This window comes from Melitaea cinxia, chromosome 6 (assembly GCF_905220565.1).
Source record: "Melitaea cinxia chromosome 6, ilMelCinx1.1, whole genome shotgun sequence".
NCBI classification, from domain to species: domain Eukaryota; kingdom Metazoa; phylum Arthropoda; class Insecta; order Lepidoptera; family Nymphalidae; genus Melitaea; species Melitaea cinxia.
Window position 1 is genome coordinate 14302173 of NC_059399.1, and position 60948 is coordinate 14363120.

General features: G+C 32.7%; 3 protein-coding genes across 5 annotated transcripts; 2 read left to right on the forward strand and 1 right to left on the reverse strand.

The window, feature by feature from the left end:
* Positions 1–40414: 40414 nt before the first annotated feature.
* Positions 40415–55316, forward strand: LOC123654412 (cytochrome P450 6B6-like). Of its 3 annotated transcripts, XR_006743239.1 has the most exons (3): positions 40415–40658; positions 50615–50706; positions 55034–55104. XR_006743239.1 is itself a non-coding variant. In XM_045590320.1 (2 exons), exons 1-2 carry the CDS (start codon positions 52850–52852, stop codon positions 55204–55206), a joined length of 1539 nt encoding a protein of 512 aa, XP_045446276.1. In that variant the 3' UTR covers positions 55207–55316. The 3 variants fall into 3 exon arrangements, 1 of the variants encoding a protein (XP_045446276.1); XR_006743238.1 differs by lacking the exon at positions 50615–50706; XM_045590320.1 differs by lacking the exons at positions 40415–40658; positions 50615–50706 and adding an exon at positions 52850–54215 and having other exon boundaries at positions 55034–55316.
* LOC123654413 (dual specificity protein phosphatase 14) lies at positions 40744–44141 on the reverse strand. The gene is made up of 4 exons (XM_045590321.1): positions 43744–44141; positions 42840–43068; positions 42548–42684; positions 40744–41479 (listed from the first exon to the last, which is right to left on the reverse strand). Exons 1-4 carry the CDS (start codon positions 43845–43847, stop codon positions 41293–41295), a joined length of 657 nt encoding a protein of 218 aa, XP_045446277.1. The 5' UTR covers positions 43848–44141; the 3' UTR covers positions 40744–41292.
* A 2581-nt stretch (positions 55317–57897) lies between the features above and the next one.
* LOC123654411 (cytochrome P450 6B6-like) lies at positions 57898–60705 on the forward strand. Its single transcript, XM_045590319.1, has 2 exons — positions 57898–59286; positions 60509–60705. Exons 1-2 carry the CDS (start codon positions 57921–57923, stop codon positions 60679–60681), a joined length of 1539 nt encoding a protein of 512 aa, XP_045446275.1. The 5' UTR covers positions 57898–57920; the 3' UTR covers positions 60682–60705.
* Positions 60706–60948: the final 243 nt, after the last annotated feature.

The window sequence follows — 60948 nt, forward strand, 5'->3', positions numbered from 1 at the left end:
ACTCGTCGATGTAATTGAAGTCGGTTTTTTTTTTTCGTTTGCGAGCAAACACAATTATGTGTATCATGTTTTCGTATCAATCAACATGTATGTTTATCTGCTCATACATGTAGAAAGACGCATATTACCAGTAGTAGGATGTTACAGACCGAGTCGATCATTATTTAAATGATTTTTTTTTTTTTGAGTTATTCCGTGTGTAGAAAATTTTACGTTGTTTCCTGTTTGATATATTGCGATACGCCGGCGGTCGCTGGTTCGACGCTCGCACGCCATGGTACAGGTAATTCAGGTAGGTAGGTACTTGTTGTTTTGATTTATTTTTGGCGTTTTGTGCTTGTGGGCTGTTTTTATTTCCAGACCTCCAATTAGTATTTACATCTCAGTGGCTCCTTTGAGTGAGACGCGTTACGCTTCAGCCTGTAATATCCCACTACTGGGCATAGGCCTCTTTACCCATGTAGGAGAAGGATCCGACCTTAATCCACCACGTTGCACCAATGCAGGTTGGCGGATATATTCCCTACTATGAGTTACTTCGCTATCAGGTGTACATGATAACAACCTGGACCAACGGCTTAACGTGCTCTCCGAGGCACGGGAGGCCCACAAGGACTGCACAAACACCCAGATCACGGCAAACACCTGTATGGCCAATACAAATGTTTGTCGTGTGCGGGGATCGAACCCGCAACCGCCAGCGCAACAGGTACAATCCATGGCTGTAACCGTTGCGCCAACGCGGCGTCAGGCGGAGACGCGTTAATTTAATTATTGTTATAAATACGAGTCTATATTATATTTTATAGGCTTACAATTTGAACTGGACTAAATACCGCAGCATTAGGGTCGTCTAATTTAATAATTATAGCAAGACAAAGAGCAAAGTTTGACTTTTCAGCGGTAAAAAGGGATGGGATGCTATGTCTTTGAAGCTTGGAATGTTGATCTTGTAATTAACATCACATAAACGGTGACCCTTGATGTGCTTGTAGGAACTACGTTGTGGCCCTTATAAAGATAGGTACAGTAGAATAATTGTGTTCGCTCGAAGACCATAAACAAATTACTTAAATTACATCGAAAAGTAATACAAAGTAGGTAGACGAAATAATAGTCAAGTTTTACGCGCTATAAAAAATTACTCAAAAAGCAGTAATAGTTATGCAACGTAGGTCAACGGAAAAATTGTTAAGTAAATACGCATCATTAGACATAAGAACGCACTACCTTTTGTTTAAAATAATTTAGAACCCCCTACTTTTTTGGAAGTCAGTTACAAATTGAATCTACGTAGTCCATTATCATTTTAAAGTAAGTCTGTTTGATTGTCAAGCATTTGTTTTAAAAAATTTACAAAATTATTTTTTTTTAAGTTATTTTATCAAAGTTCCCGTTAATTTTTTTTTCAGCAGATCGTTTCATCTTCATTTCGAATAGTTTATAGATTCACAACAACTGTAATTGACAAGCCTACTTGAATTAAAATATTAATTTAGACACGTTTGATTGAATCATGAAGTAAAACGTACTTTAAATCTCGCAACTCCAGAGAAGTCACGTACGCGTGCTTCTAACTTTTTTATATCTGGTCAAAGGAACCGTATACATAGCTCTTCAAATTATTGTAAAATGTACGCCAATAACAGTAACAGCTTTCAATGTCAAATACTTTTTAAAAAAATACCAATTTTATTTTGTTTTATTCACTGAATAATGATAATAAATTTAAGATATTTATATAAATAAATAAATAAATAAATATCTGCACAATACACTCACGGTCGTCTGTTCCTAAAGTAAGCAACTTAATGCTTGTGTATAGGTAACAGCCGACGGTATAGCTACATTTTTTTTTAGATAAACATCCATAAATATAAAATATATATATTACACCCAGACTCGGGGTGGGAATCGAACCTACAAACTTCGGAGCAGAACTTACTTCATTATTCCAATATAAAAAGTAGCATCGTCAAGGTTTTTGGAGGTGTTCTATAAGCTCTATAATTCTGAAGATGGTCTGAATTTTTTTAAGACAGTAACAATAGGTACCTCTTTTACTAATATCGGTTAACACGTCCGTTATTACAAAAGGTCAGTAGAAATTTTTTTTGTTCCGAATGCTGAATTAGATACTTCTTCTATACTATTTTAAACATTTCAGTTATATTCACTTGTTACCAAAACATAAAATTGCCAAAATAAAAGATGTACGTTATTAAAAATACCAACTTACGAAATTTAAATAAATATACAATCTGCCTTTAAAAAAAAATACGGTTGACTTCTATTGAAAACGTCATAAACTTTTTAACATTCTCTAGTACTCTGTGATAAAGTCGCTGAACGGAAGCCAAACTCTTTCCCATTATTAAAAAATTTGCAAAATTTTTAATTGGAATCGATGAAGCTTGTTTCATTGTTCTCAAGAATTATTAAACTTGAAAATTAAAAAAAAAAGTAAACAATTTAATGTTTATTCGATTCCACCGAGTTTTGCTGAAATATTGTTTCGAATGCAATTACTGTTTTTTTTTTTTTTCTTTAGGTTAATGTAAATTTCGTGTATCTTTTATAATTGGTCCTCCAAACTATGTTGGTGATTGAAACTCAAATTTTAAATTAATTTATTTCAGACTATACACATTACATTGTTCACACAAACTTACATTTTCACACATTTTAATCATTTTTGTAACGCTTAAAACATTTAAAAAATACAATGATTATTAATGTAAATACATATATTATAAACTTATACACACATATGTAAAACTAATATATATTCGAAATCATACAGATTATATATTACTAACGTAACGTACAAACTATAAATTGTTAGCTTCAGAAAAAAAAACGTTTCCACGTCAAACCCTTGTAGTGTAAGTGACGGGTGTACGAGTACGGGTTGTGAACGCAGGTGCGAGACGCACAGAAAACACTTACGCTAATCTTTGCAAAGACAAATAGCGTCCCACTGTGAGAAAATATACCACAGATACAAAACATAGCAGACAAGTCATCTAACTAAACAATTATGTAGAATACTGAGTATGGCTCTTCTGGAAATGGGATATAATGGAATTCCATATAATATAATGGTACATCCTGAACGCTCTAGATTAATAAACTTTCAGAATTCTCTAGATTGTCAATTTCTAACTAAATAAATGAATATTATTTTTCGAAAGACATATTCTTTTCATTGAAACAGTCAAAACTCGAGCAGGTAGATGACCGAATGATATCAGCTATAGTCAAATGTTGTATAGATCTAGAGGAGTCACAACTGCTTTACTGGCTAAAATTAGGATTCCCTATTCTTAATTGAGGAAGAAGCCCTACTATCGGTCATTTAGCGACTATTTCAGTTCAAACTATAAAGGTTATTAAGCTTAGGGTAAGAATAGAGCAAAAACATGATGTCAGCTACCAGTCTTCTCTCGCATAAAAAAACAATTACTAATATCTCATATTCCTATAGGACCTGCATAGTGAAAGAAAATTAAAAAAAAAATACCAAAATAATCCATAATAGCCAATACATATATATGATCTGTAATTGTTATTTTATATCTCAGAAATATTTGTCTACGCGAGACCTACAATATTTAAATTAAAAATACTTGCAAACTATATGAATTTGAAGAAAAAATATTTTTTTTGTTCTCAAACAAAAGAAAAACGCCGTCTCCATTATTAGATATAACTCAAAAACTACTCGTCAAATATGATTCCAACAAATAAAACCTAACGACAAGCACTAGCTTTCGAATATAAAAAGATTCATTAAAATTATAATACCCAGTGAAAAATTTTTGAAGCACCTAACACACATAAAAAACACATTTGAATTAAGAACCCCTCTTTTTTGAAGTCGGCTAATAATTGCAGTAAGTGTTAAATTTCCAGTGATTTAAAAACAATTTTTCGCATGGTTTAAAGTTCATAATACTAAAAGCATGAACAGACTATGATCTTCGTCTCTTTTGTGTCTCTGAAAGAAAAAAAATTGCTAGCTACGCCTTCGGCTTTCACCTAAAACTACTAGATTCTCCGTCAACCTTTGTCCTGTCTAAACACCATTTAAGCGTTCAGTGTTTATTTTGAGTTAGACCGTCAATTTAACGAGTAACTGGGGACCGACATACAGATGTTTGTGTCTGAAATGGTATACATCTCTTTACGTCTTGTAGATTTTTACGATAGGTACCTATATAGAAACTTTATATAATTATTATTGGTTCTTATCGAGAAGCTAATGCTATTTTGAAGGTAGGTTAACTCCGTTTACAATATCATAAAGGTCTTTTTTTCATTTGCATCGATCAAAAATTAATGTGATTTATACAAATAAAGTGAAAATAATATTTTACGTATTAAAAAGCGTTACTGCGTATACAGAATGCAGAATATTTTGTTATATATTTAATTAATTAATAAATAATAAATAAACGCCTTACACTCAACGGCCCCCACTAAGATTCACTCCTGTATCGGGGGGGGGGGGGGGGTTATCCGGAAACAATACACAAACACAGACGCCCAGACCATGGCAAACATCTGTACAACAACAAACAACAATACAAATAAATGTGTGCCGCGACCGTTGCACAAACGTGTCGTCAAACATCATTGGCACACACGCAAAAAAAAGCAAAATCAAAAGAATTTATAACACATAAATATGACTCATAATATCTTTATCATAATATATTTTTTTTACAATATCAACAGAAACAGAATGAAACTAAAACCTTGATTTTCTTTTAAAATTAATGAAGAATTGGTCTTATACTAAACGAATGTAAATGAGCTTCGCGTTTGTTTTGCAAAGCAAATGAGGATTTCTCATAATGAAAACAAATAGTTGCTACTGTCAAATTAGAGCCTTTATAAACACGACCCGTTTATTGACTTATTGTATCTTGAGAACAGAAGACCCCCACTTAACTGATCTTCTAGACGTAGAAATTTAATCATGATATACCTACTGTTATATTTTCATATATAAACAATATAAGATAATAAATGTCTTGAAATTGCTATCAAGACAAATATTAAAAATAAATAAAAAATAAATGATGAGAAATAAATAAAATAAACAATGTTTTTAAAATCTTCATACGAGCGACTCTTGCTATGTTTCGATCGATGATAAAAAAGTCCTAATTTAGCTGATTAAAGTCATCAATTATAGAAATTCATTTCTAATGAGAAATTTATTTCAATTAATTTAGATTCATTTAAACTCTTTTGAATAACTATACCCTATTCATAACGAAAGAATTCTTAGAATCTCTCTAAGATTGGCGAAGGTATCTTATTAGGAATTTAACAAAAAAATACACGGATTAAAAATAAATATCAATATTATACCACAGATTAAAAATAACAACATCTAAGCAGATTAAACGTCAAAAAAGGAAGCGAATCGTTTTGCATAAAAAATTAAGCCAGCAAACGCAAAAAATCTGAATAATAAATTGTCCATTATTAGGTGGTTAGGGGCACCCGAATATTTATGTACGCAGACGACCTAATGAATTTCCGCTATATAGTGTTGAAAATTTTCCATTATAATCGCACGTTAATTGTGACATCTAAATAATCTTCGTAATTGTCCGTAATCAATAAATCAGAAAAAAAATTTAACGATATTTGTAAAGATTTTTCCTGATAATTTTTATTCTGGAGACAAATTTAATCCTTAAATTAAAAAAGAAACCATTCTAGGACAAAAAAAAAATTATCGACTCAATTTTTTAATTTGCGGTAATCTTTAAAATATATTAGTTTAAATTTCATTCATGGATTCGAACAATGCCAAAATAGTAAGTCCATGATGTCGCCAACCTTACGTTGAATGGCTCTTACGCTTTATCTTACGGAGATGACTCGAGAAGATTTATCGGTGCGGTCGAGATTACAAATTTTATTTTATTTTATTTTTTGAAGATCGTAGAAGTAATACGTATTTTATAGAATAGCTTACTTTTAATAGGTAATATTAATTATTTATCGGTCAAATTTGTGAAATTATTTACTAGATATCTACATACCTAGTGTTTACAAGATATACTAATCACGCCATCTAGTGACAACATCTTACAATATGTCATCATGAAAGCATTTTGTTTCAGACTTATAGTGTTTAGATGTAGAATTAAATAAGGTTCTCTTTATCCGTCAGATGGCTTCACTCGTGCAATATTGAGAGCATGTTTTACCGGTTGCTGATATAGCTGCCTGATATATTAAAATATCCAATAGATACAAGTTTGTAATTTTTTTTAATCGTAATGATGCCACTTTATCTTTTAGGTATTTCAATTTACAACTTGTAAATCCAAAGGTTTTCGCTTATCTCTTGAGGTGAATCAGGCGCTCGGGACCTCGTTTCCTGCCGATAAATCCTATCAGTAAATTACGTGCAAAATCAAAACTATATGTATGTATATATTTTAGTAAATAATCCGTCAATTGCACGTCGTGAGGTTATGAACCCTTTTATTAAGTGCTAAAAAACATTAATTAAGTACGTAAAGTAACATAAGTGATTTATCATTAGATAGGCTAAAAACGGTGTACACAGTATAATGGATTCATATTATAAATAAATAAATAATAAATATCTATATCTCTGGTGTATAAATATATTTATCTGTGGTGACTATGGGCAACACACATGATTTCACGCCATTTTAGACACGAACTTGTGGAGTACTATGTCCAGCAGTGGACTGCGATACACTGAAGTAAAATATCTTTAACATACACACACGGTCATATTCTGTTCCTAAGATAAAAAACTTAAACCTTACAGCAAATGAATGATAACAGACGACTGGTGGCTAGTTCTTTTTCGATATATATATAAATATAGTACATGTAATATATATATATACTAGCTGACCCCGCAAACGTTTCTTTGCCATATATGTTATTAACCCGCTTAATCCCCCCCCCCTTATAACTTAGGGGTATGAAAAATAGATGTTGGCCGATTCTCAGACCTACCCGATATGCCCAGAAAATTTTATTAAAATCGGTCGAGCCGTTTTGGAGGAGTTCAATGCTTAACACCATGACACGAGAATTTTATATATTAGATTACAGTCAGATTCAGGGTGAGAATCGAACCTACAACCTTCGGTGCAGAAAGTAGGGTCACTACAAATTGCGTCAACGGGCTAGTTAATAAAGGTTAAGACATTGACAGTTACAGAGAATATTTAGTCAATTTTTAATTTCTGGTCGAATATTGAATACTGCATATCATTACATAGTATAAAACGAAGCTTCCCGCTGTCTGTATGCTTAGATCTTTAAAACTACGCAACGGATTTTGATGCGGTTGTTTTTAGTAAATAAAGAGATTCTAGAGGAAGGTTTATATCCATAATACATGCATAATATAGTAAAGGAACACTCATAGTTTTTGCAACCGTGCAAAGCATGGGCGGGACACTAGCTTAAAAATAAAAGTAAGAATAAAATAGAAACACAATCAGTAATGGATATAGCACATGTCTTGCTAATTAGAGAAAGTATACTATCTAAAAGATGAATAGAAAGTAGCGCAGGTGTATAATTTTTCTGGCATAAGACTTGATTGAGCCTTATGAAACTACTTTTCTACGAGTTTCTCCTGTTGTAACCAGACAATGAAACAATATTTTTAAAACGACATTTTATCATTGAAATTAGGTGTTATAGTAATTTCTGTTGAGGTTATAACATATCATATAGACGATTGTTACATCTAAATGTTAAAGTGCTTGTTCGAGAATACCCACAGTACGTAATCATCACTTCAGCCTTTCGTAGTCCACTGCTGGACGTAGGCCTCCACAAGTTCGCGCCAAAAATGGCTTGAACTCATGTGTGTTGCCCATAGTCACCACGGTAAGCAGGCGGGTCGGTGACCGCAGGGCTGGCTTTGTCGCACTGGAGACACTACAGTTTGTATACAGAATCAAAATTAAGACCAATTCGTCTGTAGTAAACAGTACGACGAAAAGAGTATATTCTTCAAAGCCATTATTTCTCTTTAAGAAGATATTATTCATCTCCTGGATTGAAAAAGATTTGGTGTTAACATATATGTTTGATATGTAGACGACGTAGCTAAATGCTTTGGAGGGACCTTCTCATATAGCTAAATTTCTAAAAATCTGCTTCTAAATAGATAAGAATAAAAATGAATATGAACAAAATAAAAATAAAGTCTTCTGCCCATGTTCTACCTCAATCGGAAATTATTGACAACTCAATTGTCAAAGCTGTACTCCCTTCGATTTCAGCTCAAGATGAAGTTAATGTTTTAAACAAACTTTTCAGCTTTATAACATTAGTACAGATTTGTGTATTTCAATTAGATGTATTGCACATAGTCTATCTAGGCAAGACATCACGGTACAGAGAGCTCCTATGGGGAATTAGGGATGGGGTCAGCAACGCGCTTGCTATGCTTTTGGTGTTGCAGAGGTCTATAAGCTACGATAATCGCTTACCATCAGGTGAGCCGTACGCTTATTTGCCGATCTAGTTATATATATAAAAAAAATATAAAAATGAGATAATCCGTATGAAAGTACTGTTAATGACGACGGTGACAACGAGAAAATAGGATTAGGATTCTAATTATTATTATAAAACAAGAAACTGTCCCATTATAATTAATCGCAGAAAAAATCCATTTTCCTTGTTACTGTAGCCATTTTATCATCTTGTAAGAAAAGTCCTTATAAAACTAAGTGTTATGCGATTTCAGTCTTCTATAAATAGCAATAAAGTAATGTCACGTGGTTATTAAAATGTATTTACAAGAACTGCCTCAAGGTGACACATATCAATGATGCTCTTGTGCAGAATTAAATTACTATGTTTAATTTTATGACACGATATTTGCAGACATCGCGTCCGTTTACGATCTCCTTCAGACCTCCGAATTTATTATCATGTCAACTCTGTCTTTTCGAAATCGTTCTGGAAACGGAAGGCGAAGCAATAATAGCTTTTATGTTACAATAATAAAAAAATATGAAAGTAGTAATAATTATTGGATTGTGTAAAAATGTCGGATTAAAAATATTTATTCAACAGTTATATGTTTCAAGTGTCTCATTTAAAAAATATATTGCATGTCCGCATTAAAGAATACAGCAAACGGATGATTAAAAATTAAAAATAATAATTTATTTTACAAGGTTTTGGGAAATATCACAAAGAAATATTAAAATACTCGTTATCTTCATTCGAATCTAACAATTCAATGTGATTATTCCTGTCATAAACAATATTTGCTTGTTACCCGTCAATCATAATATATAGGTATCAGGAGTAGAAAAAAGAGCATAATATTAGTCACTTGTGATGTAAATTCCATTCATTTAAAACGGTTTATTGGCGCTAAAACGATGTGTTTTCGCGTTAGCTGTAATATGTAGCGTCAGACATTATTGAATGGAATGCGTAGTACATTTATGTTTCCATTGTTGTATCGACAGGAAAGTGAAAACTGTTTCACTGATTACTAATAAATTTTATGTTGCACAGAGGCAGCAGGACGTGATAATCTATTCCAACAGGCCCTGAGCCTTCCAGATCTCCTGGGGGGGGGGGGGGGTAGGGATTGGGTCGGCAACGCGCTTGCGATGCTTCTGGTGTTGCAAGCGTCTATAGGCTACGGTAATCACTTACCATCAGGTGAGCCGTACGCTTGTTTGCCGACCTAGTGATATAAAAAAAAGACCCTCTGACCCTCTACTTTGCCTCAATTAATAAACTACTGATTCACATATGTGAATAGAAATATCAAAACCAATAAACATGAAGTGAGATTATATGTCAGATACCTTTATCAGCAAGCGATGGAACAGGAAAAATGTATCAATAGAGATGACACTGGTGGATACCATTAAATCATACTGTGTCACTACATCGATCTAAGTTAAACAATTTTGATTAACCATTTCATTGTTTTGCAACTGCTATAGTTGTACATTTAGTAGCCTAAAACGTCTTCGGTCGCGGTTTTAGTTCCTGCTCAGGGCACGTATTTATACAAATAATAAATTGTTGTTTTGTTGCTCTAGTTGAATGTCCCCACCTTGTGGATATCTGTACCGAAGCACATGAATATGCAAAGCTATTGCTCACGATTCTTATGATTCCGATTGTTGTTAAGAACCCATAATGGAGAAACGTGGTTAATCAAACTCAACCAACTCAAAGAGACCTTTCCACAGCAGTTAATCAATCAATGTAATTGTATCATAAAATTAGTTTGTTATTAACGAATGTCAAAAATTAAAATTATATATAAGTATCATTTTGCAAAGATAGAGTGAGTAACATATTATGTATAAAATTTTATGTAACTAAAAAAAAAACAATGGAGACACGCCCATCCATATGACTAGTGCGCAAAAACCTGTTTTCACAGCTACTAGCTATTTTAATATCAGTTGCGATGTTTTTAAACTTTTTTTGTTCTTCGTAGGCGAGCCCCACTCGCGTCACGTTAGTGAGACTACACACTACACTACGTGGGAGTTACTGCTTGTGAATGAAAAATGAACGACTATTCTTAGCGTTGAGCTTAATTGTTTTTACAAACTTAATTTGTTTGAATAAATTACTCAATAAACGTATATGTGATATAAATGTTTCTTCGATATAAACATGTACAGACAAGTACTTGTCAATATATACATGTCGAGGACAGCCTTATTGTAACTATCATCGGATCATGAGGGCGAATAGTGGGGTAATCGAGCAAAGAAATTACATAGTCAATGCCATAATTTTGCCTCCTTTTTTCGTTCTGAAATAAGGACTGTCTCTGAGATTGGTACATATCTGATAGTAGCTGAAATGGAAGTCCCACCATTTTACATAAGCCTATTCTACCGTTAACAAGGTAACAGTGGAATAGGAATTAGGAATATTAGTTATAAATCTAATTCTATACGGTATGAAAAAGTATAAATAAATAAATTAATTAATTAATTACTTTTGTGACGTAGTATTTGATAATATTATAGATATATTTAAGATTCTCCAAATAATATCGATAATTTTATAATTAGACTCCGCTTAAAGGAGCTAATAAATATACACATAACTTATACTTATATACAAGGATATAAACGACATGCATGTTTTATCACGACATAAAATCCTCAGCTCAGTGTTTACACAGTTTTTAAATTCCTACCGTAAGTTCCGATTCTAAATCTAACACTTTTGACTCACGTTGTTTATGTATATTTCTCTGAATGTAAGTTTGCATTTGTTTGAAGTGATTTTCCAAAATTTATCACTACGTTAAAATGTTAACTTAATAATAATATACGTTTTGCACTGAGTAAACTTGCCTTGTGTGTGGAAGGTCGCGAATCTGATGCATCGGTATGACTAATATGCATAATTATATCTTTCATTTAAAAAGTCTAGCTTTGCTCATTTCGACTACGGTTTTAATATTTTAACTATATAATTATTAACTACATAACTATTCCATTTCTTAGCACAAATAAAGTGCATAATATATATTGTATCAACCATAATTTCAATTACTCACGTAAGTGAAATTATTTTTTTAATCTAAAATAGGTAATACACATAACAAAATAGCCAATATTTCCCTATCACTTAAAAAAATCTTTAGATTAATTCATTGCTCTTATAAATTTTCCAGTTAGTAAAATGTTTTCAGATAATAAAGCAACCTTGCCGCTAAAAGGTGATTTTTCCAAACAACCTTTTAATTGAAATACTAAACTATACTTCTGTGTTTTTCCACAAAGTGTATACCAGTGTACAAAGAACTTTACAAATTTCCTACGATCATGTGACGAAGCGTCGTGAGCGTTCTAAATCGAAGTTTACGAATATGACGTATACGTTTCACGAATACAAATTAATCATGAATTTCATAATTATAATCTTGTTTAAAGTACGTAATACACGTATAGTAATATTATTTTATAGGCTAGCTGTTCTCGTGACTTCGCCTACGTCAAGTTAACAGTGATTTGTGTTTTAATGTAAATGTTACAATTGTTCTTTTATTTTTTTTAATTTAATTTTACTGTAATAAACCCTTAATAATGCGTAGATTAACACAGTATATAAAAGTAAAAACGTATGGTATATTACTTTTCCGAAAACATTAATGTACTGTAAAAATATTATAACGGAAAGAGTAAGTCGTTAAAATAATCAAACACGATTACATCATTCATCTGGAGCGGAACATATTCAATTACCAACACAAATTGTCAACTATGTTCAATTTGTACGTCCTTGTGTCCATGCCAAATTCCTTACACCTTAGCTGTCTAAACGATCACTGTAAAAACAAATTAAATATAGATTTATACAAATTCCTACAAATCCCTAGGCTAATTAAGTGTCTAGATATTACGTTTGTCAATTTTGTTTTGTTTCATAATATAGCTACAACAAAAACAAAAACGAAAAAAAAATATATTTTATTTTTTATTGTTATACATCAAAACTCTTGAAATTGTTTATTAAAACGACAATTGTCATGTATGAAAAAAAACAGACTTCAATTATCAACAAGTAATACAACGTAGGTAGATGAAAAATTAGTCAAGTAAATACGCGTTATCAAAGATTACTCAAAAAGTTTTAATCAGATCTCGGTGAAATTTAAATGTAACCACATGATGAATAATTTTATTAAAATTAACTTTTGATAAAATTAAAAATGATCAACATCGGTACACCCAGTAAAAAAGTATGCGGTATAATACAACGTGGGTCGACGAAAAAATAGTCAAGCAAAAATGCATTATTAGATATAGCTCGAAAAGCAGTTGTTAGACTCAAATTAATTTAAACGGGACCAAATGACACGCACCACCTATCGATTGATTTTTTTTATCGTAATCGCTCCTCCCAGTTAAAAGTTCTGAAGTAACAGACATACAAAAATACAATTGACTTGAGAACCTCCTCCTTTTTTGGAAGTCGGTTAAAAATAGAATAACCTGAAAGATTTATATACTTAAAATATTATACTCAAATATGGAATGAAGCAAATAATATATAGTAAATACTTGTGTCCAAAAACACATAATCAGCCAAAAGTGCTAATAATAGAAAGCACTTGGTACTAAAATTCAAATATCGCATGTTTGTCATTAAGGGAAGGTCAGATTGCAATCCGGACTAAAGTAAACAGCAACCTTAGCCAAAAAAGATAAGAAACATTCAAAGAATGTCATAATGTTAAGCCTTTGATTCAATACATATACCGTTTTTTTATAGTCTTTAGTACCACGTAAACACGTTTAATAGACGCAAAATAATGCGTTTTATACTATTCTCGAAGTCTTCATATTCCAAACACCCTTGATTCGACCGATGGAACTCAAAACAAATAAATTTAAAACGGCGTTAATGTTCGCTGCGATTTAATTGTTCAAAATAAATCGTAGTGAGATTCCGTTGTAACAGTTTATTTACACGTTTATCTGGTTGAAGTATTTTAACAGAAAATTTTTGGTACTAAACGGTACATTACCTGTACTATATCTAGTTGGTAATGAGTCACGAGTGAGAACAGGCAGTCAACATTTAGAAAATAGACACTAAATAATTCGAAGCAGAATTCAAACGTTAAACATGCGAGTATATTCTTAGTAATACTAAATTAAAACACTGTTTATACTTTATTCAGCATTATTATTTATTTTACCAGCATACATAACAGCTTATACATAAAATAATATATTGGAATCTAACGTAATCGCTGACAAACTCTTAAAATAATGATTTAAAAAAAATCTAACAATCAATGCAACTATTTAGTAATTTTGTTTATTTATTTTATTTTATGTAGCGGCATATATAAAATTAAATTTGGTATAATATAAAGACGTGAGAAAAGAATAACAACCAAGCAACTGGCATCACAATCAGATAATCAAAAAAACACAAACAGCTATCCAGAAAATTCTGGAGCGTTTATATAATATACTTCTTCGCAAATACGGTCCTGTAAATATTTAATGTTATTTGATGTTTGTTAGTTCTGTTTATGTAGTCCTTTATGAAATTTATATTCTCAAATATTTATAGTGTAGGTATAGAAAGTAACAAAATTGTCATAAATAATTAAATATACCTTGTGATTATCATAGCAATACATAGTTGTACCTGGTCTATTATATTTCAAACTTCAATTATATTATTATTATTGATTATTAACTAAATACTTTTTATCTTCCAAGTTTAAGAATTTCGTTAAATTAATTTCCTTCGTATACTCCATCTTACGTGACATTGGTGAAATCATCTTGCTATTTCTGAACTATTGAAACCCATAAACCGAAAATAATTTAATGGATACTTATCTAAACACATACTTTATCATAATATGATTGTTTGTAACATAAAGCTCCAAATAAAATATGTTTTGTATTATAAATCCATAAATATCAAATAAAACAATAAAACTTGAGCCTTTGAATAGTCTGCAGATTTAAAGATGCTTTAGGTGCTCTAAGATTTAGGGCACATTTATTAATATTATGAAAGCATATAACGTAGACAATGACAGATGAATCTCGCTAGTTAGGATAATTAACGGCAGCAGCATCGGTGCAGTGCTATGCAGTTGACCGACTTCAGTTCTTTGATGGTTAAATTTCTAGCAATTTTCCGCCTTTACGCTTATGTAAAATGCTTTTGATCTTCTTCAAATACTTAGATAGGATTTAAGTGAAGTGAATTTTATGACTATTTCTTTTATATTTTATTGTACACCACAAATATATTACAAACAAAGCATAAAGATAGTTACAGACAGTGAAGTACAATGGGCGGACTTATTGCTAATTAACCATTTCTTCCAGACAACCCAGACATAACAAGGATTTTGTTTACTTTGTCACATCTATGCGTCTAGTAATTTCCAGCTTCTGACAAAGTGTTTGATTATTCTCTAGTAGTTTATTATACACTGATATTGATCTACAATAATTACCTTACAGTTATCAGACACCGCACATTCATCATATGAATTCCATTGTTAAGAATGATCAGTAAAGCATATAACACTCTTTAATGAATAGAAAATCTAACGCAAAGTTATTTTTAATGAAATATAGTATTTTACGCTAAATAACACTACTCCGATAGCTATTTTTAATATAAATTGAAGGAAGACACATAGGATTAACATACTCGTAGTAGAGGATATAGAGAAAAAACCTTCAATATTTTACCATTTTCTTTAACTCTACTAAATTATTATTACTTAAAGCAGAAGTAACATTTAAGAATTTCATTTTATATTTATATGTTAATCAATTGAATAAATTATTTTTTATTAAGCCACTGAAAAGGTAATGAAATTATAGCTCGTTTGAGATCTGCATTATTTATAATTCCTAAGTGATGTTGCAACTTGCAATGAATTTTGACAAACTAATATGTTGTGATATTGTGAAACCACTAAGGTTTTCTGATACTAACCGTATGAACGTCTTATGCTGCGTTTGTATTACACATCAGCCTATCGCAGTCCACTGCGTCACTATATTACAGTTAGGTACTTGTGTTCATTCGCGCCAATCACATCAATAATTCACCATAATCACCTAATTGTTATTCAATCATATAATTTATTACGATTTCGGTTATATAATAAATCATCATCATCATCATTACAGCCTATACAGTCCACTGCTGGACATAGGCCACAAAAATAGCGTAAACTTATGTGTTTTGCCCATAGTCACCACGATGGGCCGGCGGGTTGGTGACCGCAGGACTTTGTCGCACCGAAGACGCTGCTGCCCGTCTTCGACCTGTGTATTTCAAAGCCAGCATTTAGATGGTTATCCCGCCATCGGTCGGCTTTTTAAGTTCCAAGATGGTAGTGGAACTGTGTTACCCCTTAGTCGCCTCTTACGACAGCCACGGGAAAGAGGGGGTGGCTATATTCTTTAATCCCGTAGCCACACATCTGACACAGGTTACACAACTTACAGCGTTTGTATGGGTTATTTCAAAGTTTCTGCTGGTATTACTACTTACTATGTTGAATTTTCTCTTAATCACAGATAGAACATTTCATCTTACTCGGTTAAAAATCACCCTTTGTGAAAATTTAATACAAATATATTTTTATAGAGTAAATTTTAAAACGATAACTTAAATATTGGAAGTGGAACAAAAGTTTTAAAAGATATATATATTATTAGATTTCTGATGACAGCTGATCTCTCAAGACATGAACTTCAGAGAACCTATTCCCGGCTGCTGACTAACAAAACAATGCTGCGATCACAGCATCACAAATAAACTTTACAGATACAGATCAACCGCACAAAGTTAATAATAGAAAATTGAAATAGCTTTAAAAATGTAGATATAAGATAAGGTAATACAGATACAATGTAAATCCTGTGCTGGGAATGTGTGGGAGAAACCTATACAAAACAAGGATAACTGCAAGGACTATTTTAAATATCTGTATGACCCATATAGATTTAGATTCTTTACTTTGTTGTTTTCCAATCACTTCATGTTGGTTCTTTTGCTTTTAAATCTCGAATTTATTAATATAAGTGATAAATTATAAATGTTATTATCAACAATAAACAAATACATTAAATTAATATATTAAAAATTGTTATGTCCGAAGATCAAACTTGTAATTACTAACACATCGGCTATTTTCTCTGACCACTGCCCAATGCATCGTTTCTTCGTGAATTATTTCGCAACGGTAGGAATGCTATTCTTGATGTAGTGAATCATTGTAAAGGAGTGCTCTAAGTATGTCGCTAGTAATAGACTTAGATCTAGTATTAATTATATCGGTCAAGAACGTATCACTATTAAGAGCAAACACGAATATTTAATAGACAATAATTTCCAAATTAATTTCATAACTATAATTGAATCACAAAGTTTATGGTGAATATTTCCGCATCCGTTTATTACACGAAATATCGTTAAGCATAGCTCGTAATTTAAGAAATATTACGATGAGAACTCAATGTCATCTACGAATTTACTATTATCAATTTGATGCGTTCTTTTATTTACCGAAGCTGTAAACAAGTATACGTTTACATATTTTTCCATAGAGTAGGAGCATAACAAGCGTGTTGCCGACCCTATTTCTGCTGTCATCATCGGCCCATCAGAAATTTTGACTACCTTACTCCACACAGAAACACTTAAGGGAAATATTTTTTGGCTATAATCTTTTGTACCATTGAGGTACTTCCTCGGTATGTGTGCTCCAAATTTTGAGAATGACATTTCCAGCTATGCCATACCTCAAAATCGATAGATAGTTAGACGCCTAATGATTTGCATCTATTACCTGTGTGTGTGTGTGTGTGTGTGTTTGTGTGTGTGTGTGTGTGTGTGTAACAATATAGTATACATAGGTGTTTATATTGGTTAAAAAACTTCGCTTGCGTTCATAATACGTGAGCGTCGGAGATATTCCAACAGTGAGTGACTTACAGTAAAACAAAGCAATTACAATTTGGCTTATAATACCTCTTAAATATGACTGTATAGTAAGAATAATTATCCAGTAAAGAACATCTTGAACTGAAACTGAATTGAAGAAGCCGATCAATATCCCACCTTTAGGTGAGACTTGGACTCTTATATTGGAGATTGTTCGGAATTTAATACGTCACATCACACCACTACGAAATGACAGAATTACTCGTCCATCATCAAGTTTGTTATCACGATTAATCTTACAGATTTACAACTTTACAAAACGCTGTTACAACGTTCAAGCGAGCGTCAAATCTTTTTGCAAATATTAATAACTGCTCCGCCTAGAAATCAAACTCATAACCGTCAGCGATACCACTATACCAGAACAGTCGTCCAAGAACATATTACAATAATTAAAATTTAATGAGTATTTATAGTCAATAGAAACAAGAATTCATTTCGCATCTCACAACTGTTATTGAAACATAAACTTCAAAGTCGACGTTACACGTTTGAGTTGAAAATGACACATATACAACTCATAAGATAAATTTAATTAGTAATGTATCTAATTATAATTGATATATTAATAATTTCGGTCAAGAGTAAATCATAATCAATAACATTGATCTAACATTTATAGCCCATATATGAAGGGAATAAATTTCGATGTGATTTTAAGCGTTCGCAATAAACGAACTTCAGAGCGACTATTCCTGCTTCGTGACTCACAGTGCAGCGATGCGGTCTTGAAGTGGCACAAAATGTTCTTCGTAAAATTGTACTGTACGTTATTATTAAGATAAATTTGACGTACCTTTGTATGACGTTTATATGAAATTTTAAGCAAAAGGCCACAATATTAATTGTCAAGATAGCCAAGATCTTGCTTGCTCATCAGCATTACGTTGTAATCATTCTCTTTATTAGAATTTTGGAAGTTTTTGTCTTAAAATCTGACCTGAACATTGTAACAATTTCGTAAACCTTATCGTATAAAAATATTGTGTAAAGAAACTTAAATATAAAAATGCTATGTGAGAAAATTACATCAATATCTCAATCAAATCTCAATATCGCGTCTTCTGACTTCTGTCCTACCATGTGTGGATATGGTACTGTAGTGTTGCACTTTGATGAGGGACCCGAAAGACTGCTAACTATGGTTGATTATCTCTTTATATAGAATTGTTACAAGGTGATGATAAATTATACTAGGAGGTGCTACGTGCGTCTACTTTGAGGTATACATATATTTTATATGTATTGACGGTATGTGGGCCATCATGATAATTATTGATATCAACACTTAACCAGGTAAGTGGAAAGGTGCTAAGTCATAATATTAATGGTGCATGACAATAAAATCATGTAATTAGGAGATGCTTCAGGTAACTACCTATAAACTAATATTTTATACAATGACAATATGCGGAGCTGTCGTAAATAAATAAATAGAAGAATAGTAACAAATAACATTAAATGTTATTAAAGAAGGTAATGTTGATAGCCTTATCTTATATATAAGATTCTCGTGTCTCAATGTTAGTTACAAAACTCCTCCGAAACGGCCGGACCGATTTTTATGAAATTTTGCGTGCATATCGGGTAGGTCTGAGAATCGGCCAACATCTATTTTTCATAGCCCTAAGTTATAAGGGGGGGAGATAAAGGAGGTTAATAACATATATGGTAAAACAAAGTTTGCGGGGTCAGCTAGTAAAATATATAAATGCGCGTGATGAAGCGACGCATAGAAAGAATTAGATGAAGGTCCACAAAAAGATATATTGTACGATACATTAAAGGGGCGATACTCTTAGATCGAAGGTCTGTCGATCACATTGATTTCTCTACTCAGTAAAATATTTCTTTATATATTGTAGGACAGACTTGCTAATTTATTAGGGGGCATGGATTGCTTATACGCAACTTGTAAAACTGGGCCAACCGACAGACTCATGTAAGATCTAGTCATCGGATTTCCGAAGTTACGAGTAGATTTGTCTGTCGTTAGGGTGTCATACAGAGCATGCTTGGCATCCTCTATTCTACTTTTGATATGGAAGCCAAAACTATATATTTTTATCATTTTGTCCTTCTGTAACCTGTCTGGGACCACTCTAAAACTACTTCGCATGAGTCCGTATTGGGAGCTTCATAGAGTTTATTTTTAAATTCGTCATGGTTGAGAAAAGGGATGTGTAATCGCAAAAATAGGGGGCACGTCTGAAACAATAATTACCAGCCATGTAATCGTGCGACCCGTTGGCCTTATGCAGCCCACTGAGCATTTTTGACTGATGCTGTAATTTTTGTTTAAAAAACGATTGCCAATTTGGTACACGTGATGGATGTTATTGTATTTTGTTCGAAAAATTCATGTGATGTTAATGTCAGATTTCAGAAAGCTTGTGACGAAGCAAAAACATCTCTTCGTTTGTTTTACTTTCACGATCAAGGAGTTATTTATGAGTTTACTCGAACTTAAAAGTACGTCTGTTTTTGGCTGGTATATAAAATGCTGTGGAAAATTAAGTACTTTTCTTAAAATCATTTTATTGATCATAAATTCCTTTGCCATTGTTTTTTCTTTCAGAATAATTTTAATCTTAAATTTTTGCGTTAAGAAACACGACCACAACCCGAAGGTATATACTTGCATAAAAAATAGTGCAAAATACAATACACTTTTATATATATTACTCGCTGACCCTACAAACGTTGTTTTGCCATATATGTTATTAGTCCCCTTAATCCCTCCCGTGATTTTCATACCTACCCGATATGCACACAAAATTTCATAAAAATCATAACTAACATTGTGACACGAGAATTTTATATATAAAATAACTTATGCAGTCACTAATTTCAATTTTTATAATGATAATTAAAACTTCTATAAAAAAATTTAGTCACAAACTTAATAATATTAACCACAAAATACAAAAGTCAAAAAGTGATAAACGGGGTAAGAAATTCGGACTTCGATCTGTCAGAACTTTAAAACATATATTTAGACTAACACTATAAATAATGTCAACAAGACTCAAATAAAATATCATATCACTGACAATAAAGTTACTAAAAATATGCTGAGAACACTCACCCATAATAAATAAAATAAATACATACCTCATTTATCATCGAAATATTAAGTACACTTAGTAACGTTTGCGAGAAGATAAAACAATTTACTAATACTTATCTTGGCCCACGTAAATACTTGAAAGTCAAAAAAGTCGACACTCTTCGATAAAAACGGATAATATGATAAAGTCTAGATTATTTACGAATTTAATCGTCCTTACAAAGAATTTAAACATTTTTAGCATATAGTAGTAATAAATTAATCATATCTGAGAGCAATATTTAACAATTCAACTAAATGAAATAGGTTAATAAACACGTTTAAAATACACACACACACACACACATTTTTTTGTAATAAATATACATATAAATTATACATATATAAATAAATATACATTACATGAAGACTCAGATTTATGTTGATATTGATAATTGAAACCTAAACCTCAAGAGTAGAAAGCAGGGGGTCACTACAAACTGCGCCAATTAGCTAGTCTAATGGACTCTGTTTATAATCTGAAATAGCTTAGGTACGCCACTTGACTAAAAAATTAATTAATTAATTAATTAAATTAAAATTTTTATAAATTATAACGCCGTTACCAAATTGACTAGTTAAAGTAAACGAATTAGACAAGCGTTTTATAATATTATTTGATGATCTGATTTATTATATAACCGAAATTGTAATACATTATATGATTGAATAACAATTGAGTGATTGAATTATTGATGTGATTGGCGCTAATGAACACAACTGTAATAGTGACTGTTGCCAACATACGAGTACTTGGATTTTAACCGACATAAAAAAGAAACTTCTCAATTCGACTTTTTTTTTTAATTTGTGATAACTCATACATATGTTTTTATTGGGTATACCGATCTGGATGATTCTTATTTTAGATAAAAAGCGAAAGCCTATACCTACTTGTCATGTGGTCCCATTTTAATTTTATCGAGATCGAACGAGAACTTTTGAGCTATCCCTAATAATGCGTATATTTTTAATTATTTATTCGTCGTTTTTCGTTTCTAAGCAAACACAATAATCGTACACATTAATGAACGCGTAAACAAATAAATTGCATGTTTTTCTTGATTCAATTTAGTGCGCGAGCTACATCGTCGTTAATGGGTGTCAGAATTGTCGAAAATAATCACAAAAATAGAAATAGAAAGCAAACGACACGTTCCTGGAATATATGTAAAAGTATCACGCACTTTGATATTAAAAGTTTCGTCGACCCGTAGACACACTCAACGATATCAATTCTTTTTTTAATAATTAGTTATTGATGTTTTTTTTTTTTGCATTAAAACCTCATTCAATGACATTTTGTGAGTTAATTTGTAAGTTACTTCTTTGTCACCGTGTTAACAGTATATTACGTTTTAGATTCTTTCAACTGTAATTTCATGTTAAAAAAAATAGCTCTCGGTGTCATTTATCCCAGCTACGTCCCTTGACCAATAGCTCTCGGTGTCATATATCCAAGCCACGTCCTTTGACCAATGAAATCCTGTCAAATAGCTGATGCACACGTTCAATAATGCAGACAGTGACGATGAGTGTGACGTTTCCAGCGATTTTTTTAACTGTTTATGTATGATACAGGTATGTACAGGTATAGGAGTATTTACTGCACCGATAAAAAAAGCAAACGTCAGTTTATGTTTTGATTTTGGCGTTTATCTATATATATAAAAATCCCTATTTCCCTTGGTCACGCGTGACACTAATTCTTTTTTTTTTTTTATTGTCAGGAGAAGGAGAACCTTCTCCTCTCTGTCTCCTCTTTTTCATATGAATACAATAGAAAAAATCAAAAAAAATTCGCGGCAAATTAGAAAATATAAGAATACTTAACCATATAAAATTATTACTAATTTAACCTTAGCGCTTTGGACAATGGACAATATCAACTTTTTTTAATGTAACATTATGACGTTTGACATAAAATTGACAGAATGAGTGCTGCAAATATCGTCAAAAAGGATGTAAAAAAACTTTTTTTTTAATATTCTTTTTATTAATTATACCAATTCGAATTCAATATTCATAGTTAACACAGGACATCTATCGGGTCAGCTAGTTTACTTTAATTATTGATATTTTTTTTTCATTTAATAATAAAGTTTAATTTTAAAATATCTTGGTAATCGCTCTTAAAGAGTTAACTCTAATCTTGTGTCGGAACACACACTTTTTTATTGAATGTCACTATATCTACAAATAATGTAAATGCGTTGGCTTCAGCAAAGTGTTACAGTACTAACTTTTGTATATCTATCCTATTTTTTAACTTTTTTTTTCGCTTTTGAAAACGCAAAATTTTTGACACTACAAATATTTATGAGACATACATATCAAATATGAGGTGACCCGAATGCCCATTTAATTTTTTTTATTTCTAAAATCTTTCTTAAGAAATCCACATTATAAATAGACAATGATAATTGAATAAAAATGTTTACAGTTTTCTTACAACATGTAATGGTGAACTACCTCTATGTTGATACTGATTTAAATAAATTAAAAAAAACGAGTGTGCTTTAGACCACACGACTGAAGTAAAACTTACGAAACCTAACTCTCTCTCTTTCTATATTTACTATTTTATATCTCCCTCTCAACTTCTATTCGCCTCGCCAAATCACATTTTTTGTAAAGCTCTCGTCACGCATTCAGCAGCTTACTCCCCAAGTCAGTACGTTAAAAAGTTTAACTTCAATAACTAAAAGCAGTTTAATCCAGTGTGTATACAAAATTCCAACGAAAAATAAAATCAACGTTTTAAGTTGATAAAAACTAAATATAAATTTTTCTACGTTATAATTAACTGCGTTTTGTTTACGCGGTGTGGCGCCAAATAACGAATATAGTTCGTGATACATACGACGCTATATTCAATCGGAATGCTGTGAAATTCTTCGTGTTTTTTGTTTTCAAAACATAGTCATTAAATGTAGTTATGTGATTATTTACATAAGTTCGAATTTATTTAATGAATTTTTAACTGACTTTAAAAAGAGAGAAGTTTGTAAATTAGACTGTTTTTTTTTTGAAGTAAAAATTTTTTACGCACGCTTAACTTGGCTAGTAAGCTGATGAACGCGTGAATCGTCGTAGCGTTACGAAAAGTGTGATCGGGGTGGCGAACGGAAGTTGAGAGGGAGATATAAGTTAGATGCAGCTAAAGAAGTTTTAATAAAACACTTTTTTCGGATTTTATCGCGGTTTATTGTTAACTTTTGATTCCCGACGTTTCGGATACTTTACAGCAACCATGGTCACGGGAGGACTGAGGTGTCAGACGTCCCAACGTTACAAAGTTATTCGAAACTACCCGACATACACCAATATCTTATATAGTCCTATCTACGCAGAATGTGCTAATTGAGTCTTTAATCTGTGGTGAATTATGCTTGGTTTTTGATTTAATTATATTAATAATGGGGTCCCAAGCAGGTGGTAATTGCCAGCCATCTTCTCTATTGAAATTTGGATGTTTTTTAATTTCAATAGCCTCACGGATCATCCTTGGTTGGAATCGGTGTTCTTTTGCGAGGATCTGTGGTTTATCGAATCTAATATAATGGCTAGCTGTGTCTAGACTGTGTTCACAGATTGCGGACTTAGTATAGCGACGATGTTTTAAGTCAGCTATATGTTCCTTAACGCGAGTTTTGATCGATCGTTTTGTTTGTCCTATATAAGAGAGACCACAGTCACAATCAAGCTTGTATACTCCTGCATCTTGTAAGGGTATATGACACTTGGTAAAAATTGACTTATCGTTTTTGGCGGCTTGAAAAAAGTTTTTATAGAAGCTCGCTTTAAGATGAAGCCAATCTTGTCAGTGACCCCTTTCATAAAAGGTAGCACAGCAGGTACTCGTTCGACGGTGGCTAGTTTCACATGTTCACTGCGATGAGGACGCGGTACCCGAAGCTTGTTGTCTCGCAGTACTTGCTTGACATGTTGAAGTTCGGTCTCCAGGTGTCGCTCATCGCAGATCCCTCGTGCTCTCTGAAACAAAGATTTACCCACGGTAGCTAACTGTGTAGGATGATGGTGTGATTCGCCGTTTAAGTACCTATCCGTATGGGTATGCTTTCTATACACTGTATGGCTTAAGGTATTGTTGGGATTACGGATGACTAATACATCTAAGAAAGCTAAAGATTTATTTGCCTCCAACTCCATTGTGAATTGAATTTTGGAATTTATGGAGTTAAGATGGTGTAAGAATATGGATACTTTATCAGATGGTAATATTGTGAAAGTATCATCTACATACCGTTTGTAGAACCTGGGTGTTATGGGCGAGGTACGCAGAGCAGTTTCCTCGAAGTCCTCCATAAATATGTCGGCAACAACGGGGGATACTGGTGAACCCATCGCTACGCCATCTACTTGCTTGTAGAACTGATTATTCCACAACATGTAGCCAGATGTAAGGCAATGCTTGAGAAGGTCAGCATATTCTATCGGCATGTCATTTTCCTTCAGCTTTCTTGACAAAATACTAATGCAATCTTCAATAAAATCCGAAAAGTGTTTAATTAAATGAGTAAAATTCGCGTAAACATTAGAAAACAATAAAGAAGATTTCCGTTTACTTTATAACTTTTTAGTAAGTTTAAAGATTTATATTTTGGAGGAGGCCTTTATCCAACCTGGGGACCTTACTTAATAAATCAAGTACGTAATTTGGTATAAGTAAAAGTAAATATATAGCAACTAGTAAAACTTTATAATACTTAATGCTTAATAGTTTCTAAGATTAAAAAATATAGCATGGTCAAATAAAGGCTTTTTTATTATTTTATTTTATTTTTATCAAATATTAATATTATTCTTTATTTTATTCGAAAGCTGGAGCTTGTTGTGTGATTTCATTTAAATTTGAGCGAAATCTGGCGAGTAATATTAAAAGAATTAGGTATAAACCTAATCACGGCATCAACTACCTACGCTGATGATGTCCACATTGTATTACATGTCGATTTCAATTAAAGTCCGTTTATTCTTTGTTTGATAATAAAACAGTCATAGCTTAAGGGGGTGATAGACGTATTATATGAACTTAAAGAACGCGGTTTTTAAGATCGCAAACTTACTCGGCTCGACGTCGGTGACACACGGGAAGCTTACTCATTCTGTATTGCGATGTCGTCGACAGAAGAAGCTTTGTGTTATTTAGGTATTGTATCGTATTAGATTTTAAAAACCAAAAAAAAGACGCAATTCGTAAATAATTCATTTTGAGTAATTTCTCAATCGAAAGTAACAAAAATTACAAATACCTACACTGCAAGCGTCTGGCCATGTAACTGAAATCGTTTCTTTTTCGTTCCCGAGCAAACACAATTAACGTAGTGGCACCAATGGTCGACACTTTAAGGAGATAGTGGGCTTCTTTATAAAATTAAAGGTCATTTAGTCATCTTAAAACCAAAAGCAACGATTGAGTATGGTAAGGTATATTCTTGATATAAGAATAGGATGTAATATTTTTATTAACTATATCCGGATTAGAAAAAAATCCTAAAAATGGAAAAAGTGTATAAATCTCCAATCATCGACACCGAATCTCCAGTAATCGACACCCCAGTAATCGACAGTTACCAATTACCGACTCCCAGTTATCGACTATTACCTAAAATGTGTATCTGCCAAATCGCGGCCTCCTTAGTGGGTCGTTAAAATAAAATTAACAGTTTAATAAGTATTCATTTATTGTCCATAGTATAATGTCCATATTTTTAACCGACTTCAAAAAAAGGAGGAGGTTACTCAATTCGACCGTATATATATATATATATATATATATTTTTTTTTTATGTATGTTCGGGGATAACTCCGTCGTTTATGAACCGATTTTGATAATTCTTTTTTTTGTTGGAAAGGAGATATTCCTAGTTTGGTGCCATGATAAGGAAAGCAGGATCTGATGATGGGATCCCAGAAAAATCGGGGGAAACTCTCGAAAATCCGCATAATTTTTACTGGGTGTACCGATTTTAATGATTTAACTGAAGTCGGTTTTTCTTCGTTTGCCTGCAAACACAATTATTTTTCATATAGGAATTGTACAATCCATTCTATTTTGCGTTTAATTTTCATTACAACTTCTTTGATGAGTTACATTACAAATATATTAAGACACTTACAAAATCTCTTGCCAATGCAATTGTGTTAATTACGTGTGGTACTGTTTGGTATGTGTAGTAAATCAGTCAACCACTTCAGCCTATCACCTCCTCATCCAGGCCTACACCGGCAATCTTACTGAGATCGTCGGTCCAGCGGGCCAGAGGACGTCCCACACTGCATTTGCCAAGACGTGGTCTCCACTCCAGGACACATCTGCTTCAATGACTTCGCTTCTGCGACACAAGTGACCTGCTCACTGCCACTTCAATTTGCTAAATCTATGTGCTATGTCGGTTACTTTCGTTCTCTCGCAAATAGCTTAATTTCTCATTCTATCTTTGAGAGAAACTCCAAGTATAGCCCGTTCCATTGCACGTTGAGAGACTTTAGACTTGTGGACGAGTCCCTTCGTCAGTGTCCACGTCTCGGCTCCGTATGTTAACACAGGCAGGATGCATTGCGGATAACAGCCAGCCCAACCATATCCTCCTCCTATCAGCCTCCATCTCGAAATTGTTGCGGCCTAGTTGAATGGTATGGCCTGGGTAAACATAATTATGAACAATTTCGAGAAGGGTACCATCGACCAATACATTTATTTATTTACATTTGAACAATTCAACGTATTATTGTATCTAAATAATCTATTCTATGTTAATGTTTACACTTCTGAAAGCGAATATTATAAATAAACAAGAGGAGTGATTTGTTTTTTTTTAAATTCTTGCACTAAATATTTTATCTGACATGGTTTCTGTTACGTTATAAAAACAAAATAAAATACTGACACGTACTAAACGAAGTGTGACCCACTTATGTCTAAACAGTGTAAGATAATTTTGTACGGTGGAAGCTTATGACTGATGTTGTTGATCCAAAAGTCAACACCGTCGGTAATGAGTTTGATTTACTCATCACATCACTTCAGCCCAATACAGTCCACTGCTGAACATAGGCCTCCACAAGTTCGCGCCAAAAATGGAGTGAACTCATGTATTTTGCTGATAGTCACCACGCTGGACAGGCGGGTTGGAGACCGCAGGGCTGGCTTTTTCGCACGTCAGCAGTTGGATTGTTATCCCGCTATCGGTCGGCTTTTTAATTTCCAAGGTGTTAGTGGAACTGTATTATCCCTTAGTCGCCTCTTACGACACCCACGGAAAGAGGGGGGATTCTTAATGCCGTAACCACAGAGCAAATGAGCTTGATTACCGCTCGGAATATACATTTTTATTCATAATAATATTTGTTTCCAGTTAAGATGTTTTTTCTCGTACCTTTCTCCTACATGTCTTAAGGTATAAAGCCATTATGTTTATTTTGTACACATGTAAATTTTCATCAATATTCATTATTTGTACACACATAATAACATTACAGAAAAACGTTTAAAATTATAATATATACTTAACCCTATTGTATTTAGATATATACGGCCTTTAAAAATCTATTTGCTAAAATCCGATTTACTTCTGGTTTTATTTTAAATTATTTGTACTATAGTAGATGGTTGACCTATCTATGAACGCTTACCACAGGATCATCACTAGCGTGCCACCTTACCTTCACTTGCCAACCTTACCTTCACTTGACAGTGACAAAGCGTCATCAGGAGCTCAGCTCAGAGCTGCTCTACTCGAGACAAAAACAGCACTGTTTTATTAGCAGCATTATTTGGCTGTAAACTTCTACAATTTCGTTTGTTTAGATCTTAATATAAGTAGCAAAAAGTAATTCTTAACTGCTTTCAGACAATAAACTGTAGTTACAACATATTGAGGGAAAAGGTGGTTAAGAAAATAAATACAAAAAAATATCATTAAAAGTATATCACACATCATTATAATATTATAGTTAATTGTTTCATTTATATGTACAAATATATTATAAAGCTTTAAATCATCAAGCTATTAATTCATCTGAAAGAAATAAGGGGAATCGAACCGGAAAAAGTAAAGGATGATTATGTTTAAACAGATTACATTACAATGACATTTGTAATTAAGTTTTATCTGCGAAATAATAATAATAATTATCTAAAACAACTGAATTTATTTAAAAATAATTTTAAAATACTATAGACCAAATAATTAACAACAATAATTAAACAAATTAATTAAGAATAACTTTTAAAATTGTTCAAATCAAAGTCGGAAGATTAAAGTAAAATTTACAAATACATCAAACAATGTAACTTAATAGGCATATGTACAGACTACGTCCACACAGGTCTTTTATAAAACGCGGCGTTTATTTGTGACATTTAAAAATAAGTCACCACAGTGATAAATTTATCGATATCAACATATATAGTAAGTTAGGCTAAGTAAGAGCTTTTGGAAAATAAATTATGTTATCTTAAACTCAAAAATATTACTAAGCCATTATAAATAATTAACGTCACGTGGAATATCCTCCTGTACTAGATTTGCTCTTTTTCTGGATTTGATCGGTGGCGAAGTTTGCATAAGGATTGCGGACAACCGAAATATTAGCCGCAAACTTAAGCAGGTCTATAAGTGAAAACAAAAAATAATGAGTGTGCTTTAGACCACACGACTCACGTAACTCTTTCTCTCTTCACTTATATCTCCCTCTCAACTTCTGTTCGCCTCGCCTAATCACACTTTTCGCAATGCTCTCGTCACGCATTCACCAGCTTATTCCCCAAGTCAAGCGTGCGTAAGAATTTTTACTCCAAAAAGGAAAATAAATCTATGCAACTTAGGTAAATGCAAAAATCGCTCTCGTGACCAGTCTGAAACATCCATAACAAAGTAAAATATTAGACAAGAGGAAATTACGACCCATTTAGTCGACAGTGTTCATACGAGTACGTCGTTTTAACGCATGTTTCTTATCATCCTGACCTACATTTAAATCGTACGTTAGTTCCAAGGTTCTGTCATAAATCTCTTAATTTATTGCGAATAAATGTAGTTAGTTTTTTTCGGTTCGCCGAATTAATTTCATATTGAAACTAGCGCAGGATTTTTATAGACTTCAAAGTAAAAAAAAATGTCATACATAAACAATTAAAAATACGAGTAGTGATGCGGTCGGGATTAGATGAGTGTATTTTTTTTTAATTGACGTACAAACATATTAAATACATACACTACACATACATAAACATATATAAACATACATAAAAATACACAGATACATCTTCTTGAATGAATTTCGGTAGATTATTCCAAATGTAAACGGAAGTGGGTGTTATGCCTAGGAACTTCAAGTATTGTTGTTATGCAAGAACGCCTCGAGCGGGGGGGGGTAGGAAGCAATTTGAAACGGGATCGAAGGTAAGGAGGAGATTTTTGATCATGGAGTATGTTATAAAGGAAAGAAAGGATATGCATATCACGCAGTTTGAGACCGCTGGACCGACGATCTCAGTATGCATGCACGATGAAGGTGGATAGGGAGCCACTTAAGTTTAGTACAAAAGTGGGAAATACGATCCTATTTGCGTAAACCAAAAACAAAGCAAGAATTTTTATACGCTATATAATTACTAAGTAGCTCCTGTGTCACATCTAAATAGCACACATCTGCATAGTCGAGAATGGGTAAGAGAAGGGATTGCGCAAGCAAAATTTTGGTAAGAAAGGTATGATGCATTTTTCTGCTAACCTCGCTGACATGAGCTATCCAAGTTAAGTTATTGTCTATAACCAAACCCAAGTTCCTAACTTTGTCGCAATAAGAAATAGGATTGCCGTGGTACAAAACGAGAGGAATAGCACTCCAATCGATTCGTTTTATTAAACGACTGCTATCGACAATTATTGCCAGTGATTTAGATGGATTAAAAAGAAGACCAAACGATTTAGCCTATAGGTTAATAGCTGAAAGGTCTTCGTTTAGAGTTTTAATAGACTCATGCAGCTCGGTCAGCTCAAAATGACGATATATTTACAAATCATCCGCATAGAAGTGGTAGGGAGAAGAAATAGCACAAGAGATATTGTTAATAAGCACAGAGAAAATAATAAGGGAGAGAAAACGCCGCTTTTTGGGACACCAGCGGTGAGATTCAACCAGTCGGACGAATTATCATCGGACGTTACTCTCTGCTGGCGTCCAGAAAGAGAAGAATATAACCAGTCAAGGACAGCAGGTGAAAAGTTAACTGCACGGAGTGAGCTAAGAAGTATGTCATAGTCAAAAGAGTTGAAAGCACTACTGAAGTCCAACAAGACCGTTGCAGTGAGCTTGGTGTTATCCATAGCCCAACAAATATCCTCCGTGACATTCAGCAGCGCTCCTGTGGGACGGACGAAAGCCAGACTGGTAAGGACATAAGAGAGAATTGGAATTAAGGAAAGAATAAAGTTGATTGTGTACTATAGACTCAAGGACTTTGAATAATATTGGGAGGTTGGAAATTAGACGATATCGAGCGGGACTGGAGGGGTTAGAGGTCTTAGGAAGTGGAATGGCAATTGCTTTCTTCCACAGTATTGGAAAGACACTGCATGACAGTGAAAAATTGATAATGTCAGTGACCACAGATGCAACGTCGTCCAACACCGGAAGAACCATCTCCAGAGAGAGATTGTCACTACCTATGCTTAAAAGTGGTACGTAGCACATACGAGTATGTGGTTTAATTTACCGCCAGTCGGTTGTATCCAGCTCTGTATGGAAGATTAAAAAAAATTTCCTATGAACTATTTAAGCGAACAACTGCTCGTTTCTTCATTTGCCTCAATTAGCATTTATTACTCAACTGTTACGCCACGCTGTAGGTCTTAACATGAAAAAAATATTAGTACGGAATATCTAATAAACTACAACACAACGTAACACCTTGAGAGACTCAGTTATTTCAGGATATAATAATTAAAAAATAAGTTTTACAAACTCTATGTTATTATTATTATTTAAGCGACCCAAGCCACTATTACAAAATAAGTTTAGATAACGTTTTTTTATTTGGTAATAAATCTATATTAATATAAATAATCGCCGAAATTTATGAATGCACATTGCTACTGAACAACTGCACCAAACCGGATTTAAGTTTATTAATGTCAGGAGAAGGTTTGTAGAATATAAAAATTAAGCAAATCGATATATTACATAAACAAATAGCTATTCCCTTGCGAATAATTAGCTCTAAGTAAGTATAATAATTATTACTACAAAATTACAAAAAAGTATGTACCTATACGTGAGTTGATTTGAAATTGAACAAAAAATTTACCAACCGTCAATCATGTTGACGTTGTTTCAAAATTTAAGCCGAATTGCTGTATTGTGTCTCAATTCAAATAATTAATTAATTTACAAAAACAAAAGCAATAATATATTTTTCTAGTTGTTGATACCGATAGAGTAAGCAATTATCTATAAAATGATATATAATTTATGTGGAATAATTGTAAGGTTTTTTTCTAAAAAGGGAGGCAAATATCTTAAGCCTTAGCGTATTAATATAATTATACGATACCGGGGCCGTTTTAAATGCCAACTGTCGAACAATATTTAAGTTAATACAATATTCAAAAACATTAACTAAAATAAGGTCATTGACCGAATTGTATTAAAAAATATCGATATTAAAAAAATCGATGTCTAGACACCCGATAACAAGCGCGTCAGTCTGAGCGGATGCCATACCTACACAATTCATTATCTTCCACGTTCCACTAGCCATCCTCCAAAAAACGTTCTCATTTCAACATTATCATTAACATTTCAGTTTGTGATGTCAATATAACTCGTGCATTCCTGCGGCTCGTGTCATATTGGCAGTCTGCCAACATACCAATTCCTCAGGGCTGCCACTAAAACTAGTAAATCTGTCTTCGAACAGGTATCTCCTCGCATAATTGGTTTACAGCACTAAATATCGAGTCGTACCTTGTAAATGATGATGGACTGTAAAGTTCACTTATGTTTTCTTTTCGCGGAAAATGAGTCTCAAAATATGTACTGTACCAGATCTAATATGATACAAATATGTCTTGTTTTCGACGCTGTCATATTAATAAAAGGTACGCTGCCCAAATACTACTTTGATTTGAACGATTCGACGTTTTGGCATTAATTATTTTCTCTTTTAAGGGATGGCTGGAATTAATTTCTGCATAAAAATAATCCTGCGTCTGAATTCAAGTCTTCCCAAGTTTCGTTAAAAGTCCCTAAAAAAGAAAATAATAAAAAGTTTCGTTTTAATTTATTCGGTAATTTTAGCTAAAGTTTGGCTAACTTATAGATACACAGACAGCTACATACAAAACTAAAAACGAAATTAGGCTTCAGTAAAAATTATATCTAATTAACGGTACAAAACTGCGTCTTTTAAAGTTTGATTGTATCTTGTTTTAACTTTTAAAACAAACAAAATTACCACTAACACCAGTTTATTTTAATTTACTCGTGACGACGTTCCAAAACATTCTACAGTGGTTTGTCCACCTACTCATATTTTTGAGTGCTAACCGGCGCATTCCACAGAATATTACAACTGATACAATTGTACATAAATTTACTGCCATTGTTTTGTTTAGCTATGTTCTTTCATCTGCAACCTTAGCTAAATTAAAATACCTGGCAATTGCTCATTAAACATTTATTATACCCTAACGCCTGTTGCGGTTGGAAAAAAAATTCGACGTTTAAAATAAATGAAAGTTCGGTATAACAATAAAACAGTTATTTTTTACAGACATCCGGAAATTAACCTATTATAATACTTTTCATAAAAATATAATGATGAAAGCTTCAAAAAATTTATGATTTTAAATTTATCAGACTGTGCTTATTATCACAGAAGCCTAACATGTGTAAATCAGAGGTGACAACAGGCACATAAATTTGGTTGTTATAAAAACAATACGGAATTATTTTTTTACACGTTCCAATATATATGAAAAGATTACGCAAGGGTCATTCAACTGAGCATAAATAATTGATTACGTCGTGATCTTACAAATAATACAACGCCTACCTACTGGGCCTGTTTCATCGGTTCCTGATATTCTTGTACTGAAATAACTGATAAATTTTATCATTAACAGGTACAACACCTTTAGGCCCTGATACACCTTAAATAATGAACTAAGAATTTTGGATTCACATGTCGCGAACAGAAATATCTGAGGCAAAGTGGAGTGTAATGACGAAGAAAAAATGATATTTTACATAAACAATTTTATACCGTCATCCGTCAGGCAGCTTTATCAGGAACAGGCGAAACAAGCACTGTACTCGCATCAAGAATATTATGATTAAAACAAGCTGACCCAGCAAACGTTGTTTTGCCATATATATTATTAAACCCTTTAATCCTTGTAATTTAGGGGTATGAAAAATAGTATATAAGTAACTGAAAGACTTTTTCTTGGATATTTAATAATTAATGTAATTAAATAATTAACAGATAGCAAGGTGAGTTATGCGAAACATATTTGATTTTAAAAAATAGTTTGCTATAAGCAAATCGGATGTATTTCATACATATGTATACAGACATTTCTACGGTTACATCAACCATATTACCAAATATAGATTAACAAACAGACATGTTGCTCACTTTAAACGAATTCTATGCGACGGCGCGTTGGCGCAACGGTCACGGCACCGGTTTGTGACTGTTGCATTGCCGGTTGCGGGTTCAATCCAAGCACATATAGACGTTTGCCAGGTCTGGGTATTCATGCAGTCCTTGTGGGTCTCCCCACAGTGCCTCGGAGAGCACGTTAAGGCGTCAGTCCCAGTTGTTATCATGTACACCTGATAGCGATCGTTACTCATAGTAGGGAATATATCCGATAACCCGCATTAGAGTAACGTGGTGGATTAAGCTCAGATCCTTATCGGATGTGAGTAATGAGGCTAGGTGGGATATTACAAGCTAAAGCATAAAACGAACTCTAACAGAAAATAAAAAAATATATATAATATTTTCAACGGAAAAATCCACATATCGATAAATTAAATATTAACGCAAGTAAAATATTTAATACTGGTAACATATATTTTACAGAACCTTACTATGAGAAAATACGTTTTTAAATATTGTATAATATAAATTAGTAATTTAATTGTTAAAAAAAAAAACAAATAAAAAGGCCAAAATAACGATTTTTTTTTCTAATCAATTGATTAAATAATATAAGATACTTAAAGAATATGTGATACCGTGACTGTATTATCAAATATATCACTCATATACAAGTCAACTAATCACTAACAAATTGAATGATAAACGATTGAATTAAATGTAAAACTTATCGAACTGAAATATCTTCGTTGTTCCAAAAGGCCGGCCCAGTTTTGTAGTAGTTGTAAGTAGGTACATTATAATTAAAGATACTCGTAATGACACCATCAACAACCTAGAAATGTATAATTGTCAACGAAATATTTATTCCTGAAAAAGATTTTTTTTTATTATTACATTTTTAAAATTTTATAGTAACTCAATGTCCTAAACTCCTATTTCAATTACTTCTGCCATTCAATAACTAACTAAAAACCAATCACAAATTTAACTCAACAGATTGTTTATATTTTTAATAAAAGTATTTAAAAAAGAATATACCACGAGTGTGTCATATATAAATGACTGCATTGATATGAAAATATTCGGGAATGTCGCTACGACAGCAGGAATGAGCCAACCTAAGTGCTAGTTTAATATAAATAGAATGGAATCCAGCGTGGTATGCCGGCCACTTGGTGGACAGTTAAATTTCTATTATAAATGATCTTGGGTGAAACTCGTGAGATGAACATTTTATTTACTCTTTAATTTTTGTTAAGTAAAACTTATTTTATAATTACTTTAAATGTAGACATACGTAGACTACCTTTGTATGTCTTAAGAAATTATAACAATTCTGGTTGTTCTCTTTTATATATTACTATCGATTTGCAATAAAGAGTATTATTATAATAAATAACAGACCACGACAAATATAAAAATTGTGAGTGGGAATCGAACCAGTGACCGCCAGCGCAACAGCCATAAGCCAGTGCTATGACCGTTGCGCTAACGCATCGCCATTTTCATCATTATACTTTATTTATTTATTTGTAAATGAAATGTTTTCTATTCTATTCACGTTCTCTAGATTGAAGACGTCTTTATTCTCTATTAACTCTAAGATTACTAAATAAATTTGAACAAAGCTTCACCTCATGAAAACTACGTCATCCGTACATCATATTAGCTAAAGAACATCAAAACTACAACGTGGGTGAAACTGCGATGATCGTCGAAAGTTGTCTTACATCACACGTCTTCAACAGATTATATGTACACAAGCAAAAAACTGTCAAAAATCCTTCCTTTCCTTATGTCATGATACAAAGCGCACAGTATGATAAAGTATGGACAATGAAATCTGAAAAGTAATGACGCTTTACAGCACTGTCAGCTGTAACCAGGTTTATTGTATAACAGTAGACCAGCTGTAGCCGATACGAATAACAACCGTCAATTTAAGTTTTACTTTTAGTGATGCAATGTTTTAAAACAATTATAATTTAATGAATATAATAGAACACTTTAATTTCTAAACATCACGTAATCATTCTTAAAGAGTAAACTCGCGTATCAGAGCTCAGACTTTTTCATTTACCCGTTGTAAAAATAAAATGTCATACGTCGTCTAAAGTTTTTGAAATTACCTGAAAGATGGTATTTCAGGCATAAAATTTAATTTTGTACGCTGATAAAGACATCCTGGTTTTATTTATTTACCGAAGAGGAAGCAACATTTGGCTTAGACAAAGAATAGGTTCCTTTGTCTAAGCCAAATGTAGAAGACATTTGGAATAGGCGCACAAGTTATATTGGCATTATTTAAGAATATCAAGAGTAGACTAAATACTATGTATTATAATTATGTTTATTATTTTTAAAGAACGAATATAAAACCTATCCCTAGTTAGATTAAACATTATTCAGTTCGTCGTGAAATAGGATGAAAATAACTAAGAATGTTTGCGATATGGAGGTCGCGAATTTTTGTTTTCGTACTCTCGTCTAAATCAAATGCGACGTGTATTTCCAAAATACCGGGTTATTAAAACGGTTGATTCATACAAGGTCGTGCCGGTTTAAAAAATAACATTCCACTTTAGTTTTTTTTTTTATATTTTTCTGCTTCGACTTTGAATAATATGTCAAAACATAACCCAGGGAGACATATCAAGAACATCAGCCACTTTATTTTAAAAGGTTAAAATAGTCATTACTTTTATTTTGTGTCATAAGTTTGGCAGACAGATAGCAATGTATATGTATTCACACTTAATAAACATATGACAATACTATTATTAAATCATAGATATCTGTACAACACAAGGTCAAAAGCTTGGGTCTATTCCAAATTCGTTTGAGTACCTTCGTCAAGGTTATAGTTGTAATTGCCAAGACTCGATTCCTGTTTGTAAGAAAATCAAATATTTTTCCTACAAAAAGGTGTATTTAACAAAGTGAATATTTTTCTTCATATGAAGTACATAAGAAAATTAAGTGTTTGGCATTTAACTTATTTTTATTACGTATTTTCTAAATACATTTTTTAAATACCAACTTCGACGCAAATAAAAAGAGCTTGCCAATTCTAATATTAGCGAAGCGAAGGTAATTAACATAAACATTGAACTTGAAATAAGATTTCTTTCCAAATCGACCACCTGCAGTCGTTAGGTATTTGGCAAAAAGACGTTAAACTTAAGCCAAAATTTGAAGCGTGTAAGTATTTTTGTCTTAAGTATGATGTAAAAAATAATGTCGCTGACCTGTAGGCTAATTGTACGTGTTAAACTGAAAGTAAATTACTAACTGAAGTTCAGTGCAAAAATTGAAAATTACCAGTAATAATAGCCTTTCCTACTACTAGAGTCTATTGAGACACAATGACTATATAAAACCGGTCCAAAAACTTTAACGTCACTTTAACAAAGCGTACTCTATAATCTTTAATTTCAAATCAATATTAAGTTATAAGAATTGTCACTCCTTAATCATAATACGCGACGCGATGTTTGTTCTACTTGAATATATAGTTGGGTGGTATGTAATGTATTGTTAACCGACTTTTAAATAATTGTGTTTGCTCGCAAACGAAAAAAAACCGACTTCAATTACATCGACGAGTAATACAACGTAGATCGACGAAAAAATAGTCAAGTAACTACGCGTTATCAAAGATTACTCAAAAAGTAGTTATCAGATCTCGATAAAATTTATATGTGACCACATGATAAATATCAGCTTTTGATTAAATTAAAAATAAAAAGTTATTGCGGATTTTCGAGAGTTTCCCTCGATTTCTCTGGGATCCCATCATTAGTGCCTAGTTTCTTTATCATGGTACCAAACTACGGATATCCCCTTTCCAACAAAAAAGAATTATCAAAATCGGTATACCCAGTAAAAAGTTATTGCGGATTTTCGAGAGTTTCCCTCGATTTCTCTGGGATTCCATCATCAGATCCTGGTTTCTTTATCATAGTACCAAACTAGGAATATCCTCTTTCCAACAAAAAAAGAATTATCAAAATCGGTACACCTAGTAGAAAGTTATGCGGTATAATACAACGTAGGTCGACGAAAAAAGCGTCAAGTAAAAGCGCATTATTAGATATAACTCAAAAAGTAGTTGTTAGATCTCAAATAAATTTAAATGGGACCAATTGACACACACCACCTTTCGATTAAAATAAAATTTGTCAAAATCGGTCCACCCGGTCAAAAGTTCTAATGTAACATACATAAAAAAAAAAAAAAAATACAGTCGAATTGAGAACCTCCTCCTTTTTTGGAAGTCGGTTAAAAAGGAAAAGGTTACTCATCATCATCATCATTTCAGCCTATTGCAGTCCACTGCTGGTTATAGGTCTCCACAAGTTCGCGCCAAAAATGGCGCGAACTCATGTGTGTTGCCCATAGTCACCACGCTGGGCAGGCGGGTTGGTGACCGCAGGGCTGGCTTTTCACACCTAAGACGCTGCTGCCCGTCTTCGGCCTGTGTATTTCAAAGCCAACAGTTGGATGGTTATCCCGCCATCGGTCGGCTTTATAAGTTCCAAGGTGGTATTGGAACTGTGTTATCCCTTAGTCGCCTCTTATGACACCCACTGGCAACCCACACAGCAAAAGGTTACTCAATTTTACCGTATATATATTTTTATATATGTTTGGGGATAATTTCGTTATTTATGAACCGATTTTAATAAAAAAAATTGTTGGAAAGGAGATATTGCAAGGGTGGTACCATGATAGAGAAACCAGGATCTGATGATAGAATCCCAAAGAAATCGAGGAGAACCCTCAAAAATAGTAGTGACGAAATGTTAATTTTTTTTTTCGTCTACTCAAGTTGTATTTAAGGCTTATTAAGGCTTATTGAATTGTGATTGATCCGATCGGTACTGCATGGCGGACTCGTATGTAAATTGCTTTGTACTGATTGAGATATCTCGAGTCAGTGAGTTGACGCGATTTACAAGATGGCCGTTACGATTGTTTATTTTGGCCGATTACTACGTGTCAATCCCTGTCATTGAACGTTTCGTTTCATGCCTGTAATTATAGGTTATTATTTTATTTATTTATTTTTTATTTTATTTTTTTTTCTGTACCTTTTTCATTTTGTTTAAAACGTAAAAACGCATATTTAAATACAATTTCAATCTAATCAAGTATTATTGTTTGCTTTGTAAACTAATTGGTGATTTTCAAAACCATATATTTATCCGATTTGTTGAAATTAGTGAGAGTGTATTGGAACATATCAAATGTCACCGTACACCCATCCTATGTGAAATGGATTATGGATAACGTATTATTTATTTTACCTAGCAAGCGTTATTTATGTGTATATTCCGATTCTGTATGGTATGTGGTGTTGGTGCGACCGTGTTGTCACCCGACGGCTCAAGCGGAAGATCGGCGCTGACAGCTCTGTCAGCATATGCCGAGCTTGAGACCGGGTTTGCGATATCCTCATTGTATAATTTAATTGTTTAGCTTAATGGATATGTAATATTGATTTATGTGGATGTTGCAAATAAAAGAGTATTATTATTATTATTTCTTGTAGATATGATGAATTTTAAATTCAGTTTTTTTTATTTGTTAGCAAACACAGTTACATACTTTTAAAGTAGAAATTTTGACAGCGTTGCAGTATCATAGTAGAACTTAACTTAGCGTTAATATGTTTCAAAAGTACGGCCTTCTAATAAATATATTTAGAATAATGAATAGAGTCAAATAAAAGAACTAATTAGGAGATCATAGCAATGAATTTGCCTGCAGACATGTCCAACAGGATATATTGTCCAACCCGTTTACATCTTCAGACAAATTTAAGTGTTTCACAAATTCGTATAACTATTTCATTATTATAATTATAATTCATATTATTTTATCTACATTTTTTTAAATTTCGGTTTAGTTTACAATTATAAATAAAAAGCAAAAAAATTTGTGTCATGAATTGTGAAAATGTATCGAACGGATGTTTTCAATTTGAAATGATCGATTCCACGACAATCTCGATTACTTCCATAACGTAGATCTATTTTCGATCTCGCTACATCGGAATCAGGAAGCGAACGAGCATTGTCTATTTAATTATATTTATCTCCCATATGACTAGATCTCAGATGTATTTTAGTTCAGCCGCTCAATGCCACGAGGCCAACAACATTTTCTCATTAATGAAAATAGTTATAACGTGAGTACACGCAATTGATGTGTACGTTATCTCATTTTTTTTTTAGTCCAAGGCAAATGTTTAATATGGAGTGCGTCAGGAATGAGCACAATGGTCTGTTCAATCTTTTACTTTATCTGTATCAATATTAAAGATGCTTCCAAACAAATATTTGAAACGGATTTCCACAGGTTGGTATAAATCTCTTCTTAAAATTATGGTATTAAAGCAATCAAAAGTCATAACAAGTTATGAAAAAATAAAGAAACAACAACGTAATTTTAAATATATTTATTTTGGTCCCATATTCGATAACATTATAACTAACATTTAAACAATTTATCACAATAAAATTAATTTTACCTCACTTAGTATTTTAAATCTAAATTCTTGTAACATAATTGAAATCTTAATATTTTCGCTATTTTTATAAACGATAGATAACATGCATACAAACATTGTAAGCAAAAATAAATTATTACGCTTTGATAAATTAATCAGAATTTTTGGTTCAATTATATTACAGGCCACAAAAAATCAGTTCTGTATTGTAATTGGCTTAAATTACTGATTTGATTTGACAATCATCTTAACATAATTCATTCACACCTCAGTCTTAATAAGCATACCATAACATAACTATTTCCAGATCCATTACTTGATTTTAAAAAAAATAGTTATGACGACTAAAAAAAGTAGTAATGCTAATTATTTATAATGACATTAAAATTGTGTTAACTAAGTCATTTCACATTGGTGTTAAAAGAGTTTATCCACTTGTTAATTAGACGTCTTGCTTATTATTAAATCGATAATCAACTTGTTTTATTTTTCGATAGGCCCATACCTTTGCCTAAACCATGTCATTCCTCTATAATCTGCTTCATAAACATCAGGGATCTCTTTATCGATCGCTTCACAATAAACCATCTTAACTGATGCTTCACCAAAAAGTCTTTCCTCGTATTTGATTAGTTGCTTGAAGAAACCTGTGTTTGGTCGGATTTGTGGCCTGAAAAATTAACGCACTATTAGATTAACATTATAAATATTGTAGTTTTGAGTGAAACAGCCTATGAATTTCCCATTGCTGAACTGTGTGTATATCCAGCTTCTTCTTAACAAACTTCCAAAAAAGGAGGGGGTTCTCAATTTGACTGTATTTTTTTTTATGTATGTAACTTCAGAACTTTTAAATGGGTGGGGACCGATTTCGACAAAAAGATTTTTAATCGAAAGGTGTGTCATTTTGTCTCATTTAAATTTATTTGAGATCTAACAATTACTTTTCGAGTTATATCTAATAATTCGTTCTCCACCATTTTTTCGTCTACCTACGTTGTATTATACCGCATAACTTTTTACCGGATGTACCGATTATGATGACTTTTAATTTAATTGAAAGCTGATGTTTATGGTGTAGTCATATTTAAATTTCATCGAGATCCGATAATAAATTTTTGAGTAATCTTTGATAACGCGTATTTACTTGACTATATTTTCGTCCACTTACGTTGTATTACTTGTCGATGTAACCGAAGTCGGTTTTTTTCGTTTGCGAGCATTATTCTATAAAGAAAAAGAGCAGACCTTTAACCCTTTAAACTACTTTAAGTTCCACCAACTTGAAGAGTACTTGACGAGAGAAGTCACAGAACTTCTTTTAAAATCTAAGAAATATTTTCACACTATGCCTTATTTTACCACAAGCATGAGATAATTTTTAATACCAATTGGCATCCGTTTAACTAACTGGTACCTATTACCATGTTATTTTCGCTACTTCGGATTCTCAATAATTGGGATTTTAAAACTAAACTGACTATTCTAAACTGTAAATTTTAGGTTTGCTTGTTATGTAACAAAACATATTATCATTATAGCCCAAATACGAGTATGTATCTAGCAAAAATTGTTTTGTTGTTAGAACATCGCTAATAAAAACTTTTAATATCCCTTTAAAAAGGCACATAATTAGATTTAGGTTATGCTTTTGAATCTTAAAAGTTGTACTAGTAAAATATAGTAAAGTGATTTACATTAAGTCTTGTCCAAAAAATTGAAGTAATCAGAAACTTACCTCCTTAGTTTCATGTGATGATAAGCTTCACACAGGGTCATCTTTTGCCATTTTACGAGGTAAGCTAGACAGAGAGTTACGGATCGTGAAACACCCGCAACACAGTGTACCAACACCACTTCATTTCTTGTCACAACCTGCATTAACCAATTTCTTCATATAATTAAATTTGTCTAACTCTTAGATATAGTAAAACTGTCTAACTCTTAAATGTACATTTTTTTCTTTTTACGTCTCGTTAATAATTACAAAATTATAATGAAAGGATTAATTGTGCAATAAGCTCTATTACCTCATGTATAAGGTCAGCAACAAGTTCCATGAACGGATACATGTCAGAGTTTGGTGTGTCGAGTAGTGGTACATAGTGCCTTGGAACATAATCTTCTGGTGGCGGTGGCAGTTCCGGTGCAACATTGATTACAAGTCCCGGCCTTAAAGCCTTTACGGCTCCTGGTAGAGCGTGAGCACCGCATATATATACAGAGTCGATGACACGTGATACTCCAAGGGGGCAGCCTCTGTTGACAATTACTTTTATGTTTTATCACTTTAAAAAAAAAGGAGTTAACAATATCATCCACTTTGACACAAAATATATAAAAATTAAAAAAGTAATCTAAATTTATTTCTGAAGTATAAAGCGAAATACAATTTGAGGTATCCTGAAAAAAAAAACGTCAACAATCCGGCACGTAAACAGCATACCACAATGTTTTGTCATTCTGGCGGACGGCCAGCGCGTCTGACCTAGCGCGAACTTGCGTACGCGTAACATCAGATTTGGTAGCAGAACTTTTTCTTCCTATTTTTTTTTTTCATACAACTAAGCTCAAAATGTCTAGTTTTACGTCAAATCTAGAATCTTTTCTTAAATTTTAATTTAATTAATATTCTTTATTTATTCTAAAACAATTTAATCTACTGTATGTGTGGAATTTAAATGTTCCATTGGTAAAACGTAAATTTTAGCGAATGGCGCAATAAAAATGAAAGTAATGACACAAATTCTTTGCTAAAGAACATAAAATATTTAAAATTAACAAATTTTCTATAAAACCTATCGTTAAAAAAGATTCTAGTAGTGAAATAACTTTTTACTTCACCTGTTGACTATATATTTAATTCTCGTAACATTTACTCTATTAACAAAAGCTTAAATTGATTTGTCAAGTGCTAGAAACACTATCACCAACCTATTCAATTCCTCCTTTGTTAACTTCGTGTCTGCAATATCTACTCTTGGTTCGTTTTCGATGCCTACACTTGTAACTTTATCTTCTACTGTCAGAACCTTCATTATTGTTAAAATAATTAACACTATCGATTCTCAATTCACCACTTCACTATTAGACAAATTAAAATTGTTAATATCAGTCACTCCAACAAGGATATTTTTTAATCAGCAATACATATCAAGGACGGTTCTTATAATACCATTTGAAGTGATATTTTATTGGATTTCATTGATGATATGTTTTTAATTATTCGTATTGTATCGGGAATCGATGCGCGGTATATATGAAGGGAGGCGTGCGTACGCGCCGATGTCTACAACGCGTACTGAAACAGCGCCTACTGTTCACCTGTGATTGCTCGCTCGCCTGCAATATCCGGCATTCCAGGTCTATTTTAGACGACGGTGACTTATTTTGTTTACAATGCGAAAATCTCTGATTTTGGTTCTTGGGCAAAGGCTTATGTTTTTATTTTTAGTGTTCTTATATTTAACGAACACTAAATTCTCCGAATATTGATTTTAAACAAAAAATTACAAATTTATTTTCTGTCGCGGTTTAGGAACCACTAAAATAAACAATAAATTATTAAAAATATTGTTTTATTTAAAAATAATAATATACTATAAAGAGTAAAACAAGTAAATATGTTTAATGTATGTGATACTATTTTTTTAACCGACTTCCAAAAAAGGAGGAGTTTCTCAATTCGACTGTATTTTTTTTATGTATGTTACATCAGAACTTTTGACCGTGTGGACCGATTTCGACAAAAAAAATTTTAATCGAAAGGTGGTGTGTGTCAATTGGTCCCATTTAAATTTATTTGAGATCTAACAACTACTTTTCGAGTTATATCTAATAATGCGTTTTTACTTGACGCCTTTTTCTTCGACCTACGTTGTATTATACCGCATAACTTTCTACTGGATGTAGAGAAATCGAGGGAAACTCTTGAAAATCCGCAATAACTTTTTACTGGGTGTACTGATTTTAATAATTTTTAATGTAATCGAAAGCTGATGTTTGTCATGTGGTCACATTTAAATTTTATTGAGATCTGATAACTACTTATTGAGTAATCTTTGATAAGGCATAGTTACTTGACTATTTTTTCGTCGATCTACGTTGTATTACTCGTCGGTATAATTGAAGTCGGTTTTTTTTTCGTTTGCGAGCAAACACAATTATTCATGATATAATATAATCATTTAATAAAAAAATGGTGTTAATTCCTAATTTTTATTTCGTACAAATTCTACAAGGTCATGAAGCTCTTTTTAACCGACTTCCAAAAAAGGAGGAGGTTCTCAATTCAACTGTATTTTTTTTATGTATGTTACATCAGAACTTTTGACTGGGTGGAGCGATTTCGACAAATTTTCTTTTAATCGAAAGGTGGTGTATGCCAATTGGTCCCATTTAAATTTATTTGAGATCTAACAACTACTTTTCGAGCTATGTTTAATAATGCGTTTTTACTTGACGCTTTTTTCGTCGACCTACGTTGTATTATGCCGCATAACTTTCTACTGGATGTACCGATTTTGATAATTCTTTTTTTGTTGGAAAGGAGATATCCCTAGTTTGGTATCATGATAAGGAAACCAGGATCTGATGATGGGATCCTAGAGAAATTGATGGAAATTCTTGAAAATCCACAATAACTTTTTACTGGGTGTACCGATTTTGATAATTCTTTTTTTGTTGGAAAGAAAATATCCTTAGTTTGGTACCATGATAAGGAAACCAGGATCTGATAATGGGATCCCAGAGAAATCGAGGGATCTTCTTGAAAATCCGCAATAACTTTTTACTGGGTGTACCGATTTTAATAATTTTTAATTTAATCGAAAGTTGATGTTTGTCATGTGGTCACATATAAATTTCATTGAGATCTGATAACTACTTTTTGAGTAATCTTTGATAACGCGCAGTTACTTGAGTATTTTTTCGTCGATCTACGTTGTATTACTCGTCGATGTAATTGAAGTCGGTTTTTTTTTCGTTTGCGAGCAAACACAATTATATGAGCAAAGCAGTGTTTCCAATCTTTTAATAGACGCCTAGGGACGCCTTACATTCCTACATCCTGGAAAAAGTAATGAAGGTAACCTCCTTCTTTTTGAAGTCGGCTAAAACTGCTTTACACACAAACGGTAAATTTAACTGTAAACGGAAAATTTACACTCAAATACATTAAAAACGGTTACTTTTAATCCGCTCCATTTGTTAATTTTGACCAATTGTAGAAAAAATTAATTCGTTCGTATTATTATTATTTTTTTTGTTGGTCGACGTTTCGGCTACTTTACAGCAACCATAATCACGGAAGGACAGTTATATAATGAGTGATAGTCGCGTAAACAATAGAAAACAATATGCTACATAAAAATGACTTGAGTTCAAACAAGCTCACTCATGTTAAGCTCACAGTACGGTGGTAAACGTACGATGTGACGATTTGTGGACTAACGCCGAGTTGCACGAAAAGAAATTAAAATTTAAGTAGTGATTAAACAAATTTAATCGCAAGAATTGTATGAAATTCTTGTGATTAAATTAGTTTAATCTCTACTTAAATTTTAATTTTGTTTCGTGCAACTCGGCGTAAGCCATCTCGTCTACGACAAATTTTCAAAGCACTTTTTTACTTAACAAGTCTAAAAGTCGCCAATTTAACACAATATATAACCTGACAGATTTTTTAATCCTGTTGATAACCCACATAAGAATGCAGATCTCGACGTAGTCACTGTGTTGGTAACCGACTCTTCATATAATATACATGTATAGTAATTTCGTTTTGTCTAGCTGCTTTTACTTCGTCTAAATATTTTCGTCACCATAAAACTGTATCCGGCCGTTCTACGAGATACTGTTTCTTCCTCTTTTTTACAGGAATAATTGTGTTTGCTCGCAAACGAAACAAACCGACTTCAATTACATTGACAAGTAATACAACGTAAGTAGACGAAAAAAATTAACAAACGCACTAGTCTTCACTACGCTTTTCGAAGGTTTCCCTCGATTTCTCTGGGATTACATCATCAGATCCTGGTTTCCTTTTTATGATATTACACTTGGGATATCTTCTTTCCAACAAAAAAAAGAATCATCAAATCATCATGTTCATAAACGATGAAGTTATCTCCGTACATACATACATATAATATATACATATACGGTCGAATTGAGTAACCTCCTCCTTTTTTGTAGTCGATTAAAAACCTAAACTTTTTAGTGCTTTGTACAATGTCGAGCTAGACATACACCGTATATATTTTTGTTTTAAACTAAAGGAGGATAGAAGCGAGAACTTGGTAAAATTGAACAAAAAAAATGGTTAAGGCTAGCATAAATATATTTTTGATACTGTTATAAACTATTCGTATTATATTGTATCAATGGAATAAAATGTGTAGGACTGTTAAGTGCGAACAAGCCTGAAAAGGCTTTTGCAAGTAAACTTATTGTAATTCATGCTTTTCTTAACGTTATAAATAAATTAATAAAATACCTAAATGTGCATTGTAAACGTAAGTGTCAAAGTTTCTATGAAAAATAAATTTGTATTTAAAAGGGTGCATTAAAAATATAAAATAAGAAAAAGTGTATAAACGTATACCTTCTAATAATAGAGATCAGAAAGCAATTTTCAAAACTGGGTTATCTGCAATTCCAAAATTATTTAAAAAAACTTTACAGGGTTGTAAGTAAATTAATTAATTTTAATCTAAATCTATTCAAATGTACTCGTAAATTCCTAAAAAAAAATTAAGTTTATTCCCTCTCAAAAATAGTCAGTTATAAACGATTTTGATTTTGAATTGACTATAAATTTCTGAAACTGTAACTTTACGACGCACTAACTGATTTCGATTTAGTACATGAACTAGGTATGTAGTCGTAGCAGTATGCAAAGAGCAAGAATCGATTTAAGATTTGACTTATTAAAAATTTTGCCCCTGTAATTACATTACTGTAAACTCATCAATGTGTATTCGTCGACATAGTACACGTACCACCACAGCACTGGCACGGCGATTATTGAACATTTATGTATATTAGTTATTTTTAACCGAATTCAAAAAAAGTAGGCAGTTCTCGATTGGACTCTATTATTTTTAAATGTACGTTACATCAGAACTTTTTACTGTGTGGCCGATTTCGATGATTCTTTTTTTAATCGAAAGGTGGTGCTTGTCATGTGGTCTCATTTAAATATAATCGAGATTTGACTAGTACTTTGTGAGTTATACTAATATTGCGTATTTACTTCGCGGTATTTTCGTCACCCTACCTTGTATTTATCTTTATATCTAAATATTTAAATTTAATATTTTCAATTGTCATTGCAGATGACATAAAAAAATAATAAAAGTAAAAACTATGGTGTTTGATGAAGACGGAAAATAATAATAAAATATAATTAATACAGAAGAATTATAAATAATAAACATAAATTGTCGTTTCTCTTATTTTCAGGTGAGAGTGTCTATAGATTTAAGTGATTTTTCTTACAATGTAAATTAAAATGTAAAGAAATAAAAACTCTTATTTTCAGAGCAACGCAATTTGTTTATTTATAAAGAAATACCATAAAATACTGAGGTAACTTTTTACTGGGTACACCGATTTTGACGTTTCTTATATAAATTAAAATCTACTACTCGTCATGTAGTCCTATTTAAATTTGATTGAGATATGAGTAGTACTTTTGCGTTATATCTAATATTGCGTATTTACTTGGCTATTTTTTCGTCACCCTACGTTGTACCTTATAACATTTTTACTGGGTTCACCGATTTTGATGTTTTTTGTATAAGTCAAAAGCTAATACTTGTCATGTGGTACCATTTAAATATGATTGAGATATAATGAGTACTTTTTGAGTAATCTTTGATGATGTGTATTTACATGACGGTGCTGAGACGTGCCTGTGGTCATGTTCAATACTAAAGTATTGAACACGACCACAGGTGGCGTTGTGGTAAACCGGACGAACGGATTTTGATGATTCTTTTTTTAATCGAATGGTGGTGCTTGTCATGTGGTTCCATTTAAATTTAATTGAGATTTGACTCTTACTTTTTGAGATATATTATTGTATTTACTTGACTGTTTTTGGAGTTTTCTTATTGTCATATAAGGCCTCCGGAATGAAAAAAATGTGAACAGTAAAATCTACTGAACGAATGACCTCTTTAGAGATGGCGTTCTGACGTTTCCTAATAACGCTGTGGCGACATCTATCATGCAGCATATAAACTAGAGAAAACTGAAGTATCCTACATCGCGCTATCAAAGAGAGTATATATACTTATCAAAGCTATCAGAGTATTGACTATATATTGAGTAGAACCCGACAACAACCGTCGGGGCGTCAGCCCACCAGACACAACTTCCGTCTGGCCGAAGGATCCTCCCTTTTCGATGGCAGACGAGGAACTGAACACCCTGACCTCCAAAACGCCATCCGTTTCCGATAGATGGCGTTATCGGATTCGTTTATTTACCATTTGATATGGTATTAATATTTTTCTTAGACTAGTGTAAGCCTTTTTTGTACTTATTTAGACAGTCGATCTGAAGGAGTAAACTTCAGTCGTGCGTCAGAACTGACACACACACACTTTTGTTTCGTCACCCTACATGGTATTACACCATATAACTTTATACTGGTGCACTAATTTTGATCTCTTGGAGCTCACTCCTTAAGAATCAATTTTCATATAAGGTCCCCAGTATGAAAAAAATATGAGGAATAAAATCTATTGAACGAATGACCTTATTAAGTTGCTCGTAACGCCATCTATCAAAACCAAATAGGGTTCCGATTTATTGCGTTACGACGTTTTCCAATAACGCCTATTAGATATATGGAGTTATTTGACTAGTTTATTTACCATTTGATATGGTATTTATTTTAACCGACTCAAAAAAGGAGGAAGTTACTCAGTTCGACTTTGGGGATAACTTCTTCGTTTATGAAACGATTTTGATAAATCTTTTTTGTTGGCAAGGAGATAATCCAAGTGAGGTACCATGATAAGAAAACCAGGATCTGATGACGGAATCAGAGAAATCGACGGGAACCCTCGAAAACCGTAGTGACGACTAGTGCGTTTGCTAAATTTTTTCGTCTACTTACGTTGTATTACTTATCGATGTAATTGAAATCGGTTTTGTTTTTCGTTTGCGAGCAAACACAATTATTTATAATCAATTTCATTTATGATAACTCTCTAAAAGAACATGGTTACACAATCAAACACACAGACATTTTAACGTATTAATTGACATAAGTAACTGAGGAAGGGCACAGAAGGAATTTCCTGCTTAAAACATGGAGCAGCCCGACTGGGGTAGTACCTCGACCTTACAGAAGACCACAGCTAAATAATACCGTTTTAAAATAAGAATCAACGGATCTCCCAGTGGGATTTTCTCCTGCGTCTCCTGTGTCCGGAAACACCTTCCAACAACCGTTGTAGTAGTGATAAGATTGTATATCTAAACAGAAAGTGTTTATTTTTATTTAACTAATAGAAAAGTTGAATTATATAATATATAATTATGATTATAAACTGATATGACGTTTAACTGTTTTTTTTTTTTCATTTCCTTTCTACCAGTTCACACGCTCACTATATATTATTAAAATATCTTGTTCAAATTAGCGGCTATATTCTTTACTGCCGTAACCACACAGCTAACGCTAGATCAAATATGATCATTTCTGCTACAGCTTCATAACATTGTCTACTATCGTATTTCACTCAAACTTCGTCGATTTGTTTCTGAATTTTTCTTTATAGTTTTGAAGGTCAAGCAAGTTCATATAACAAGCAACTTGTGGCCGAAGATGTAGTTTCAAAACCAGCAGCAAAAACAACACATACTTGCGCTATCATGCAGGTAAGATCGATTTCTAATTCAACAATCAATTATCTAACTTGACGAATTAAACTTCATTCGTAACAGTACAAATAAACTCATCTTTTGTTCTAATGTCACTTGTAAGGTCATAATTATTAAGCAAACAATAAATATATTAAGCAGACACATATGTACAATGTACATAATTCTGTTAAGCATTATTGTATTATTTTATTAAAATATAATGAAACACTTGTATTGCAATACATTTTTTTGATAAGGTTACATATAATATAACTGTAGAGGTCGAATTTCTGTACATGATTGTAAAAAATATCTGAAAACCGAGTCAGGGGGGTGGGGTGTAAAAGTGAAATAGAACTAATTTAGATTTTTTGTTGTTTTTTTTTGTTTATCTGTCTGTTTGTACTGGCTAATCTCCGAAACAACTGGACCGATTTAAATGAAATTTTGTATGGTGGTAGCTTATATCCCTGGTCAACATATAAAATACTTTTGATCCCAATAAATTAAAGAGTTCACGTGGGATAGTTAAAAAAATTTCATCACTTAAACAGCTTATTATACAACTTATTCACCTAATTAAGTATTGATATTGCCGGTATCGTCATACAATAAAGCAATTTATACATTATAAAAAAGTTATAAATTAAAAAGATATTCCGCGAAAAAGTAAAACCTTACAAAAACAGTGCCTTGCATAGCGTACTTCATCACCATATTATATAAACTAGATGGCGCTGATAGTATTCTACATCGCGATGGTGAAATTAAACAATTCACTGCAATAACTTAGGCTTCAAAAATAATGTTACCGACTTCAATTCGTATTAAATGAACTAGATGGCGTTGACAGTATTCTACATCATGGAGGTAAAAAAAAAGTTAGTGTATAATGGTTGACATTTGGTTATTAGTTGGTGACTAAAATAAAGCTCAAGGGACGCTGCTTATTGCGGTTGTGGACCTCAGCGTCAGCTGTTTCTCGCACGGCCAGCTATATGTTGCTTTCTCCCATGTCAGTCAGCCAACCAACCTATTTATTCATGTGCCGAATCAGCTTACGTTGAATATCGTCTATAAAGAAACATTATAAGGTATTGCATTCTATAAAATTTCAAATCTAGTACTAATAAATACCACGCGAACGAAATCGCGGGAATCAGCTAGTAAAGAATAACAATATCAGGCATCACATAAGAGTATTAAATTATAATTCTTCGTCTTTATCTTTATAGATATAACAATACCTAATGAGATAAAATTGTTTACCTATTTCAAAATCTAGAAAAAACTTTAAGCTTACCATACAGTCATAATTTCAAAGACTTAATTTTTTTGACTATTTAAGTTCTTCAAAATTATATCAGGAAACGCAAATGACAAAAACGCTACTAAACTTAAAAGGATACACTATGGCATATTTGTGGCGCAGGCAAATAGACATATACCTAGTCTGTTTTTATAACAAACTAGTACTGAGTATATCTCTCGCATATTCCGATTTTACAGAGTGAGATGGGTCATTGTTAGGGATGGGGCCATCGCCTTTCATCGTGTTTTTAAAATTGTAAAACCTTTAAAACTAATGTCTTTAAAATTGTTCATTTTGCAATCATCATAAGCAATATATCTAATCTAAATAATATAGGTAATCGCTAAGTCGACTGAGTATTCATGTAACTACAGCGCTTGTTTGAAACGGACTCTATGCTGATTACCTGGACCAATAACAACGCACACAAAATTTTTGGTACTCGTTTGTTAAAAAAAAAAACGGACGATATTTTAATCATCTATACAATAATTAGCTACTATTGTGAGGATAACGTTAGCTACAAAAAAATATATAGATCGTAAATACTTAAACCACTGACCATGTCCTTGCTAGAGATTCTTGGAATGTCCGCTTGATCTATAATAAAATTGTAAATTACACTTAGAATGAGCAAAAAAAGTGATTTCATAAAAAACAGGCAAAGGTTACACAAAACAATTAAGTTATTTGGAGTAAAAAACAGGTTTGTATAAAATTTATTATTTTGAGGAACAGTGTGTAAAATGCCTAAATGCTTTATAAATTACATGTATATATATAAACTTTTATCAGTCTTCAAATAACAACAAAGTCCATTTTACATTAAGGTTTTGAACAGACACAATGTTTTTAATATTAATTGTAATATTAGTTTTGTTAATTTATTTTTACACTACGCAAAATTTTGATTACTGGTCAAAAAGAAATATTAAATACGATCCACCGTTACCTCTTTTCGGAAATCATTTAAAATGTGGGCTGGGAATGAAGAGCTTAATAGCAGTTTCATGTGAATTATACAACAAATATCCAAACGAAAAAGTTGTGGGATACTTTCGTGGAAGAACGCCGGAACTAATTATTCGAGATCCAGATATTGCAAGAGCAATTTTAAATGTGGACTTTGCCAGCTTCTACCCGCGCGGCTTTGGTAGAGATCCTACAAAAGAGCCACTGTTGAAAAATCTGTTTCATGCGGATGGAGATTCATGGAAACTATTACGCCAAAGACTGACACCAGCGTTTACAACATCTAAACTGAAAAACATGTTCCCATTGATAGTGAAGTGTGCTGAAAAATTGGAACACATGGGAAAAGAAATAATAGCAGGAGGTGGAGAGTGTGACGTGCGAGACTTTATGGCACGTTTTACTACAGAATTTATTGGTGCTTGTGGCTTTGGCATTGAAATGGACACAATAAATAATGAAAACTCTGTCTTTAGAAATTTAGGAAAGCAAATGTTTCATCGATCCATAAGAAATGTTTCTCAGGATTTACTTTGGGATATTTTACCAGAGGTAGGGAAAATGTTAAATGTCAGTGTTTTCGATAAGAAATTAGAAACAATAATTTCCAGCATAGTGCTAAAAATTTTCGAACAGCGAAATTATAAGCCCTCTGGAAGAAATGATTTCATCGATATCCTTTTAGAGCTAAGTGCAAAGGGCAAAGTAAAAGGAGAGTCTCTTGAATACAGAAATTCCGATGGGTCACCTAAAGAAGTTGAATTAGAAATCGATTTGGAATGTTTAATAGCGCAAGTATTTGTTTTCTTCGCAGCCGGCTTTGAAACATCTTCGTCAGCTACGAGCTTTGCATTACACGAGCTAGCGTATAATATCGATTTGCAACGAAAAATCCAAGCTGAAATTGATGCGGTACTTCTAAAGTACGACAATAAGTTGTGTTATGATGCAGTTAATGAAATGACTCTTTTAGAAATGGCATTCAAAGAATCTCTGAGAATACTTCCACCCTTAGGAGTCCTAAATAGGGTCTGCGCTGCTAAATACACAATTCCTCAACTCGGAATAAGTCTTGATCCCGGTGTGAAAATTATAATTCCTATCCAAGCAATACAAAATGATGAACGTTATTTTGAAAATCCCCAAGTATTTAATCCAGAAAGATTTGCTAACGAGAAAATTAGTGAAGTACATAAGTACATCTTCTTACCTTTTGGAGAAGGGCCCCGAGCTTGTATAGGTATGTTATTTTTTTTTTTTTATTCAATTACTGAGAGATAGTCACAGCTTAATTTAAGGCCTCCTTATTATTAAGAATTCAACCAATTACAATGACACAAATATTACAAATATTTACAAATATTTTACAATACGGACATTTTAATCAGCCTCCCATCACCTATAGCAGCACTTGTGTATCTAGTTACGTGTGAAGCTAATAAACGCTAAAAATGTTCCACTTAACGAGAGAGAGAGCGAATTAGTTTCAGTACTCTTAATTTTTGAAAATCAAAACATTTATGTTTGGGGCGTTTAAACGACAAAGATTCAGTAGGTTCAATTTCCGAACGTGACTAATATTTGTATATGTAATACAGATGTGTATCGTAACCCAGTTTGTAAGTTATCCTGTATTGCGAACTGTTAAAAACGTAAAGTTGAAATAATCGTTATATTTTATATTTGCAAATTCCGTCACTATTTATTCCGTAAGAACCTTCTACAAAAGTAATAGAAAAGTGACTTTTGCGCTTAGTAACTCGTTTAGCAGTTCCTTTTTATTTCTATAGATAGCCATAAACCTTACTATTATTTTATGTTTTATATGTATTTTTGAGTGCAATAAAGTATATAATAATAGATTTTATATAAATAAGATCGTCATACGTTCGTTTGAATGTAACTCTATCGTGTTACATAGTTATCTGACACAAATTATCAGATTAAATATAGCGTCAATTATTCCCCCCCCCCCCCCCCCTTCCGCACCTCCTTAAGTTACTTTTATCATAATTTACAACGTTCATATCTAATATTACTTGTTACTAACTGTTTCAGGTGCCCGCTTGGGTCAGATGCAGTCTATCGCCGGACTGGCCGCTGTGTTACACAAGTTTACAGTGGAGCCGTCAGAAAAATCAACCAGAAAAATTAAAATGAATCCGAGACTAAACGTCGTTCAGGGCGTCTTGAATGGGATTCCTCTTAGACTTAAGTTACGCGAAAAGTAAAAATATTATAGCCTTTTTTATTACAGGATTGTTTTTTTATAAGTACAAAAACTAAATCTGTTAAGTATATAACTAGCAGATACCTAATAAAAATATTATGCAAATAATAACTATTGACAATTTTTTTTTCATCTGTTGTGAATCGGACGTAAGCCAAATGTGGCTTCGTTAGTTGGTAAACATTTATCGAGTTGAATTGAAAATTTGGAAATCTTTAAGTAATCACTTAATGATAGTTCAATGTCTTTAGCCATTTTATCGATATTTCTTTACAAGTATTAATAGTAATAATAGTTTTTATTTTATTCACAATGCCACGTTATAATTTTTGTTTACGGAGAATGCCACGAGGCCACGACAATGCTAATTTAGCAATACAGCAGTTCCGGGAAATATATGGGAACACCCGTATTTGTCCAACCGATGGCCGCACTATTACAAATGCTTTCCAGAGGATACGGGGAGATCAATGCTTAATCCCGCATTTTCTGTGAAATTTCATAACAAAAGACTTGTACTCAACAGATGTAAATACAGTTGATGAGTTAAAAAATAGAATTATTAGAACTTTTAATAAATTAAGAAATATGGCCGCCAATGGCGACATCATGTCAAAATTAGTAAATAACATTATAAGAAGATAATTATAATATGTGCATCAGTGTTCATGGCGAACATAATTATCGAGAATTTAAAAATTTAGTAACGTTCTATCACCGACCAAACAAACCAACGAGTAGTTCGTTGTGTCACCGCACGTCATAACAGGTCAGTGAACCCATAGTTACACATGTTGTAATAAAATTTTAGTATATTTATAATAATATTTATATATAAAAACAAGAATTACTCGTTTAAAGATATTATTAGATATATCCTCATCAACAAGAGTGTTTCTTATCCGGGCGACATCGACCTTCTACAATAACCAAAAACAATGTAGGTATATACCTATATACCTACATTTAGTTCACTGATATAAACATGTTATTAAGACAGGAACCTTCTAGTACAATTTATTATACAAAAAAAACCTTCATGCAATGCATGTAGTAGTGATAAAATTGTATATCTAAACAAAGAGTGATTCTTTTTTAACCGACTTCAAAAAAGAAGCAGGTTACTCAATTCGACCGTATATGTATATATATATTTAATAATTAATATAGTGCCTTTGTTAATTTGTTTCGTCTGCTTATGTTGTATTACTTGTCGATGTAATTGAAGTTGGTTTTTTTCGTTTGCGAGCAAACACAATTATTATATAAGTAATTAACTACATATATGAAGGTTTAATTCTTTTTTTCAATTCCTGCTACCAGCTCACCTTCACTATATACGTATCTTTAAATATCTTGTTCTGATTTACAATCGTCAATAACATACTACTTATTTATTCACTCAAGTTTAAATACATTTTTAACCTTATGGTCTCAGCTTGTGGTATCTACTAGACATTAGGCACATACTAGACAGGTAGACACTTGATGTTAAAACAGTTTTTTTTTAAATAAAAATTCTTCGATTATATTGATGAAAAAAAAATTGTTTTCTTAACTTAAGTAATAATTTACTTAATTCTTTTTTTTATTAAAATACCTGCATGAACGTGCAAAAAGCCTAATGAGCAATCAGTGCACAGATGAACTAATGATCGACATACGCCGAATTGTCAGGTCAACAAGGTATACTAGACCAGTGCAGATATTTTGAAACAAAAAAAAATATAGTAGGATGAAACCCATTGTAAAAGGAAGAGAATACAACATAAATGAAAGTAAAAATAAATTACGGGCGATCGGAGGTCGGGAAGTGGGGGTTTAAGGGTAAAAACGGTTTTTCTAGATTTCCGGCTTACTTACCGGCAAGAATTTATATAAGATCAGTGTACTGTCAGTCATTCAACTCTATTCTATTTTTTCTATAAATTGCAGCTGTTCAAGTGTGCCATGTCAATAATTCTATTAAAGTTATTGCATTGTTTTAGTATGTTCTTTTTGAAATTTATACCTGGTCGTAGATCAAACCCCATAATTGATTTAGGTGAGTATTTAAGCTATGATAATAATGTAAAAGAAAAACAAAAAATATGAGTAACAGAATAATGTTATAAGTAGACCACGTCGTTTCTGGGTACTCTTAGAATGTCCACTCGATCTGTAAAAAAATGTAAAATTATAAACTACAGGGGACACAAAACCTGTGGATTTTCATCAACCAATTTCAGAAAAATTGTTACCGGCGTTTTTTTTTTTCATACAAGTAGGTCGATAAATAAGCGTACGGCTCACCTGATGATAAGTAATTACCGTAGCTTATAGACGACGGAACACTAGAAGCATTGAAAGCGCGTTGCCGACCCTTCTCGCAATCATCCCCCCAGGAACTTTGGTCACCTTAATCACAACAGGAATACAATACTGCTAGAAAACAGTTTTATTTAGCTATGATATTCTGTAAGTTCGAGGGAATACCACAGTCCAGCTGCTCCAGATTTTGAACTGGCTATTTCTTGCTATGCCCTATCTTAGTCGAGTTATTTTGGAATAAAAAAATAGGTTTGTATAAAATTTATTATTTTGAAGAACAGTGTGTAAAATGCCTAAATGCTTCATAAATTACATGTATATATATATATATATATGTATATAAAATTTTATCAGTCTTCGAACAACAACAAAGTCCATTTTAGATTAAGTTTTTGAACAGACACAATGTTTATAATATTAGTTGTAATATTACTTTTGTTCATTTATTTTTACACTACGCAAAATTTTGATTACTGGTCAAAAAGAAATATTAAATATGATACACCGTTACCACTTTTCGGAAATCATTTAAAATGTGGGCTGGGAATGAAGAGCTTAATAGCAGTTTCGTGTGAATTATACAACAAATATCCAAACGAAAAAGTTGTGGGATACTTTCGTGGAAGAACGCCGGAACTAATTATTCGAGATCCAGATATTGCAAGAGCAATTTTAAATGTGGACTTTGCCAGCTTCTACCCGCGCGGCTTTGGTAGAGATCCTACAAAAGAGCCACTGTTGAAAAATCTGTTTCATGCGGATGGAGATTCATGGAAACTATTACGCCAAAGACTGACACCAGCGTTTACAACATCTAAACTGAAAAACATGTTCCCATTGATAGTGAAGTGTGCTGAAAAATTGGAACACATGGGAAAAGAAATAATAGCAGGAGGTGGAGAGTGTGACGTGCGAGACTTTATGGCACGTTTTACTACAGAATTTATTGGTGCTTGTGGCTTTGGCATCGAAATGGACACAATAAATAATGAAAACTCTGTCTTTAGAAATTTAGGAAAGCAAATGTTTCATCGATCCATAAAAAATGTTTCTAAGGATTTACTTTGGGCTATTTTTCCAGAGGTAGGAAAAATGTTAGGTGTTTATATTTTCGATAAGAAATTAGAAACAATAATTTCCAGCATAGTGTTAAAAATTTTCGAACAGCGAAATTATAAGCCCTCTGGAAGAAATGATTTCATCGATATTCTTTTAGAGCTAAGTGCAAAGGGCAAAGTAAAAGGAGAGTCTCTTGAATACAGAAATTCCGATGGTTCACCTAAAGAAGTTGAATTAGAAATCGATTTGGAATGTTTGATAGCGCAAGTATTTGTTTTCTTCGCAGCCGGCTTTGAAACATCTTCGTCAGCTACGAGCTTTGCATTACACGAGCTAGCGTATAATATCGATTTGCAACGAAAAATCCAAGCTGAAATTGATGCGGTACTTCTAAAGTACGACAATAAGTTGTGTTATGATGCAGTTAATGAAATGACTCTTTTAGAAATGGCATTCAAAGAATCTCTGAGAATACTTCCACCCTTAGGAGTCCTAAATAGGGTCTGCGCTGCTAAATACACAATTCCTCAACTCGGAATAAGTCTTGATCCCGGTGTAAAAATTATAATTCCTATCCAAGCAATACAAAATGATGAACGTTATTTTGAAAATCCCCAAGTATTTAACCCAGAAAGATTTGCTAACGAGAAAATTGATGAAGTACATAAGTACATCTTCTTACCTTTTGGAGAAGGGCCCCGAGCTTGTATAGGTATGTGAATTTTTTTTTACTCAATAGAAGCGTTATTATTTTTATTTGATATTCTAAATAAGTATCAAACTGGTTTTAAAGAGTAATATTAGTCATAATATTTTGATTAACGTTATGTACCCTCGTTAGAAGTTGAATTCCGTAAAATATGTGTATATTGTACTCACACTCTCAAAAACAAAAATAAGTGACTCAACAAAAACAAGTTTAGTCAGTTATGCTGCTTAGTAGAAATTCTACCTATTATTGTTGCATACACGATGACCAACGTGGTTTCACCTGCGCTAAGCGTTCACATTAAACCTTATTCTACCTAGCGAGAGAAAAATTCGAAGCTTAATTCAAGGTCACTTTGTTTTTTCGATTTAGATTAGTTAAGATTAAAATGTTCAAACGACAGAGACGCAAAAGGTTCGATTCCCGCTCGTGATGAAGGCTATACAATGTAGCCGTCGTAGTCTCGGTGGTTGTGTTTTTCGTTATCGGCCCCTTATATTGGGTATGAATGTAATAAACATTATATAAAAGGTGTTCCACTTATCGAGAAAGAGAGAGAGCGAATTAATTTCAGTACTCTTTATTTTTTCACAACAGTTAAGGTTGGAACGTTTAAGCGACAAAGATTTAGCAGGTTCGATTCCCGGACCTGACAAATGTTTGTATATGTAATACAGATGTTTTTCGTAGTCTAGTTTTTCGTGTTGGGTGTTTCTCACCTGCAACACAGGTACTGCCTTGAGTGTAAAGCTTATCCTGTCTTGCGAACTATCGAATACGTGAAGTTGAAATCTTATATATAAAATTCTCGTGTTTCAGTGGTAGTTATCATACTCCTTCGAAAGGGCTAGACCGATTTTTATGGAATTTTGTGTGCATATCCATAAGGTCTGAGCTACGGTTAGTAGCACGTTTAGCGATTCCTTTTTATTTATATCGATATTATATAAATAACTAAACTCTTCATACGTTCGTTCGAATGCAACTTTATCATGCTACATAGTTATCAGACACAGATCATCAGATTAAATATAGCGTTAATTCCCCGTGGCAAAAAATTCATAAAACATGGACAAATGCAGGCCAAATTCTCACACCGAGCTGGGAGAGTTTATGAGATCTCATAGACTCTCATAACATCCACTGCACTGTACTGTATCCGCCCGCCCTAATTGCATGCATAACAATTCACAACATTCATAGTACTTGTTATTAATTGTTTCAGGTGCCCGCTTGGGTCAGATGCAGTCTATCGCCGGACTGGCCGCTGTGTTACACAAGTTTACAGTGGAGCCGTCAGAAAAATCAACCAGAACAATTAAAATGAATCCGAGACTGAACGTCGTTCAGGGCGTCTTGAATGGGATTCCTCTTAGACTTAAGTTACGCGAAAAGTAAAAATATTATAGTCTTTTTTAACCATAGGATTGTTTTATTTATACAATTTTACTAAAAAGGTAAATAGATGGTTTGTTGTTTCTTTTCTACAACACTCAATGAAACTAAATCTGTTAAGTATCTTACTAGCAAATATATATAAAAATGTTTATCCTTTATAGAATCGTAAACTATGTATTTGATCATGTCATGATCTTCATCAAAGTATTGTGCATGAAGGTATGGTTGCCCACAAAGGTATCTGAATTAGTAAGACCAAAAAAAAAT

What these genes read in the sequence shown, in the direction of transcription:
- LOC123654413 (XM_045590321.1), bottom strand. Translation starts at nt 43,847, where the DNA reads ATGAAGGTTCTGACAGTAGAAGATAAAGTTACAAGTGTAGGCATCGAA. An exon ending in ACAAAGGAGGAATTGAATAG is followed by an intron (nt 43,069 to 43,743) that starts GTTGGTGATAGT and finishes AATTGTCAACAG; the next exon opens with AGGCTGCCCCCTTGGAGTAT. An exon ending in TTGCTGACCTTATACATGAG is followed by an intron (nt 42,685 to 42,839) that starts GTAATAGAGCTT and finishes TGGTTAATGCAG; the next exon opens with GTTGTGACAAGAAATGAAGT.
- LOC123654411 (XM_045590319.1), top strand. Translation starts at nt 57,921, where the DNA reads ATGTTTATAATATTAGTTGTAATATTACTTTTGTTCATTTATTTTTAC. An exon ending in AGGGCCCCGAGCTTGTATAG is followed by an intron (nt 59,287 to 60,508) that starts GTATGTGAATTT and finishes TAATTGTTTCAG; the next exon opens with GTGCCCGCTTGGGTCAGATG.
- LOC123654412 (XM_045590320.1), top strand. Translation starts at nt 52,850, where the DNA reads ATGTTTTTAATATTAATTGTAATATTAGTTTTGTTAATTTATTTTTAC. An exon ending in AGGGCCCCGAGCTTGTATAG is followed by an intron (nt 54,216 to 55,033) that starts GTATGTTATTTT and finishes TAACTGTTTCAG; the next exon opens with GTGCCCGCTTGGGTCAGATG.